This window comes from Maniola hyperantus, chromosome 2, assembly GCF_902806685.2.
Source record: "Maniola hyperantus chromosome 2, iAphHyp1.2, whole genome shotgun sequence".
NCBI classification, from domain to species: domain Eukaryota; kingdom Metazoa; phylum Arthropoda; class Insecta; order Lepidoptera; family Nymphalidae; genus Maniola; species Maniola hyperantus.
Genome location: NC_048537.1, coordinates 16337604 through 16409692, shown reverse-complemented (window position 1 = coordinate 16409692; position 72089 = coordinate 16337604). Strand labels below are relative to the sequence as shown.

The window sequence follows — 72089 nt, the reverse complement described above, 5'->3', positions numbered from 1 at the left end:
AGGCCAAGATGAGCGACTTGAAGGCGCAGGTCGCGCAGGTCGCCGCCGCCTGCAGGACTCTCAGTGTAAGTACTTAATCAATTTTTGCAGCCAAGCACTTTTAGCGGACAATTGGCCTTCCCCGCCAAGTAAAATGAGAAAAAACATGAGCCAACCTTTACACGCGAATTTTTTAGGGTTCCGTACCTCAAAAGGAAAAACGGAACCCTTATAGGATCACTTTGTTGTCTCTCTGTCTGTCTGTCAAGAAACCTACAGGGTACTTCCCGTTGACCTAGAATAATGAAATTTGGCAGGTAGGTAGATCTTATAGCTGACATTTGGGAAAAAATGAAAACCGTGAATTTGTGGTTACATCACACAAAAAAATTTAAATTGTGGTTAGCAATAATTGTGAACAAATATTGCTATTTTCAACTTTCAAAGTAAGATTACTATACCAAGTGGGGTATCATAATATGAAAGGGATTTACTTGTACATTCTAAAACAGATTTTTATATATTTTTAGGCATAATAATTTTTGATTTATCGTGCAAAATGTCAATAAAATACGATTGTAGTACGTAACCCTCAGTGCGCGAGCCTGACTCGCACTTGGCCCGTTTTTTTTATCTTGGCAGAAGAAAATCCTCATAGATGTCAGTTGACATGCCCCCAACTTCACTGAGATTCTCTCGGTGATCTTCAGACTAAAACCTCCTGTCTTCTCTGGCTGTCCTTCCCAGTACTGAAGTTAAAAAGTGCTTATTTTACTTGACTTCTTTGTATGGACTGACTGACTTAGCGGATCAGACCGGACCAGACTGAACCTGATTGAGATACAGACCGAACTTGATTGGATTGGATGTATTCGGTCCAATCCAGTCAAACATAAATACTTTCAACGAAAAATGCGTAGAAGATTTACTGGTTGGCCTGAATTTCTTTGGATACATATCATAAATTATAGAACCTGCACCTATCGATGTCGTGGCCGTTAGCGACTGTTAGAGATGTCTAATAGCTATAGTAGCGACAAAAAAGACGAAGAGAGAAAAATATAGACACTCATCTACTGTTGAAATTAAAGACTCAATCCGCGGGGTGATTACGTAAAACTTTGCAGTAGCGACAGCAACGCGACAGCAGTAGCAATGCGATAGTTCATTGCTGTCTCTCTCTCTTCTTCTTCTTATTTTGCTTTGTGGTTATTGCTGTCTCTCTCTCTCTGCTGTTTGACAGCAATGATCGCGAGATTTACGCCTGTTGCGAGATACGTTATCACCCCGCCGATTCAACTACACTATTAGGCTGTGCGGGGGGCCCTTAAAGAATACATATTTAGAAATTTTTTATCGTACTCTAGGAAGAGATCAGTCAGGAAGAAATGAAAATGGATCGCGGCGCCGCGGAGCGCAGGGGCTTGCAGCAGCGGTTTAACGAGGAGAGCACCAAACTGACGCGCGTCGAAGAGATACTGAGAGGCAAGGAAGATGCCGTCGGCTCCCGCATCCAAGCCGCTAAAGTACCAAGGATGGACAACCCTAGGTGAGACATCATCATCATAATCACCCATCACCGGCTCACTAGAGAGCACGGGTCTTCTCTCAGAGTGAGAAGGGTTTTGGCCATAGTCTACCACGCTGGCCATGTGCGGATTGGTACACTTCACACACCTTTGAGAACATTATGGAGAACTCTCAGGCATGCAGGTTTCCTCACGATATTTTCCTTCACCATTAAAGCAAGTGATATTTAATTAATTAAAATGCACATAACTCCAAAAAGTTAGAGGTGCGTGCCCGGGATCGAACCCCCGACCTCCGATTAGAAGGCGGACGTCCTAACCACTAGGCTATCACAGCGTTTTTTAGGTGAGACATGGGTGATGGAAAATTGCTCTACACAGCTCCTACAGGTTATGTTTATATTTTGGAACAAAAACTTAATTAAAGTTCGTAATCAGTACCATTATTATAAATGCGAAAGTGTGTTTGTTTGTTGGTTTGTCCTTCAATCACGTCGCAACGGAGCAACGGATCGACGTGATTTTTTGCATGGGTTTAGAAAAAGAGAGTGACATAGGCTGCTTTTTATCCCGAAAAATCAAAGAGTTTCCCCGGGATTTTTAAAAACCTAAATCTACGCGTATGAAGTTGCGAGCATCAGCTAGTAGAAATTATGTGTGTGGTTGAGATTGGGTTCAAATATTTTGTTTCTTCTTTATGAAACAGGAAATAATGTCTAAGCCGTCCACAAGAAATCTTGTCTAAACCATTCATTTTTTTTATTTAAATGCTTTACAATTTCACTAGCTGATGCCCGCGACTTCGTACGCGTGGATTTAGGTTTTTAAAAATCCCATGGGAACTCTGATCTTCCGGGGTAAAAAGTAGCCTATGTCACTCTCCAGGTTTTAAACTATACCCATGCAAAAAATCACGTCGATCCGGACAAACCAACAAACCAAACCAAACCAAAAAACACTTTCACATTTATAATAAGGGTACTGATTACGGATTGCAGGGAAACATCTGTGATAACAAGTCTACTGGCGGAGTACAAGAAGAAGATGAACTCGCTGGTGCAGACGAACTTCAGCCGCGAGGAGGTGGAGCGCGAGCTGGCCGTGGCCGAGCGCAACTACGGCCGCACGCAGCAGCTGCTCGACACGCTGCGCAAGTACATCGACAGGGTGAGTCCACTCATTCACCCACCAACCTATTTCTAATTTCATCTAGGCTAATCGTTTATTGTAACCCCTCCCGCACCACGCAGCTAGCTCCATCGCCCCTCACACCGCCAAGCTACCTTTGTTGCCTCTCCCACACCTCTCAGCTACCTCCGCCTCCCCTCCCATACTGCCCCGCTACCTCCATCGCCCCTCACACACCTCCCCGCTACCTCCATCGCCCCTCACTCACTTTCCAGCTATCTCCGTCGCTTCTCCCGTACCGCCCAGCTATCTCCGTTTCCTCTCCCATACCTCCCAGCTATCTTCGTTGCCTCTTCCATATCTCCCAGCTAACTCCGTCGCCCCTCCCGCATCGCCCAGCTACTCCGTCCGCTTGTCCCCCCCTCCAGCTATGAGCTACCTCCGTCACCCCTTCTGCTCCGCCCAGCAGCCTCCGGCACCCTTCCTGCAACTTGCATTCCACCCTCTTTTTTCTACAACCGCACCGCGCGCCACCGTAAGGAATTTCACCCTCACCATCTGGGTGTCTGGTGCACTTCGACCGTCCGCTGTGCCAGATCCTTCTTTCCACGCACGTGCAAACTGTGGAACCAACTCCCATCGGCGGTGTTCCCACTAGATTATAACATGGGGTTATTCAAGGGGCGGACCAACAAATTCCTAAAAGGCCGGCAATGCGGCGGTAATCACTTAACATCAGGTGACCCGCCTGCTCGCTATATCTATTAAAAAAAAAAAAAAAAAAAAACTTGCAGCTACCTCCGTCGTCGCTCTTCCCATACCGCGCATCGCGGAGCTACCTCTGCCACCATACCATACTGTGCTGCTTTATTTACCTTCGTCATTATTTTTTAATTGAACTTTATAACATATTAGTGTGTTTGTAAAAGTATAAAAATTTCCAGATTGAGAAAACGGCCGCCGAGTACTTGGAATATTGTTGTAAGTTAAAGAATGACATCGGCCGCCACATCGGGATTCATTTCATGGCCACGCTCACCACGCGCGGGTATCACGTAAGTTTAGCGCGTTGAAAGCGTTTGAAACCCTCGTAGCTTTAGTTTTAAGTTTACATTTTTATTTTCAATGTTTTTCGGGATGTTAATAAAATTAGGAAAATGACGTCCAATTTTAAATCCAATATGGTTTTTCGAAATGGGCGTCGTTTCCTAAATTTCTTGTGCTGATATAAAAATGACATCCAACTTCTAGAAGGCTGATGCATTTGTTTAAAATTTTATATGGGTATCGTTTCCAATGTTTTTCGAGGCGCTGATTACGATTTTCACGGACTCGGATCGGAAGAGTGCGTAACCGCTGTCTGTGTTTTAAGAATGAATGTCAAATGAGCTTAGTGACTTATTCAGTGACGATCAATGAGCACTGCGCCTGGGCTGCCACCACCACCACCTGCAGCTGTGGTTTGTGTTCAGGGTCAGATCCACATAGATCACCAGAAGGACGAGCTGAGGCTCGAGGTGTCGGGGCGCGAGGGCGCGCGGAGCGCCAGCTCCACGGCCTCGCTGTCGGGCGGCGAGCGCTCCTACACCACGGTAGCTTTCATCACGTCGCTGTGGGAGTGCGTCGAACTGCCCTTCTACTTCATGGACGAGTTCGACGTGTTCATGGTGAGTACACGGTACACAGAGGGGCCTACCCCTACCCTAATCTAAATATATAAAAGGAAAGGTGACTGACTGACTGATCTATCAACACACAGCTCAAACTACTGGACGGAGCGGGCTGATTTTTTTTTTTAATTTTAAATTTGGCATGCAGATAGCTATTATTACGTAGGCATCCGCTAAGAAAGGATTTTGGAAAATTCAACCCCGAAGGGGTGAAATAGGTGTTTGAAATTTGTGTAGTCCACGCGGATGAAGTCGCGAGCATAAGCTAGTATAAAGCAAGATTGCTTGTAGTTGGGGTGCTCAGATTTTGTTCTAGGTTACCTAATTAGTCCTGGCATAGTCTGCCATATGTGATCTGGAGTTTAAGGTAAAGCCACCCATGGTCTATACTGGAGTAATATAGCACATGCGGTGTCGCAGGACGACGTGAACCAGCAGATCGCGGTGACGCTGCTGCTGGACATGGCGGCGCGGCTGACGGCGCGCCAGTTCGTGTTCCTCACGCCGCACGGCGCCAAGCTGTCGCTCAAGGACGCGCCCGTGCCCGCCGACGTCATCTCGTATGTATCTTTGTTTTTCTTATCTGATAAAACACAGGGAGGACTATTCGCTGTCACAGAACGTCTGCTGGCGAGTTTTTATAAATAAGTTTGGCAAATCCAAACTTAATTATAAAAATTCGCCAAACAAAACATTCGCCATATCCCTAAAAGTGTGGCCAGTTGATTTGCCGAATGCAGAACTATCGTCAAATTTACCGAACTAAAATCATATTTAGCCGAATCCTGTAATGAAGCTATTATTGTAGTGAAACACTGCAGTTTATTTTGAAACGTTATTGCACAATCTTTACTATACTTTATTATACAAAAGGTGTACAGGCTCAAAAACCTTATCTTATCTTTTTTTGTAATTAATTTATTATTATTTATTTATACAGTAATTTAATGTACCCAGTTGATTTACTTTCGATCCTACTTCTGGCGGTTAGAATGTCATTACACTAATATAAAGGCGAAAGTTTGTGTGTGTGTGTGTAGGTTTGCTACTCTTTCATGCAAAAACTACTAGACGGGTAGCTGTCTCATTAGTGGGAGGTCCCGGATTCGATTCCTGGCAGGGGTTTGGAATTATATAATTTCTGGTCTGGTGGGAGGCTTCAGCCGTGCCCTTCCGGCAAAGCTGTGCCGCCAAGCGATTTAGCGTTCCGGTACGATACCGCGTAGAAACCAAAGGGGCATGGGTTTAATAAAAACTGCCATACCCCTTCCAGGTTAGCCCGCTCCCATGTTAGACTGCATCATCACTTACCACCAGGTGATATTGCGGTCAAGGGCTAACTTGTACCTGAATAAAAAAAAAGATTATACCCTGGATTAACACATATATGTTACTTTTTATCATAGTTCCCACGGGTTTTTTGAAAATCAAAATCCACGAGACGTGTAGCGAGCATCAGCTAATATTTTCAGAAGGAGGTCCCTTGATACTAATTATGAATTTTTCTGTTTCAGTCTGGGCAATCCAAGACAAGAATGAAGAGACTAATTATTCTTTAAGATAGTGATTATTTTTGTTACCAATTACGTGTCGTAATAAAAAGTTTTTCAATAAAAATACATAATAATATCATCAACACCTTTTATTTAATACTTGCCACGACATCCAAGTACATGACACGTGATCAAACAATGCATATCTATTGCACAAGCGGCGACCTGTAGCATGGCTCCGAGTTACAGTCTATGAGATCACACACTTTCCGGAATATAATTCAAAATCATTGTTTACAGTGCGACAAGGCAATCTTGGCGCGTGGCAAAAATCGGAACTAACGTTGCCTTCAAGTGTCCCCTTTGTTCTTGTTTGAATATTCGGATATTCTAAGCCTTTGTTCTCCAACAGCGCCCCCCTGTCAATGTCATTCAAATGCCAACAGAGCCTTGTGGCACTGTACCCGTGATCCCTCCCGACTCCCTGAAAGGTACCACGGCTATTTTTTTATCCGTGGTCCCTCCGAGAAATACAATGTTGCCGAATCAAAATGGTATTCCCTGTGGTTGTGTTCCCCCGAGAAGTACAATGCTATCATAACTTATAATTACGTCAAAAGCATTATTGAAAAAGCTTTATAAACAAATACGACACCGACTTTATCATTATAATATACTGAAGTTATTTTTCACTTTGTAGTTGTACGCGGCCCAAAGTAATGTACATCGACCTTTAGAAGGAGATAGCAAATTGGTAGAGCACTGTCTCGGTCGTTGAGACCGACGAAATGTCATTCTAAAGGCCGATGTACAATTACTTTCGGCCGCGTACTGTACTACAAAATCGGATGTTTTAATAATAAACTAATACCTCCGATTTGACTTACACAATTTTAATTCGGTAGCATTGTATTTCTCGCAGGGACGACGGTTCCTTACAGGGAGCAACCATTTTGATTCGGCAGTATTGCATTCCTCGGAGAGACAGTCTGCCAGGGACTATGGGGGCGACCACGGGGACTACAATGTTCAAAATGAACTATATTATTTAATTTAGTTTCAATAAATTGATATAAAAATAACTTATATCTAGAACTCGCGCTAGTCGCTAAGAAAGTTAAATTATTCTGACGTAAAGTAACAACATCTAAGTCTTATTTATAAGGCGAATCGCCTCGGGAGATAAGCGTAATCGTTCGACTTAAGGCTACGCAGGATGCACGTCCGAACTAGTCTGCCCACGTGGGTAGCCTGTATGCTATTTCACCTAACATTGTGATAGAAAGAGATAGACTCAGTGATGAGCAGTCCAGAGAGTCAGAGCGTCCGGATATACTGATGATGGCACACAGATAGCAGTTGGACAGGTGTCACCGATGAATTTTAGTAAATATATGATTTATGAAGGAACTACTTATTTCAATTATTATTGTATAAGATTTTATGGAAGAGCGGGGTCGCCTGCCACGAATACTCGTAGCAATACTAAAACAGTTACTGGGATGGTCCCAATTACTACGCACTATGTGAAATTGTTTTACCTACTGAAATAATTTTTTTTTAATTTTTTTTGAATGATAATGATTACCTACTTATCTTTTGATGAATACTATAAAATCTCACTTACATACATACCTATTAGGTAACTACTACCTCTACCTAGCGTGTATAAACAACTCGTATATATTATAGAAATCCATACTTCTATGAAGTGTCTGTCTGTAATTTCGAAATAACTACCGCAAGCTCATAATATTGTTATTTGAACTATACCATAACAGCTGAATCAAACGTTTTTAAAAACTGTCTGTCTGTCTGTCTGTTTGAACGGGCTAATCTTCGGAACGGCAGAACCTATTTTGACGGGACTTTTACAGACAAGTAGAGGATTAACATAGGATACTTTTTTAACCGACTTTAAAAAAAGGAGTTGTGTTTTTCTACCTATGTACACAGAAATCTCCGAGATTTGCGTACCGATTTGCGTATTTTTTTTAATTGATAAAGAAACTTTGCAACATTGTCCTATATAAAATTTGGATTTCAACTCCTCAATCCTGATGCTGCAGGGGACATGACCACCAAAACTTATGGGATTTTGAAACTGTCGGTTATAAATTGATATTGGAGGTAGGTACCTATATCTACCATGTAAAGACTTTATCATTGAACTCGAAGACCCACTTCTCGATCCTGATGCTGTACCTAAGGAATTGCATTGCTATATCGTGGTGATCCCACGGAATTTTAAATGAATCATCACCCACGCACGTTCGGTACCCTCATTCCGCACATTGTTTTGATTAGTCAGTCCACCAATCACAAGCATTCTCCCCTGTCCCCCGCCAACATTTTACGATTTTGTTTTCATGTAAAACCTTGTATATGCGTACTCTAGGAGTTGAATTCTCTGTGCTGGCGGATTACCTATTAGGAACAGATGATTACACATTCGTTTGTCTGTGAAAATAACTTTTGTTGCCTACACTTATTTATCTATTAGTAGCGACTAAAAACTATATATACTTGTGTATAAAAAAGTCAAAATAAATTCCACTTTGATCTCAAAAATGAAAATTTTATTTTTATAAGTAGTAGGTACAATTCAATTTCTCTCTAAAAGCCCACTACACACATAAACACAATATGTATCATTTTCTGTTTCAACAGTCACATTAGATGATTGATTGATGATGATTAGAGAAAGATTCGACGCAGAACTATTGAAGCTCTCCATTTCATTTCTGGAATTAATAAACATACAATCAACATAAATATATTGTGAGTATTATCTATATAGAATGTATGCAAAAAACATAGCATAACAACTTACAAGTATGGTATGGTAGACCTTTCAATATTTAGTACGGAATTGAATGTTGCAGCATAATGTTGGATTTCAGTGGTACGTATATTGGGCACATTCATGTTATTTTCCTTGTTTTCTTCTAAAAGGAATGTCTTGAGTCACTAAAATACAACATAATTCAGCATTGATAAATCTGACAAGAAATAGTAAATCTCTATCTCTATCAATACTTATAATAAAACTGTAACAGGTCAAATTCTGTACATTGAAGATATTTTGAAATTTTTTTTTCGAGGGCACTCTATAATCGATACTGAACCCAAAACTGTAATTTTTTTCATTTTTGTCTGTCTGTCTATCTGTCTCTCTGTCTGTCTGTCTGTCTGTCTGTCTGTCTGTCTGTCTGTATGTCTGTCTGTCTGTATCACGGCCGCGCATCACGCTGAAACTACTGAATGGATTCCAATGAAACTTGGTACGATTTGAGGTCATACTATGAGGAAGAATAGAGGATACTTTTTATCCCGAAATTCAGCATGGTTCCCGTAGGAGAGGGGATGAAAGTTAAAATGTATACTGAGTTGTAATTCATTAACGCGTAGTCCGATTTCATTCATTCTTTTTTTGTTAGAAAGGGGATATTTTAAAGATTGTTCCGTAAATATTTCAAGGTCATCGGTTTTTAACCGACTGTCAAAAAGGAGGTGGTTCTTTTTTCTACATCGATTTTTTCGATGTTTCTGGACCGATTTCCAATTTTTTTTAAATCAACAAAAAAAGTTTTCGTGGTGGTCACATACAAAATTTTAGATTCAACTCCTTAATCCTGATGCTGCAGGGTTACTGCCCGCCTGAGTTATCAGGAAGTGTTCATAATGAATGCATCTACCACTGGTTCGGAATGCCTTTCCTACCGAGGAGAACCAGCAAGAAACTCGGCGGTTGCTCTTTTCAAAGAATAGTCGATGTTGAATTGGTATAAAAGTTACGCTTAGAATAAACTATCTCTGGCTTACGTACCTACCAAGCAACGACTTCATGATTCAACTCCAGATCCCAACTCTTCAACCCTGATGATGCAGGATATTGCATTCCTAAGCCACTGTTGATTGTGAAATAATATTGTAGATGCCAAACATATATACCATTATTGAACTTCAAGTTCCAATTCTTCAATACTGATGCTGCAGGGTACTGCACTCCTAATCTATGGGTTTTTAGGAACTGTTGATGGTGAATTAATATTGTACCATTTACTATTGTACCAAACCACGACTACATGATTGAACTCCGTTCACAAAAATCCACGCACTCCATCAAAACCCTATTCTATTCCAAACTTATTCGCCAGCGAGACAGGAGAAGGCGGATAGGGACGTGTGGGGGGTGCAACGGATCAACGTGATTTTTTCCATCATCATCAGCCTGCGGACGTCCACTGTTGGACATAGGCCTTCCCTAAAGAGCGCCACCACACCCGGTCCTCAGCCTTCCTCATCCAGCCACTTCCCGCCAGCCTCTTTATATCGTCAGTCTATCGTGCTGGAGGGCGTCCCACACTATGCTTGCCTACCTACGCGGTCTCCACTCAAGGACTTTCCGGCTCCAACGGCCATCACCTCTACGACAGGCATGACCTGCCTTCTTTTATCCCGGAAAATAAAAGAGTTCCCATGGGCTTTTGAAAACCTACATCCACGCGGACGAAGTCGCGGGCATCAGCTAGTATTATATAAAAATGAATCGCTGAATGTGTTGCTGATCGCAAATCTCGAGAACAGCTGCACCGATTTCGCTAATTCTTTTTGATAATATTCCTTGAAGTACGGGGATGGTTCTTATGGAGAGAAAAATTTAAAAAAATTCCTGAAAAAGAATCGACTGTAGGCGGTACGAAGTTCGTCGGGGCAGCTAGTAACATAATAATTATATTATCCTAATCTAAATAATAATAATAATCTAATAAATATATAAAAGAAAAAGGTGATTGACTGACTGACTGACTGACTGACTGATCTATCAACGCACAGCTCAAACTACTGGACGGATCGTGCTGAAATTTGGCATGCAGATAGCTATTATGACGTAGGCATCCGCTAAGAAAGGATTTTTGAAAATTCAACTCTGGAGGGGGTGAAATAGGGGTTCGAAATTTTGTGTAGCCCACGCGGACGAAGTCGCGAGCATAAGCTAGTCTATAATATAAAAATGAATCACTAAATGTCATCGCAAATCTCGAGAACAGCTGAACCGATTTCGCTAATTCTTTTTTTATAATAGGTATTCCTTGAAGTACGAGGATGGTTCTTACGGAGAGAAAAATTTAAAAAATTTGAATCGACTGTTAGGCGGAACGAAGTTCGCCAGGGCAGTTAGTGAAATTATAGATGCTTGGATGTTTGTTACTCAATCACGCAAAAACGGCTGAACGGATTTGAATGAAATTTAGAATGGAGATAGATTCTTAACTGGATTAACACATAGGCTACTTTTTATCCCGGAAAATCAAAGAGTTCCCGCAGGATTTTGAAAAATGTGAAATCCATGCGGACGAAGTCGCGGGCCTTTAGCTAGTATCTAAATAATATCAACTTACAAACACAGTGTCAAACTTTCAGAAGCTGGCTCTAAATGGTACGGTGTGATAGTATCATAATCTAATTCAATTCGATTTTTTGCTTTGTCGTTTCCTTGCCAAAGAAAATCCCGTGATCCACTAAAATAGAAGTATAATATATAAGTATTTATTAAAAATAAATAAATGTCATCATCAAATTCACCATCCTGGAGAACCTTGAAAACGACACTAACGTCTATTTTTTGTAAAAAGTGCTGGCCCGCCATCTTAGATTAAAAATTAATGTCATTATCAAAACCAGCATCCTGGAAACCCTGAAAACGACACCTATTTATATTTTTTGTGAAAAGTGCATGTCTGCTATTTTGGATTTGAAAATAAATGTCATTATCAAATTCAGCATCCCGGAAAAGTGCATATTCAGTCAAATAAAATTCCCGTCGAGTCACATTGTTACTCTAAACGGAGGTCGGGGGTTCGATCCCGGGCACGCACCTCTAACTTTTCGGAGTTATACGCGTTTTAATTAATTAAATATCACTTGCTTTAACGGTAAAGGAATACATCGTGAGGAAACCTGCATGCCTGAGAGTTCTCCATAATGTTCTCAAAGGTCTGTGAATTCTACCAATCCGCACATGGCCAGCGTGGTAGACTATGGCCAAAACCCTTCTCACTCTGAGAGTAGACCCGTGCTCAGTAGTGAGCCGGCGATGGGTTGATCATGATGATGATGAGGTAATGCCCGCAACTTCGTCCGCGTGGATTTAAGTTTTTTAAAAATCCCTTGGGAACTCTTTGATTTTCCGGGATCAAAAGTCAAAGTCAAATGATTTGTTCAAAATAGGTAATAAATTACTCTTTTCGATTGTCAGGTGTTGGATTTGTAAAATATAGTGATGATAATTATTTCGCAAACGCTACGAGGGTTCCAAACGCGCCCAAGACTGAGAACAGCCCACAGCTAACTCAGCCGGGTATTCTTTTTATTATCACCACTTTACAAAATCATAATTTAAACTTATTAGAACTATCACAAAGCCGAGCAACTCATTCCTAAGCTTGCTTATCATTTAAATAATCCTTTACAATGTAATAGGATTTTTCAATTAGTTTACGTGTGGTACGTAGTTACTATGTGTGGTACAGCTTTAAAAAATAAAAGTTTTTTCTTTTCTTTCTTTTTCTTTTCTAATAATATGCCATATGACATAATGCTGTGAAAGTAACTAAAATATACTAGTCTCGCCGTTTCTATGTCTGTCAACTGGCGAATCTTTTTTACCGCATATGCGGCAGAACTGTCTGTTCGATAAGTTATTTATATGAGAGCCCCATTGAAGTTTCGCATCTAACGTTATTTCCAGAAAAATAGCGGTATCCACTAAATCTAATTCCTCATAAAAGTAGCCTATGTCCTTCCCCGGGATGCAAGCTATTTTTGTACCAAATTTCATCAAAATTGGTTAAATGGATGAGCTGTGAAAAGCTAGCAGACAGACAGACGGACAGATAGACAGATACACTTTCGCATTTATAATATTAGTAGGTATGGATAAAAATAAATAAAATCTGTTTTTGATGTACAAGTAAGGTCCTTTTATATGATACCCCACTTGGTTTACTAATCTTACTTGAAAGTTGAAAATACTAACTATTTGTTAATGAACACATTTTTATTTATTTTTTGTGATGTAACCACCAATTCATTCTTTTCAGATTTTTCCCCTTACGTGTGTTATAAGATCTACCTACCTGCCAAATTTTATCATTCTAGGTCAATGGGAAGTACCGTACAGGTATCTTGACAGACACACTGACAGACTGACAGATAGACAGACAGACAGACAACAAACTGATCCTATAAGGGTTCCTTTTTCCTTTTGAGGCACGGAATCCTAATGATAATAATTTGACATAATATATAAGCCTTTGGCTCTTTTTGCACTGCATTTAATCTGAATCCAAGAATTCCCGATCCGAAATAGCCGTAAGCAAGACTGTATCGTCACTTACCACCAGGTGAGATTGCAGTCAAGAGCTAACTTGTATCTGAATAAAATAAAATAAAAAGTACTATTTGTACGAAACGTTGCGTACTTTATTTGTAAGACGGACAGACAGACAGACAGACAGATAGACGGACAGTTATTTAGACGGTTATTCCTTTACTTGTGCTCTAAGACCTACGTACCTACTAAATTTCATGATTCTGGGTCAACGGGAAGTACCCTATAGGTTTGTGTGACAGATACGACGGACGGACGGACAGACGGACCGACAGACGCACCGATGGACGGACGGATGGACGGACAGGCAGACAGACAGACATAGGGTTCCGTTTTTTCCTTCTGAGGTACGGAACCCTAAAAATACAAAGAAAAACCACCAGGTAGGTACCTACCTACCTACCGACAGACAGACAGACGGACAGATGGTCAGATGGACAGGAGGACAGACGAACAGACGGACAGACGGACTGACAGACGGACCGACGGACGGACGGACGGACGAACGGACGGACAGACAGACAGACAGACAGAGGGTTCCGTTTTTCCTGCTGAGGTACGGAACCCTAAAAATACAAAGAAATACCACCACAGGTAGGTACCTACCTACCTATATTATTATACATAATATACAGGTACCTTTTTAGGGTTCCGTACTGTAAAAGGAAAAAAAGGGCCCTTAGAATCACTTCGGTGTCTGTCTGTCTGTCCGTCTCTCCGTCTGTCTGTCGTATCTGTCACACAAACCTATAGGGTACTTCCCGTTGACCCAGAATCATGAAATTTAGTAGGTACGTAGGTCTTAGAGCACAAGTAAAGGAATAAATCCGAAAACCGTAGATTTATGATTACAACATACAAAAAAAAATTAAAGTGTGTTAATGAAAAAATAATTAGTATTTTCAATTTTCATTGTATGATAAGTATACCAAGTGGGGTATTATATGAAAGGGCTTTACTTGTGTATTCTAAAACACATTTTTATTTATTTTTATGCAAAATAGTTTTTGATTTATGGAGCAAAATGTCAAAAAAATACCTGAGTACGGAACCCTTGGTGCGCGAGTCTGACTCGCACTTGGCCGGTTTTTTTAAATTAGATAAAATAAATAACTCAACAAAGTTACTTACCTATTGTACTAGGACCACACGAGTAGGTATCCCTACTAGAACCTCAACAATAAAGTCAGGTCAATAAACCAATGAATAAAATTGGTGTCCAAAGTTCAAATTCCAGAGGTCAATGTACAAAATGCAATAAGTATTTGAAGGACTTATTGACTCTACTCAATCTTCTACACATTTGCATAGCCACTGAATTATGAGAGGAATAAACGAATTAACTTATTAATAAATATAAAGTAATTTTATAAAATAATTACGACTTTTATTTTTGAAAACATATCAATAACAACATTCGTCGTCATAGAAACCACAATATTACACGCGCAGCCGCGCGCCGCTGGGCTGGCCCTTCCCTCCGCCACCCGCGCGGTGTCTAATGTTTTGGGGTGAGAGGCATGATTATTTTAACCGAAATCAAGCGCTTGAAAAGGGTTGAACAGTAGTTTGGGAAAAGTATTTTTGAGAAAAAACTACTGAATTTAGGTTTGCAAAGTAAAGTTATTTCAACTAATGAATAAATAAACTACGTGTAATGATAAATTGTTTTAGAATTTTCATATCCCTAATCTTATTTATTTACGCCCAAAGTTGTCATAAATTTAGTGTTAAAATAGGAATCTTTTGAGGCTCCTAACTTTTAAATCAATATTTTTTTCAATGTTTTAGATATCATTGAACCTAGATAAAGACGAGATAAATCGATATAATTCTTAGTTTTGTGCGTACAATATCGAATATTGTTGTATTTTCCCTCCTACGTTTGTATGAAGAAAGCACCGAACTGAGCTGCCTTAAGTCTAATATACACAAGGAAAAACAATACCCGGCGCACGGCCACCTGCCCTTGCACTCCAAATATACATCTTACAACATAGGTACTCGTATATATTATTTTAATATACATCTCTTACACTACAAACATTTGCGCAGTAGCTCTAAACGCAAAATTGGAAAAGATAAATCTTAATATCTAATGGATTGATATATTTTGTTTTTCTATGTTGCTATTGTGATTAATTCTGTTGAACACAAAGTCTTAACTAAACAGATCTACCTATCCTTTTCCGCCAGGAGCATTATGAAAGGGAGGACAATACATTAAGACATTTAATTTTAGTATAAGAGATCGTGTACAACAGAATAATAAGACATATTAAAATGCTTATTTTCAAACAACAAGATCAGCTTTTGTATTTCCTTCAATACAAGCCCCATACAATGGAAATAAAATTTTGATAAAACTAAATTTTTTTTTCTCTTTGTTGCCCTAACTGAAAATTATATCTAAAATTAGGTTTATGATCACGGACACAATAGATTTTGTTAATGATTTTATGTGATTTTCAATAATTTGTATACAATAAAAAAAACACGCATTTCATAGCATAAAAATAAAATTTAAGTTCACATTTAAACTTTACAAATTGAATCCCACATCATATAATAGCGTCTATTTTTCATCAGTATTAAAATTGTAATTTGTGTAATTTTTATTTTTACAAAAATGTAAGTGCAACAAGGAACAACAAGCCAAAACATTCAAATCTGTATGGTACGTGCCGCATGCAATATGCAGCGCCCGCCCTCCCACTACTAAAGAAGCAGGAAAAACAAGCAATACACACTACCACCTAATCTTCTAGATCTAGAACATACTCAACATGTACGGTTCACTCTGATACCGAGCATCCTCAGGTATATTGCATGCTGTAGTAGTGTGTATTGCTTGCTTTTCCTGCTTTAGTAGTGGGAGGGCGGGCGCTGCATATTGCATGCGGCACGTTGTACCATACAGATTTGTCTGTTTTAGCGGATTAGGTATAGCGAATTAGCTTGTTCCTTGTATATTTCCGTAAAGTAACGCCTTCTATCCAACGGAAAACCTGATTATACTGTTATTTATAATGACTAAAAGTAGTCAATTTTCCTTGGAGTTCATTAACAAAAAGGCCAGCAAATTATTTCTTTGGCTAAAAATTAGTAGCGAAACTTTACTAACAAGGACTCCTCACGAGGCCCAATCATCAGTTTCTCGTCCTAAACCCCCGGTCTAAGTGAAATTAATAAATTATATTATTTTATTTATTTACATTTAAGAGCTTTTACACTCTAGCGTTTCTCCAGCGTAGGCGTTCGTCAAACGTAACAATGACGACACGACTTCGCGATGCGAGCGAGCGCAAACGCACGTCGGTGAGTTAGCGTCATACTGACACGGCCGCAGTAGTCACGTTAATTAGTTTGGTATCGTCATTAACAGAATAGATTCCGACGAGGAAACTCTATTGTTGGCTTTGCTGCTAGAAAGAAAATCATTATGAAAACGAAAGAATATAAGGCGGGACGACCTATAACGGAATTTGCAACAAAGTGAAAGTGATTATGTTTGCTGTGCAGCACCATTCGTTGTTCAACACGGCGCGTGTGTCGCGCTGTCGCAGTGCGCAGTTGCGTATATGTTCGACGAACGTTTACGCTGGAGAAACGCAAGTGTGTAGGTGCTCTTAATCTCGTTTTGGGCGTACCGAAACAAAACTGGACTTAATTCAAGTTTGGTGCTTTTGATTTTAATTTAGTCTACTGAAGTCGACATCGAGTGTCAAAATTGACGTCACTCTATGCACTTCGCAGTCAATAAGCTACAAAATATGTAAAATTTTAGAAATTTGCCTCGATTCACTGCCAATGTGAATCGTGTTGGTCTGTCTATAACCTTTTTACGACTCAATCGCTCAACCAAACTAGACGGGTACAAGGATAGATCGCATCCTGGATACAGACACAGGATACTTTTTAGGACCAAATCACGACAAAAAAATCTGATTTTATACCCGCCTAAACTTGAATTTATTCTAGTTTATCACGCCCAAACGAAACTATTTTCTACTTAAGTGCAGCACATTAGCTTAGAAATAAAAGTTTTTACTAGTTCGAATATAATATTAAAGATATTACTATTTTAAAACATATAATATAACTCATTTGTTACTGGTCTAATTGATTTTAGGTAAAAGGATATTTTTAGATTTTTTTTAATTACATACAATTACTTAAATAATACATAAATCGAATTAAACTTAGAGATTATAAATATTGGTTGGTTATATTAAATCTAATATCGTTTGACAAAATAATGATGATTGAAAATGATTGAAAAATATATAATATTATGTAAAATGTATTTCACTATGCTAGCAATACTAAATAATATGATGATTGTATTTTCAATATATTTAAATATAATATAAACAATATGAATTCCTGTGGTTTACAGGTTATAACAAAAAACCAAAAACATGGGCCCCCGGTGCACCAACCTTTATATTATGTTACGCACTAGAGGGGTCATCCCAAACAAAAATGTTTGCGGGCTGCTACTAGGTATACTCTATGCATGGAAAGACTAACTTCTTTCTCGCGCTCTTTATTACTTAATCCCATACGAATGACAGGGACAAAAATCTCAGTGGGCGTAAACAGTTTCGAGTCACTAACCAATCACAAACATGTTTTCAAAAAACATTCCAAATTCAATCAGAAAATGTTTATAAAAACATTCGAAAATATAGTTTCGTTTGTGATTGGTTCATGACTTGTGGAGAGATTTTTGTCTCTATCATTTATATGGGATTACTTACCAGAGAGAGCGCTATACTAACTTCTTTCCGTGGATAGAGCTTTTGCGTACAGTTTTATAGCAAATGCATACTAATTTTGGTAGCTTCATAGAACACGATTTTTGTTCGGACTGACCTAGTAAACTAGGCGTAGTACTAGGCTTTCCATGTAACATTAGTCAGCTTGAGAAACTGAGCACTTACACTCAGGGCCCTGAAGGCGGCGATTTGTTGACGGAACAAAGTTCATCTTCCGTTCAATTGCAACAATCGACAAAAAATTGTTGCTTCTAGGTAAGTATATGTCACTTTGGAATGTTTAATTTGTAATATCCAGATATAACAGTTCAGAGATGCGCCGGTTTGATGCGGTTGTTTCCGGCGCACCTCAGATATCAACCGTGGATTATTCATAACACCATAACGAAATTAGGCTTAAATCATGTATTTTAGTAAACAGTGGATCTAAATATATAAAAGCAAAAGGTGACTGACAATTTCTAGAAAATGCCATGCTTTGATAATTGAGCGCCTTTCTTTCAAAGAAATGATATAAAAATCAAAATCAAAATGGTTTATTCAAAATCTAAATTCTAAATACCTATATAAAAAAGAAAAGGTGACTGACTGACTGATCTATCAACGCACAGCTCAAACTACTGGACGGATCGGGCTGAATGGCATGCAGATAGCTATTATGACGTAGGCATCCGCTAAGAAAGGATTTCCGAAAATTCAACCCGTAAGTTGGTGAAATAGGGGTTTGAAATTTGTGTAGTCCACGCGGACGAAGTCGCGGGCATAAGCTAGTTTAATATAAACGAAAAACAGAAAATTAAAAAAAAAATTATGTAAACAATCTGTTCGGAGATACTATTCACAGAAAGACTTCAAAGTTAACCTCATCTTTTATTAGTAGGCCGGGTGAGTGACATGCACAACCAAAATCGCGACTATTAGTTTGGTAATTTGTTAGTAAGCAAAACTCAAAAATATCATCAATTTCGTACCTAATTAGAGCTAAAGTATTACAGGGTGTAACCAAAACGCTAGCAAAAACAGCGTTATTGTTATATGTACTACTTAAACACAATCCAATACAAATAACCATTTGCCTCATTTTGTAGTTTTAGTGATTTAGTATTTTTCAAACCCGCAATGAATAGCGTGCAAAACTCGGGTCAATGACCTACGACGCGATATTGACTCCAAGTGTCCTACTTACGTAACGTTCGTTGACGTCTAGAGTCAATCAGATGTTTTATTTGCAATATATCGTGAATATAGGATTTTTTAAAATATTTTTCACGTTTTTTATTTGTGTTATCATATCAGTAATCATCAGTACTATCACCCGTCTTCGTTTTTGCCAGCGTTCTGGTTACACCCTGTATAGATCCATAACTTTTAGTCTTGAGACAATCTACTGAAGCTATCCGCAAGCAGAAAAAAATTGGGGCGGAAATTTGCAAGAGCAATTCGGGGGCAGAATTCCGCCTTATTCTGAAATGTTATGGGAGCATCACATCTACCGGAAAAGACGCCGTCCGCAAGCGTTGTTCCGCGCGTCCGCGATAAGGTCCGTTGACGCCAGAACTTTGGCTTGTGTGTGATGCAAGCTGCACTTCTTTACCCACGTCACAGAATCGAAGCGAAATTTTCGCTCAGATATTTGGGTGGTTGATGGTTAAGCGGATTTCTGCTACATATGTCCGTCCTAGCCTTAAGTTAGCTCATTACAGGTATTACATCGAATATCGTCAGTTGATTATTACATATTGCAAAATCTTTATTAGAAAACATTTGCTGAGGTTAAATCTGAATGCTATCAAAAAGCGGTTTTCTAATTACGAGTAGATATCTCCGAATATTTTATCAGATCTTTATAATTTTTTTCTAGATTTTGACGGCTATTTTAGTTATATTTTAGTTTTTCATCAAAAATTATGCGTACAAAATGACTTTTCACTCGCCATTTTAACTTAATGTGTTAATTGTCATGTCAAAAGGACGATTTTAGTCCTTATTTTAAAGATGAACCGTACTTTTGACACACTTTAACCATTGAGTTAAAATGGCCCGTGAGGAGTAATTTTTTACGGACTATAAAGCAAAAAGTTCGAAAACTGCGAACAATTAGTGTTTTTTGTTGTACGATGGTACGGAACTTTTCGTTTGCTAGTCCGATTCGCACTTGGCCGGTTTTTAAGTTTAAATAAATAAATTTATTGTCATATCTACAGATTCAGAAGCGATGGTTTTTTTAGGGTTCCATACCCAAAAGGTAAAACGAGACCCTAAAAGACTCCGCTGTCCATCCGTCTGCCTGTCTGTCACCAGGCTGTATCTCATGAACCGTGATAGGTAGAAAGTTGAAATTTTCACATATGATGTATTTCCGTTGCCGCTATAACAACAAATACTAAAAAACAGTATAAAATAAATATGTATGTTTTTTGGCTCGTCTTTATATATAATGGTACTGAACCCTTCGTGCGCGAGTCCAACTCGCACTTGGTCGATTTTTATTTTCAGTTTATTATTAGATCACAAGTTACGATCTCACATTGTGACTGCAATCGCGATGCCCGGTCGAAATTAATAATAAATAGTCAATCTACATGAAGTGCGTTGTTATTTGTCAAATTGTATGCAGTTTTTTTTGACAAATAACAGCGTTGCTAGGCAACTTAGCGACAGATTACTGATAGATTAATTACATGGCCACTATTATACATTCAATCCTATCTGTAATCTGTCGATAAGTTACTTAGCAACTTTATTTTTCAACAATCGTATGGTCTTTTTTTACGACAAACAACGTCGTATCGACAGACTATGGATGGACTGTTTAATTTCGGCCCATAATAAACCAATTCATTAGACGATCAGTAGTAGTACTTTAACCGGCAATTAATTTGAGCAAACGGGCCGAAAGTAATGTACATCGACCTTTAGAAGGAGATAGCAGATTTGTAGAGCACTGTCTCTGTCGTTGAGACCGACAAAACGTCATATAGATATGAGTGATAGAGACAACGCTCTACAAAGCCGAAATGGCATTCTAAAGGCCGATGTACATTACTTTCGGCCGCGTACTGTAAGTAATTAGTATAAAATAGTAACTTGTACAAAAGGCAGCCTCATCATTAAAATAGCGATTTTCTAGGCAACCTTAGGATAGAGGATATAATATAATAAATAATCGTATATCTAAATAGATAAAATCACGCAACATATACATCTATTTGGCGGGTCAAACGGGCGCGAAGGGATTTCTACCGCGTGGAAGCAAGCGATTGGTCGACCAGTCACTCAGTTTCCCGCCCGCCTTACGCCAACTTTTCTCCGCTACGCTCCTGTGCTCAAGTTGTTTGCCTGTCATTATACATTTACTACGATTTCCTTCACCGTTAAAGCAAGTGATACTCAATTTCTTAAAACGAAATTAAAATTATATATTGATATCAGCCAAACCGGCTTCATGAAACAGAACCTCTGTACCCGACTGAGTCAAGTCGAAGTGTGCTCTACAAATCCCTGCCTGTGTTGAGTTCAATCGGCGATGGGGGGCAGCGGGAAGGGCCGCGTGGACGGCGTGGTGGTGGGCGCGGAGGGGCTCTTCTGGTCGGACTGCGGCGGCGTGGGCGGGTACACGTGCTCCGTGTGCGACGTGGACGCCGTGAGCTGCGTGGTCTGCTCCAGCTGCTGCTGGCACACTTGATCCTGCCGACCACACAACGAATAAATCGTACCTTTACCCATTCGCTGCTGTCTAAAATTGAATAAACTTCTCTCTTTGACCTGATATAAGAATAGTCGCGACGATGAAGTACACGATACTCACGAACATGTCTAGCGAGACGTTGTGCGTCTGTATGCGATGGCTCTCGTCCACGTTGAGGTCGGGGCAGATGAGCCGCAGCCCCGCGCCGCGCTGCACGTGCTCGCCGTCGCCGCCGCGCACCGCGCTCACGCCGCCGGCGGCGCGCACGCACGACACGAACGGCGCCAGCCACGTGTAGCACCCCTGAAGCACCTCCCAGCTGTAACCTGCAACCAAGTTGCGTATCGTGAGCTTGGACACGATGCACGCGTCGCGGGAGTAAGACCGCACTGGTTCGGCTTACGACAGCACATCATGACCGTGTGCGCCAACTTGTTGACGTCACGAGTTGGCCGCACACCGCGAACTGCGGCGAGGAGTACTGCGTCAACTCACCCGACACCCGCAGAGCTAGTTCCTTGTTGAAGGCGTGCGCGATCGCGGCGGCGGCCACGGCGCTGTACGCGAACTTGTTGACGTCCACGTGCAGCACGGCCAGGTCCACGAGTTGGCCGCACACCGCGAACTGCGGCGTAGTACTGCGTCAACTCACCCGACACCCGCAGAGCTAGTTCCTTGTTGAAGGCGTGCGCGATCGCGGCGGCGGCCACGGCGCTGTACGCGAACTTGTTGACGTCTACGTGCAGCACGGCCAGGTCCACGAGTTGGCCGCACACCGCGAACTCTAGCGAGGAGTACTGCGGGAACACGAAGGTGTAACCCCGCAGTGCGTTGGCGCCCACGTCGCTCTCACCTAGTAACCGTCTCTTTGCACTCCTCCCTGGAATTACAATAGAGTACATGATCAATCATGTTCTGTCCACTTCATTTAATTACGTATGTATTATCTACACTAATATTACAAAAAGTTAAAGTTATAAGTTTGTAAATTCGTATGTAGGAAGAAATCTCTGGAATTACTGAACCAATTTTAAAAAACCGGCCAAGTGCGAGTCAGGCTCGCGCAATGAGGGTTCCGTACTACAGTCGTATTTTTTCGTCATTTTGCACGATAATTCAAAAACTACGATGCATAAAAATAAATAAAAATCTGTTTTAGAATGTACAGGTGAAGACCTTTCATATGATACCCCAATTGATATAGTCACTCACTTCGAAAGTTGAAAATACTAATTATTAGTTCATGACCACAATTTAATTTTTTTTTGTGTGATCCAACCCTAAATTCACGGTTTTCACATTTTTCCTTAAATGTTAGCTATAAGATCTACCTACCTGCCAAATTTCATGATTTTAGGTCAACGGGAAGTACCCTGTAGGTTTCTTGACAGACAGACGGACAGACAGACAGAGACAACAAAGTGATCCTATAAGGGTTCCGTTTTTCCTTTTGAGGTACGGAACCCTAAAAATTAATAAAATAGAGATCCCTACGAAAATTATAATAATGTGAATTAAGTCGGAAAAAAACGTCTCAATTGAGAGCTTCCGTGGCGTGCGCTGCGTAAATATTATAGTTAATAATGGAATTGTTCCTCTCAAGCTCATACTGCTAGTATATAATAAAAAAATAGCACGTGAACGGTAAAAAAAGAGTTCTACCTTCACTCGCTAACTGCATATAAATATTCAACCAGCTGTTTATCGTGATAGGCGTGATATTCCACGCTAGTATTTTCAATATGAGCAATTCTTCTAGCAATATTTCTTCCGTGGTACAAGCGCCGTCGGTGACGTACGCGAATTCGCCTATCTTCGGTGGGTACACTTCCTCTACTTTTGCTGCTATGAACAAGCATGTTATACCTGAAAAGAAAGACCATCTTGGTCAACCCATGAAATCATCAGAATAAGAAGGTTTTAGACCATAGTCTACCACGCTGGCCTCGTGCGAAGTGGATTTTTTTGAAGAACTGGTCTAGTGCGAAATTTACAAAGAGAAATTATGGAGAATTCTCAGGTGTGCAAGTTTCCTCAATATGTTTTCCTTCACCGTTAAAGCAAGTAATATTTAATTGCTTAAATGAAAGAAAAACACCAATCATGGTTTTGAGGAAAAAACCATCCAGATCCAGATATGAGAGATAACAAGCATGGAAACTAAACTACATAGTTTCAAAATGAACTTACGTTAGTTTTGGAATTTTCGTCAGAATTAGGCAGATTTATAATCAACGAATTCCTTGGTAATAAAAGATATAAAATAAAACCAATCTCATACCACGAGCGAGGCGACGCACGCGCATCGGCCATTTTTCGCATCTCCAGTACCTACCTACCTCCTGAAAAGTTAGGGTACAAAGTTACCTACCAATGAGCTGCAGGCGTCCCTTCTGCACGTCGTCGGTGTTGGTCAGGTATCGGTCCACGTAGTCCACGGTCAGGTGGAACGTCTCTCTGTGCAGCTTGTATACCTCGCATACCTACACAACAAACGTGTTCTATCGATACTTAAGGGCTATCCAATCAACAGTCGATTCACACTATAGATACGCTGAGGATGTCACTATGATAGCGTGTAATCGGTAACCGTTCTATTTTGAAGTGAACAGAGGCAAGTCTTATATTTTCTTCATAGCTGTTATTAACTAAACAAAATTAAAGCCAGCATCTTTTAGCTAGCTGATGCCGGAGACTGTATTCGCGTGGATTTAGGTTTTAAATGAAATCTTATTTTTCTCTTTGATTTTCCAGGATAAAAAGTCTCCCGTGCCATTCTCCAGGGTCTTTGAATATATCCATGCAATAAATCACGTCGATTGTGCCGTGATTGAAGGACAAAGCAACAAACAAACACATTTTCGCCCGGTTTCGCTTCTGCTTCTGTTTCTTAGTTATTCCAATAACATCTTATTCGCCAAAAACAGAGTGCAAATTGAATGCTACGCCACGTAGCGGCGCCGTAGCGCAGTGCGTAGCGGACGTCTTATTATATGACTACGGAACTGTTATGATTCAACCCACTGTAAACCCTCAACCGTTCCTGAGCTCTCTTGGCCCGATGACAAGGGTCAAGGTAAAAAGAGCTTTCGACGACAGTGGAGCGTCGAAAAGAGGTATTTGTCAACTGTCAGCGCAATGGTACTGTACTTTATTTGTCTACGCATTATCTCGTATTTCTTCATACAAATAAGACGAGTAAATGCGTAGACAAAATTTTCTCGTGGTGCGCATGTTAGGCGTGAAGGTCAAGGTAAAAAGAGCTTTTGACGACAGTGGAGCGTCGAAAAGAGGGATTTGTCAACTGTCAGCGCAATAGTACCTACTGTACTTTACTACAGCGCGGGAAGCGAAAGGTTGGCAGACCACCATAGCACAGTGGAACGGGCCGTACCGTCTCGTTTCGTAAAACCACATAGTTCGACAAGTCAGGTCCAGGACCAGAACTTTTTTACCTTTTATCTTTCTCCAGCTGTATCAGTTACTTTTTACAGTACGCGACTGAAAGTAATGTACATCGGCCTTAAGAATGACATTTCGGCTTTGTAGAGCGTTGTCCCTGTCACTCATACCTATAAGACGTTTTGTCGGTCTCAACGACAGGGACAGCGCTCTACAAATCTGCTATCTCCTTCTAAAGGTCCGATATACATTACTTTCGGCCGCGGACTGTAATATTTAAGTACAATGTATGATTCCCAAACTAGTCATAAGTCTCTACGTAATTGCAGCCTACTGATTCGCTAACTCAGTGTCTAACACTGAATGATAGCCACCGAGCTCATTTGATTGATTTGAATTATGCCGCTAAAATGAAACGGTGATAAATTTTTAAGAAGTTAAGAGTTTGTTTTCATGAACCTTGAATGGAAAATTCTACGCGCGAAGTTTAGTTGATAAAATTGGGAGGCCCCGGCGGCGGGCACGCGTGAATTACAAATTACCTATTTTCGTAAACAGTCTGGCCGTCTATGTCTGTAGTTTGCATTACGTTTCAGTTTCACATAGACCTGTAGTATTTTACGTTTAGGTAAGGTACTACAAACACCGGATTTCAGACTGGGAAGTCTGATAGTAGTACGAAGGTAAAACGTACCTACTACTCTTTGTCATCCGTGTCGCATTATTGGTGACTGGTCATGAATTTCTGAGGCCCGAGGCGCAACTAGATCTGGAGGCCTCTGAATTGTGTTTGCTAATGGGCTGGTTCACTAAAATGATTCCGAAAGAGTTCTCAGATTGCCAACAGGTGGTAGTCTTATATCCATACTAATATTATAAATGCGAAAGTGTGTCTGTCTGTCTACTAGCTTTTCACGGCTCAACTGTTCAACCGATTTTGACGAAATTTGGTACAGAAATAGCTTGCATCCCGGGGAAGGACATATGCTACTTTATATCCCGGAAAACTGAAGTTTCCACAGGATTTTTAAAAACCTAAATCCACGCGGACGAAGTCGCGGGCATCATCTAGTATCATAATAAGTGGCACAGGCTGTCCTTCATGCAATTATCATATTGAAATGGAGTGTAAGTATAACTATAAGTATAACTCTTACTTAGCCTAGATATAAAAAAAACTTAAATCTTAGCGTAATAGTAGTAAAATAATTTACATTACGATTTTAATTATTTTTCATGTCTTATAAAAATAAAAATGGAATCTTTTTCTCCAGATATCCTCATCCAGATAGGATCTACATAGCTCTAGGAGGCCTCGGGTCTCCCTGCCAACTTTAACATTATATTTCAGCCTGATTTAGGGTTTAATTTAATTATTTTTTTCAAGATTGGAGGCCCTCTAGAATCGGAGGACCCAAGGAAAGCGTCTTTTGCAAGGGTTAATCTGCCACTGTACGCATTTGGGGAAGCGTTTTCATTGGTCGATAGAGAATACAATCACAGAGCGGGAGATTTCTAAAACTCTGTTAAGATATTAGTAGTATAAATATCTTTGGGTTTTAGGCATACGCAGTCGCATGAATTTGTTAGTAATATTTGTGATAGTTACCTACTAGGTTATACAATGACCTCAATTAATTTGCTCTACATTTATTGCTTAGTAGAAGAAACAAAATGTCTTCGTATACAAAAGACAAGATATTACGAGATCATGTACACGTGATGTGATTAATTGATATCGGCATTTGACGTGAAAGAGAGAAATGTAAGTACAAAAAAGAGAAGTTCTATATATTTTGGCAGTTTGAGAGAACGAACATACCAATACAGTGCAGAATCTCGTATACTTACTTTAGTGGTAAAGTAAAAACGATTTAATAATAATGGATCGATGATTTTTTTAATTGATTAAAACATTTCATATTCTATACTTAGTAGTTTAATCACATGACAAGAAAGGACAATTATGTTTATATTAGGTATGCTTTGTTTAATCAAGGAAGTTAGTCAATTAAGCCTAAAAGTACCGTTAAGCGGTCCTTAAATCAGAGTGACGTAATCATACTTATTATGAATCTTGGACGAATTGTTGTAGTCATAGAGCAGAAACAAAGAGGAGTTGGCCTAAGCAACTGTGCACTGTGATTTTCAACTAGGTCCTGACGTCATCACTGTGGGCGGGGCCTTAGTTAGTATGCTGTCTGCGTTCGTCAGGTTCACATATATTGAGACTCGTATTATCGGTGTGTTTTCGCGTTTTTAAGAACAAAAGGATGAAGTGTTGTGTTTTATCGTGTCAAAGTTATTCAGACAGACGTTCTGATGCTATGAATGGTATCACATTTCATTTGTAAGTAATTTTATACGTAATTATTAAATTGTTTCTACACTTATTGACATCTAGTGTGAGATAGCTGAACTATGTAGTGACATCAATATATCGATGTTAGGTCGCTAAGCGAGTAGTTTTGCTACTAACCCGCAGATGGAAAATTGAGAAGTGGGCGGCGTTCCACAACCCCTCACCCCGCAAAATGTCACACGATATTTCATAGGGAAATCTTAATACAACATCTCCTCTTTGTTTCTGCTCAATGGTTGTAGTACTCGTAGTTATGAGTAGACATTTTTTACACGCACGACTAAATACGGCCAGAGGCCCTGTTTTAAGTACCTAAAGGTGACTTCATTAGCTAACGTGACATGAGCGTTGAGGTAAAGCTCTTTAGTATGGATGGGACATGGTGATTTGCACCTCCATACAGGCAGATGTAACTCGGGTGTCACGTTTTTAATATGGAAACTTTACCATTACACTATTTTTAATTAATTATAACTTAAAATGACTACCTCTCCTCTCTTTCATGATATTGTTTATTCATTTAATTTGCCATTATTATATGTAGGTACATATTTTTTGATAAATATGCGACATAGTGTAGCATTTTCATAAGTTCTATCTTCTATCTTTGTTGGTTTTTCTTCCTTTTCAACCTCACCCACTGCCAAGGGTCACTGGTGGATTTCACTTGTCTACAATTACTTTCCCATGCCTTTTTTATTTCTGTACAAATAAATGACGGCTCGTAGGTAGGGTGCGGGGCAGTGATATTGAGAGGCTTGATTGAATTTTATGTCAACTGTCACCCTGCCACCCGCCGGGCCGCGCTTTACCCATGACGAAGCCATAACAGCCTTAATGAAATTACCTAAAACCCCTGTTTTGTTAAAACCCCTTCCAGGTCAGCCCGCATCCATCTTAGATTGCATCACCACTTACCAAAAAAATTTGCAAAAATTAGAAAAAAATAAACGATTATTTTATCAAAGACACTTAATAAGGAAATACTAATGCAACGAGCGCAAATAGGTCTCTTTTTGTTAAACACCGCAATCAGTATAATCAATGCAATGCAAATTATTTTAAAATTGATAACATTTTGGAGCACTTCATTATGCCTGATGATAAAATATGATGATAACAAACTCCTGGCACGGTTGCGTTTGCAATACAGCGGAGACGAGCGGAGCGAAGTGCACGTGTGCTTCAACCAATCAGATTCTTGTGAGATTACATCTATTCTAATCTACACCAAGAGGTAAAGTTAGACTACAATCAGCCCTTATTATAAATGCCGAAAGTGTGTTGGTTTGTCCTTCAATCACGTCGCAACGGTTAACGTGATTTTTTGCATGGGTACCTTTAGATAAAGACCTGAAGAGGGACATAGGCTACTTTTTATCCCGGAAAATCTGAGTTCCCACGGGATTTTTAAAATACCTAATTCCACGCGGACGAAGTCGCGGGCATCAGCTAGTAATATTATAAAGAGGTAAAGTCTGTCGTGGTGGACTACTGCCAAGCCATTCTCACTCTGAGAGGAAGCCTGTTTTCAGTAGTGAGATGAAAGTTTGTGTGCCACGTTCGAGTCAGTCTCACGCACGGAGGTTTCCATACTACAGTCGTAGTTTTTCAACATTTTGCATGATAAATCAAAAACTATTGTGCACAAAAATAAATTAATATCGGTTTTAGAATGTACAGGTAAGCCCTTTCATATGATACCCCACTTGATATAGTTATCTTACTTTGAAAATTGAAAATATAATAATTATTTGTTCATGAACACATTTCAATTTTTTTTAATGATGTAACCACAAATTCACGGTTTTCGGATTTATTTGTTATTTTTATTCTGTCTGTCGGTCTGTCAAGAAACCTACAGGGTACTTCCCGTTGACCTAGAATCATGAAATTTGGCAGGTAGGTAGATCTTATTGCTGACATTTGGGAAAAAATCTGAAAACCGTTTAATTTAAGGTTAGATCACACAAAAAAAAAAAAATTGTGGTCATAGATAACTATATCAAGTGGGGTATCTATCATATGAAAGGTCTTCACCTGTACATTCTAAAACAGATTTTTATTTATTTTTATGCACCATAGTTTTTGAATTATCGTGCAAAATATCGAAAAAATACGACCCTACAGTCGTTACGGAACCCTCATTGCGCGAGCCTGACTCTCACTTGGCCGGTTTATTTAATACGGAAACTCAAAGACTTTACAAAAGATTTTTAAAAACCCAAATCCACGCGGACCAAGTCACGATACTTACTAGTAGATTATGAACATGACATCGAACTTGACTGCTAAAACGACCTTGTCAGCTGTTACATAATTTGATGCGTTTGGGTAGAAGCGCAAGAGTGTCGAATTGACGCGATCGGTAATCGAACACGTGGCCCGGCGGCCGCGGCCCGTGGCTCGGGCATGTGCGCCGCGCCGCGCCGGGGAGGCCGTCAGGCTATTTTGATTTTAGTTCAGAAAAATAAACAGACAAATCCATACTATCATACTATCATACTATCATATCATACATACATACTAATATGAAAGTGTGTCTGTCTGTTTTAGCTTTTCTCGGCCCATCCGTTTAACCGATTTTGACGAAATTTGACGGGGACATATGCTACTTTTTGTCCCGAAAAAACAAAGAGTTCTCCCAGGTTTATTAGGGTACCTCAAAAGGAGGTATCATATGAAAGGGCTTTACTTGTACATTCTAAAACAGATTTTTATTTATTTTTATGCATAATAATTTGTCGAATAAATACGACTGGAGTACGGAACCATCAGTGCGCGAGCCTAGCTCGCACTTGGCCGGTTTTTAAATGCCTGTATCCATCTGGACAAAGTCGCGGGCATCGTCTATTTGGTACAGAGATTGCTGGCATCCTGGAGCCGGACATAGACTACTCATCCCGAAAAATAATGAATTTTCACAGGATTTTAAAAAAAAAGTAATTCCACGCGGACTAAGTCCCGGACCTCATCTAGTTTATATAAAAACGGCTATCTGTCAATTTGTTCGCTACCTATGTATTCGCGCATCGTACATCCGATTGAGTTGAAATTTTGTACAGTTGTTGTTAACACTTGCGGGAAGGTTTCTGATACGGTGCCATTCACGTACGTACGCGTCGCACTGCAGTGTGCAACGCAAGCCGTGAATTAGCTAATGTACACTAATATTAAAAAGAAGAAAGTTTGCAAGCTTGGATGTAGGATCATCTCCAAAACTGCTGATCCTTATATACTGATAGATAGCTACTCTATACTACTATAAATTATATACCTATAGTATTGTGAATGAAGTCGCGGGCAAAAGCTAGTAATGAATAAACCAGGACATTTTAATACTTAGTACCTATATAAAAATAACAATGCAAGTTATAGTATGTACATCTATACCTAATTGTAATTACATAAGATGTATATAATTTTCCTTATGTATATTCGTATTTATATAATATCAAATTACAAGCAACATATCGGAAAAGACGGTGTAGTTATGCCAAAACATCTATAAACTATGTTTCACGTATTGGCGCGACTTAACCGCGCAAAACCAGTGGGTTATGCATTTAGTATCCGAATTTTCTTATTAAAAGATTAGGCAAGATTAAATCGAATCTAGACAGTCACAGAAAATAGATTAAAAATACCAGAATCAGTATAAAAACTAAAGCAATAATGGTGTATCACCACCAATCGCGTTGGTACTAGAGGGGTCAATGAACGACGAAAAAAAGGGGTCATTGCTCCCAATTCAGTACCCTATATGTAAAAAACTGCAATGATTTCATATTAGTGCTAACTGTAAAACAGTCATTACAATGAAAAATTTATAGCCTCACAGATTGCAACTTACCTTAAGGACTAAAATGCTGCATGGAAAAAAACAAAGACGTATTTAATATATTCATAGAAAATAAATGTTTTTAAATTACAAAAAAGTTCATCATGAAATCAATAGTACAAAAGTTGGAACATAATATAGATTAGCTTAAGTTTAGGTACAGTTATGCATGTATGAAATAATGAACCTGTAGCGCCCTGACCTACATATTGTTATGAGGTCATTTGAAAAAAATACAAAAAATAATGTCATTGAAGGTTGAATGATAATGCAAATCTTTATTCTCTAATAAAAAAAACTATATTTGTTGTACTCCCAAATGATAATGACTTAAAATAAAACTATTAAACACTTTTATGAGTAAAAACAAATCAATTGTAGTATTGTTGGTTGATAGGCTAATTTTTCAGATACATAAAGAGAACGTACCTCATTCAGCCAGTCCAGTAATATAGCTCTCATCCTCGGTTGGAGATTAGGATGATTGTCAAACATATAGGGGTTCTTCTTCAGGCTGGATCTGGCGTCACACTCACACATGCATCTCCATACATCTGTGGGGTCAGCCCAGGACAGCCCTGGCAGAGGACACTTGCGTTGGGAGTGAGGGGCCAGTGGGGATTACTAGTGCTGTAAGTAGACCAGTATTGAGGGATTACTGAAACTATTCTGCTAGCAAAGTTCATCTACAATCTAAATACTGAAAAAGACTACTGAAGAAGAACTCAGGTACCCTATAATAATAATAGGGGTTGCTTACCTGGGCCTCTTATTAGAGTGTGGAGTACGCTGGCCTCTGGCAACATTTCTAAGGATCTCAGCACCAGTTTGTAATTCTGGTATACTCGGTGGGCTTAAGAAACTATCTGGATTATAATCTAAGTCTGTGAACTCATTTCTCGGTTGCTCAGGACTCTCCTCATTGCTCGAGCATGATGAAGATTCTACAACAACATTATGTGCAGGTTGATCATTCAACTCTTCTTCTAGCTTGGCCACAAGCTTCACAGCTGGCATGCTCCCCACCTACAAAAAATGTTCACATCAAGCACTGATATTAATATTATGAAAGCTGTGATTGTTCTTATCAAACACCAAATACCTCATCATCAGTAGAATTCCTCTTCCGTTTCAAGTTGGCACGATTCTCACTGACTTCACAGGATAAACTGAAACAGACTGAACTATAAGTAAACAGTCAAGCAAGATCAAAATATGAATAAATTTGATCAGCTGTACCCACCCTGTTTGTGCCATATTCATGGGAAAAGATCAGCTGACAAAGGCTTCCACTGTCTGCAACATGGACTACGGTTAAGTATACAGGACATAAAGTATGATAACGTAAAGAATAATTAGAGATAATAAGTTAAAATTACCGCATGTCATGTTCAAACCGCAAATAGGGTTATGTCAATTGACAATCGTAAATTACGGCACTTTTTAAGAAAATTTACAAATCATATCACATAATAGAGGTTTGTCGAGGATCTAAATCGCTTATGTATAATCGATTTCACGTAAAATCATAGCTTTTTGAGTAAAATATACGCAGCGTGCCCCCTGGAGGATGGCGGGAGGAAATTTTTCGAGGGGTGTTTTAAGGCACTTAAAGTTATCAAATTTAACAATTTGTGTATTTTAGTTCTAGTATAGTGTGCATTTAATCATCAAAAGGCATTAAAATGTGGAAAAGAATGAATCAGCTGGTATAAAAAATGCCACGAATCCGTCACAATCGCGCGCGAAATCCTCCCGTCAGCGCCATTAGACACGTCGCTAGCTTGGGTTTCTCGGCCCTACCACTTTTGGAAATTGTTAAAAATAGCACATACTTTCAACAATATGGGTTTTCTGAATAATCATACTAGGAAAACATCACACAAAACTTTAAATGGCTGCTTAAAAGTCTGAACCGTTGAAGGGGTAATTGGCTTAGCTTATCGCCGCCTTATGATTTATAACCTAATTATAGAAGAAAGGACGTAATTGTAGAAATATTTGATTATAATATCGACAAGATTACATCTTTGAGGACTTTAAAAAGTAAAGAAGACGTACCTTATCATTCACAAATTAATCCAATTACTATAAGACAAAATATCTTCGTACATCAGATTTGCAAGTCCAATTGTACGACACGATTACACTATTTATGGGTACTATTTGATCACTATTACTGTAAAAACAGTTAATTTGGTCAAAAATGGTACACTTAGCACAAAAATCTAATTTTACATTCTATTTTTCACCTTTCCACGGCTCAATAACGCCCGGCTTTCCGCGCGAAAATGTCGCGGTAAAACATCGGCGCCCTACAGGCTGACAAACGGCTAACTTCATGTGTGTTTCTTCTGAAAATTATATGTCATTAGTAATGTCGTTCCTTTGAACGCAGAGATGAATATTTCCCTAAAATATTTATTTTAATTTTAATTATTTTAAATTGACTATTGTAGACAATAATACAACGAGTTGTTTATTCTGTAAATCATACAATATAACCACATGTAGCATAATGGTGAAAATTAGAATAAGAATATGTTTTACTACAAAAATCCTATTCTTTATTCGAAAATATTTCTTATTTAACGGACGAAAATTAAAAATTAATAGCAAACCAATCAAAAAAGTAAGTTTCAATTATATTAGTTAAAGTTTTCATAAAAAATAACGTGAAACGAAATTTTTAGAAGAGGTATCCTATTGGCTCATTTGAAGGCAAGCGCCAATAACAATAATTACTTAAAGTTGGCATCACTGTCGTAGCTAACTTCACTTAGCTTTACAGCTGGGCGCCAGCTGATAGCAATTGAAGAAAATCAATAATGGCCTTCTATATAATTTATTTGTATAGAAGAATGGAATATTGAAAACAACGCGCACATAACGTAACATGTTTGGTAGTATTATGTGAAAAATAAGTGAAAAGTGGGTCATAAGAAAATGTCAGGTCAAAATATTGCTGTAAAACTTTGCGGGGTGCTTCAATCTAAGGACGAAGGAGGTATTCCCTTGTTTATTCACTCTCAAACTGTCTTCCCCTTCGTTTTAGCATGTCACCTTTGTAATAATATGTAGGTTAAGTAAACTAGCTAAAGTAATTTGAGAGGTTATAAATATTTACAAGAAAATTGCATTGGTTCGCATGAAGATATGGTGTCCTTGCTACAACAATTTATTTTAGCTTATTGTAAGTATAGCTAATACTTGTGATAACACCGAGAGAGCCAGACGTTGCTATCTTCATACTGCAGCTGTCAATGAGCAGCTTTTTAAACTAAGATCTATGTTAAAGTTAAGTAAATATTTATTTTGTACTTAAATAATACAGTACAGTCAAGGTGTTAAATTAAATACGTATGTAAGCAAACTGATGTCCAAAAATTAATGAGCTAAACATAAAGAAACAATGGTACTGATTCTGAGCACAACCTACTTTTAGAGTATTCGCATCCCTTCTTCCTAATGTAATATGAAAAGGACAGACACAGTTTGACAGTTTTAAATTTAATTTTTAGATGGTAAAACCCGTGATTTTAGCGCACAGTCGCGAGCTTACTGTTTAAATTTGAAGCGTGCACTAAAAAGTCTTTAAATGTAAAGTTTATATTCTGTCCCTTTTTAGCATTGTTAAAAAGAAAAGGATGCAGATGCTCTAAATTTAGTTTAGAGAAAGACAACGGAATTGGTGCTACTAATTAACCAAATAAAAACAATTCTTTGACGAAATTCTTTCCAGAAGTTACAGCACGAGAATGGCGTTTAGTTGGCCAGGAGCAGGACGGGTCGCAGATCTTAACCTGGATATCCACAAAAAATGGCAACGAAGTAATGAATGTTGGTGTTTACACAAATAAATCGAAAACCCTAGAGATTGTACACATGTTTGAAGAAAAACTGAATATCATCCAAGCATCTGTTAACTCAAGTCGCAGTTTACTAGTCTATGTAGTCAAAGTGGTGCCGACTGAAGATTGTGCAGAGAAAGAGCCTCTGTACTGTCCATTTCTGATATCCTTGTTGCTTGATAAGGTGTACACACCTGAAGAGGTTGAGGAAGGGTCTACAAAGCAGATTATGTTGCAGTTTGTGTATGGCAAGAGTAATAAATACAGTCCAGGAATAAGGAATGACCGTTTCCTGCTCTTCAAGCATTTGGAGTGTAAGTAACATTTTACTGATCTCTTGATAAGTTTGGGAAGCGGTTGGATGAAGAAGGTTAAAGAACAGATATGGTGCCATTGAGGAAAGCATCTGTTCAAAAGTAAATCCACATCCTGATGATGATGATTCTGATGATCTCTTGATTTTAGCTCTTTTATCAGTACCCTTATTATAAATGCGAAAGTGTGTTTGTTGGTTTGTCCTTCAATCACGTCGATTTTTTGCATGGTTGTGGATAAAGACCTGGAGAGTAGCATAGGCTACTTTGTATCCCGAAAAATTAAAGAGTTCCCACGGGATTTTTAAAAAACCTAAATCCACGCGTTCGAAATCGCGGGCATCAACTAGTCACAACACTCTGCTACTCTTCTTGACTATTGCCATTCTTTTTACACTAGAAAAAATCAGCACAATTTTTGTCCTCTCAATTTACTCTCAAATTGAAACACCTTATCAAAACTTTTACATAAGTATATGACTTGATATTTATTTAATGAAAGTTAGCCCTTGAGTGCAACTTCACCTGGTAGTAAGTGGTGAAACTTAGAACTACCAACTAGTGAAGTATTTCACTATTCAGTATAGTTTGTGTAAGTAAATAAGCACCTTTGGAACATTGATAATTTTCAGGCATCAAAATATATCGCTCCCCATTGTTCCTCAATGAATGTGATGATGGCACTGAGAAGTGGGGCTTTGATGGCATCTATCCTGAGCCTGAGACTATAGTGAACATCTTTTCTTGGGCACAGTGGGACTGTGTTAATCAGGTATTTGTGCAAAAGTACATATGGCTGTGTAAAGTGCATTTATGTCGGTACTCAAAATAAACCGTTAATATTACGATTCATTTTTAGGGTTCCGTACCTCAAAAGGAAAATCGGAACCTTTATAGGATCACTTTGTTGTCTGTCTGCCTGTCTGTCTGTCGGTCTGTCTGTCAACAAATCTACAGGGTACTTCCCATTGATCTAGAATCATGAAATTTGGTAGGTAGGTGGGGGTCTTATTGCTGGTATTAGGGGAAAAATCTGAAAACCATGAATTTGTGGTTACATCACACAAAAAAAATTAAATTGTGGTCATAAACTAATATTTTCAATTTTTGTAGTAAGATAACTATATCAAGTAGGGTATCATATGAAAGGGCTTCACCTGTGCATTCTAAAACAGATTTTCATGCATCATAGTTTTTGAATTATCGTGCATAAATGTCGAAAAAATAAGACTGCAGTACGGAACCCTCATTGCGCGAGTCTGACTCGCACTTGGCTGGTTTTTATTCCACAGGTCCTCTTTTACATCCACTACCGCGCCCCCACGCAGGGCTTTGCGGAGGGCGAGGAGGTGAAGTCACCTTCCGAGCTGACGGCCACGCTCTCCGCGCTGCAGTTCCACGCCGACCTGCCGCATGAAACTGTGGTATGTGCTTATACTTAAAAAACCCTTGGTATGCTCAACAAGGTCAAGCACTTCACGCCGCTACACCAGCTGGTAACCTTATATCAAGTCCGATCATGAATGGCATTTCTTCGATGGCTCCGCTAAGTACCAACCAGGGGTGTTACAGATATTCGCATCCGCATCCGCAAATGCGGAACACTCGCATTAATTCAGACATTCGCATCCGCATAATTGATGCGGAGATTGTACGGATGCGAATCCATATTTGCAACAAGCAACAACCTCTGACCTGCAAAGAAAGTTGGCGGGGCCAGAGTGGCGCGTGCCTCGCGCGTGTTCGCTACTTAATATCTTCGTTCGCTAACTGACCAATCAAAAAAGGTACAATGTTACCCAAGAGGGTGTTACGGATATTTGCATCCCCATCCGCGAATGTGGAACATTCGCATTAACTCAGATATTCACACCCGCGGATGTGAACTTCTAATAATCCGTATCTGCGGATGTTAAAATATAGGCATCCGCAACAACCAAATAGTACTTGAGGAAAATGATCACAAACATACATACAACATCATCCCCAAAAGCATGTAACGTCTCTCCCATCGTTGTCGTCCCGTCGTGGTTATAAAATTCTGAAAGATCATGGATTTTTTAGAATTTTCCATGATTCCTTGAATGGCGATAACCTGATGTCATCAGTCCTTGCGGGCTATACGGCAGACGAATATATTTGTATATGAGTATACGGTATACCACGAGTATACCTACCTCACTTTATTTACGTAGGGCTTACGCTTCAAATAAAAAATATGGCATTTCAAATCGAATTTTAAAAAGCAGAATTTATGCTTCCGCCAGAATTTCTCAATTTTTTGTATAAAATAAATTTTATTTGTATAGGCCGCGACATGTCGGCAATGACAATACAACAATTGGCGTATGAGGTAGGAGGGACACCCCGCACACCCGCACGTCACCCGCGCTCCCAGCGGGCTAGCGCGGGGGCTGTGCAGGTGTGCGGGGCGTTCCCGCCCCGATTGCCATTTCAAACTGTCGCGTACTACCTACATATAACATGTAATCAGGTATGTTGGATTCGGGCGGGGTAAGTTTTGAAATTTTGAATTTGGGTAATAGATATTACGTAGTGTAGATAAAAATCACAAAATTCAACAAAATCACTATTTAGGTAAGTAATTTTTAAAATAGATTATACTTTCTAATATATTCCACGACGCGTCAATCAAAAACGCGAACTTTTTTTTTTATCTAACGTTATCACCATAATAACCGTCTCACCATATCTGCTATCAAAAATATCTTTAAGGTGCCCACGGGTTAACTCCCGGCATCGGAAACTGTTTCATATTGCACCAAGTAAGACTAAACACGCTGATAACACATTCATACGACGAAGTTGCAACCAAGCTAATCATGTATTCGCGAAAAGTGATATTTTTCATCTCTCTCTCCATAGGTATAAATTAGCAATTAAGGATGTTATATCAAATTCTGCCTAGTTATAGTTTATACTTTAGTCGATTTCAGTTCTGTGTTCCATAAGTTTACCTACCTAGTTAGTTTTAAATACTCTGTGCCTAGTTTTTCATACGCATACTATGCCCGTGTGTTGTGGACATAATTCTTTATTATAAGTGTTAATTTCTCATTGGAGACTGCTTTGGTTTAAGTGTTTATATATATATATATACTATCTAGTTAACTAATTGTAACTGTTTGTCTCTATAAAATAAAATAAATTAAATTAAATTAAACTAAGTTATTCCAACAAAAACAGCGGTATCCACTAAATCTAATTCCTCATTATTAAGTTGCACAGTGGTTTTCACCTGCTTAACATTTGGTAAAGTGAAAGTATAAGTATAAGTATGCAAACCAACAAGATGAGGAAACTCGCATATTTGGGGCACAAGAGGAGGACAACTCCTACAACTCATCATGATGGGCAAAATGGAAAGTGATGGGAAGAAGAGGCGTCGGTCGCAGAAAAAAGTCTTGGCTGCGCAACATCCGGAGTGGACGGGAATCCCGAGTGCTGCAGAACTACTACTACAAAGCTGACTGCCAACCTTCGCTAGCCGGAGAAGCACGCAAAGAAGAAGAAGAATATATTCCTCTGAGTAATAAGGGTACCTACCCAATTCTGTAAAATTATTGACTTTTGGCAGCCCTACTCGCATGGGACTTTGATATATGGCGAGGATGCGGGTGACAAATGGGAAGCTATTGTTTGAAATTCATTTATTTTGTGTATTTTGGCATGAACTATGGTGTGACTGCCGGCGGGTTTGCGTAACACTCCTAGATGATAGATATCTCTTCATAAAATAGTCTGCCGTATGGTCCCTAAAGCCTGTGGGGCGACAGGGTGATAGCCTAGTGGTTGAGATGTCGGCCTCCTGTTCGGGAGATCTGGGGCTCGATTACGGGCGCACACCTCTTACTTTTATATACATTTAAAAAAATCAATTTATATCACTTGCTTTAACGGTGAAGGAATACATATCGTGAGAATACATAGCCTGAGAGGTCTCCATAATTTTTCTCAATGTGTGTGAAGACTGCCAATCCGCACTTGGCCGGCGTGGTGGAAAATGGCCTAAACCCTTCTCATTCTGAAAAGACATCCGTGCTCAGTAGAGGGCTGGCGATAGGTCCCAGAATTATTGTTTGTATTTGTATAGCATGCCGCATTATCGTATGTTGTTGGTCCGGCGTAAAACAGCCTTAAGGTATTATATATGTAATAATGATACGGTATATCTAAATATATAAAAGGAAAAGGTAACTGACTGACTGACTGACTGATCTATCAATGCACAGCTCAAACTACTGGACGGATCGAGCTGAAATTTGGCATGCAGATTGCTATTATAACGTAGGCATCCGCTAAGAAAGGATTTATGAAAATTCAACCCCTTAGGGCGTAAAATAGGGGTTTGGAATTTGCCCATGCGGACGAAGTCGCGAGCATAAGCTTGTAAAATATTAGAAATTTAATCTAAAAAATATCTGGGATAAAAAGTAGCATACCTATATGTCTCTCTCAGGTCTTTAACTATACCCATGCAAAAAATTACATCAATCCGTTGCGACGTGATTAAAGGACAAACTAACAAACCAATAAACAGATTTTCGCATTTATAATATAGGCAGTGATATATTCCCTCTTTTTCTCATATGGTCCTAATGGTAGGTAACATCTTTGTAATATAAAACCTTCGTATCATTTTCGTCATAGGTATATTATTGTACATATTTTACTTGCTAATATCACAATACGCGAGGGGACGACAACACATCAGTATCCCATCACATTTGCAAGATTATGGCATTCCGATGAGTTCACCTGCGACTCCCATTGACCCCACCATAATCTTTTATTTATCAAGCTACTTTCATATTGCTTACCATGGGCCTTTTATTTCGTTTATTCGGTAAGACTTTTGTATCAATTTCTAACAAATGCTACCTACTTTCAATCAACCAACTTTAGGAAACTATAGAAAATGCCATGCTTTGATAATTGAGCGCTTTTCTTTCAAAGAAATGAAATAAAAATCAAAATGGTTTATTCAAAATCTAAATTCTAAATACCTATATAAAAAAGAAAAGATGACTGACTGACTGATCTATCAACGCACAGCTCAAACTACTGGACGGATCGGGCTGAAATTTGGCATGCAGATAGCTATTATGACGTAGGCATCCACTACCACAGATAACGGAATATAATATCCCAGGCCAGGGTTTAGGCCATAGTCTGCCACGCTGGCTCAATGCGTATTGGCAGACTTAGCTGATATTGCTTAAGATAGAAAATTATAATTAGTCCTTAAATTATTGGTGCAATATAAACTCTATGCGTGTGTTCAGTGTTCACATAAAAGGAAAAGGTGACTGACTGACTGAGTGACTGACCTACTGACTGATCTACCAACACACAGCTCAAACTATTAGACGGATCGGGCTGAAATTTGGCATGCAGATGCATTTGAAAATTCAACCCCTAAGGGAATGAAATAGGGTTTTGAAATTTGTGTAGTCCACGCGGATGAAGTCGCGAACATAAGCTAGTAGGTAATAAATTACATTTTTTGATGGTCGGTTTTTGCATTTGTAAGATGATGATACCTATAGTGGTGATAATTTTTACGCGAACTTAAAACTAAAGCTACGAGAGTTCCATACACGCCCAGGTCTGAGAAGAAATAAAAAGGCATAGATATCTCTTGACTGAGACCGCACACTGGGGTAAGGTGTGGTTTGCAGGAGAGAGAGAAATATCAGTCTGAATAGAATAAGTTAAAAAACGTAAGGCTATAGCTTAAAAATCATGATCACAGTACAAAAAAAAACCAGTTTCATGAAAATCTAAACAGAAAAAGGTAAAAAAATGCCGTGTTAAGCTATACAAAGTCTCCGATAACCATGTCGGAGGATTGCCAGCGAAATATACAAAAAAAAAACCTTCCGCCACTCGCATCCGCACAGTCAGTGAAACGTACCTGTATATTCAATGTATTCTGTGGTGAAAGGGTATACCTTACCCGTGCCTTAGGTACCTCTTCTTACTGGTAATAGCGGAAGCGAACGTAAAATAGAAGAAATAACATTTCACTAGTAAGTACCTCTGCTTGAGCGAGAGGGACTGAGGGGGCCTGTGGGGTAATCTGTGGTAAAAATTCTTTTCCTTTTCAGTTAAACATTCCCCTAAGTCTCCCGCATGTACCAGGAGCGCATGGCGCCGCAGCGGCTTGCGGCTCGTACGAGGACGACCCCATACCGCTTCGTGTGCACGACTGTAGCCTCGATCTGTACATTGTGTGCGATCAGCGTGGCTTGCTGTGTGTGTGCCATCACTATTTGTATAAGGTAAAAGTACACCAGTAATTGGATACTTATCTCAATTTTCTAGCACTCTGTATAAAACACATATTCAAATTTACCTTTTCGAACACTTATCAAAACTCGGTCAATCGATTCGTTATTGTTCAGATGACATAGGCTACATTTTTAGAAATAAAATAAACATAGCGGATGTTACATTCAAAAAAGTCTCTAATTCTTTTTGATATCATATTAATAATTGATATACCTACTGGGATATCAATTATTAATATCTGAGTTCATATATATAAATATAGTACTTACAATATTAAAATATGTATACCAAGCAGCAGAAAAACAGTTTTACTATATTTCAGCGATTAAGAGGAGTAACTAGTCGGGTTTTAGTTTTGAACTTAAAGGTATGATTCCGAACCACACTGCACGCAGCAGCGCTGCCGCAACAGTGCTGTCACGAGCTGTCACAGTACTGTCGCGGCACTACTGGTCCCCATACAATCTCTATAAGCTTATATGACATTACATTCCGAGCTAGGCAGCAATGTTCCGCTACATTGCTGCCGCGACATTGCTGCCTAGCTCGGAATGTAATGTCATATAAGCTTATAGAGATTGTATGGGGACCAGTAGTGCCGCGACAGGACTGTGACAGCTGGTGACAGCACTGTTGCGGCAGCGCTGCTGCGTGCAGCGTGGTACGGAATCATACCTTTATCTTGTTAACTTTGTTGGTACTGGGATAGGTACAGTGTTCAAATCACTTTCAGCCTCTTGACGACTCCACAAGTTCTCTGGTCCTGGACGACGTGGATTTGAAAGACTCTGGTGTCAACTTTGCATATTCTGTGACGCTGCTGCATCACGGATGCGTGGTGCACAGCGTGGTCCCTGATCTACCCTGGTCTCTCGCTAAGTCTTTGCGACCTTCTTATACCCTTTACAATGGTAAGTGATAGTTATCAAGGTAAGCTATGGCTAATTTAATTAACTAAATATCACTTGCTTTAACGGTGAAGGAAAACATCGGGAAGAAACCTGCATGCCTGAGAGTTCTACATAATGTGCTCAAACATGTGTGAAATTTACCAATCCGCACATGGCCAGCGTCGCATCGGCCAAAACCATTCTCACTCTAAGAGGAGACCCGTGCTCTGTAGTGAGCCGGCAAGGGGTTGATCATGTTGATAGCTAAGCGGTGATAGCCTAAGCACCTATTGGTTATTTACCCACATAATAGACATATTATTGGACATATGTCTACACTACGGTCGTTCTGTCACATCGTCATCCCCATGGATCCAAGTGACAGTGGCCCCAGCCTTGCCCCTCTACACGGCTGGGGAACTTACACTATGGTGGAACTTGACACCTTACACGAGAAAAAATCTGACTTCAATCTTTCAGCAAAAATTTAAGGCAATTTTTTTTTTACAAACAACCACCTCCTCATCAACATACCGATGCTATTCACGCACATAATAGACATCAGTTCTCACCACGAACCCTGTTGTCACATCGTCATCCCCATGAACCCAAGTGACAGTACAGCCTTACCGCTTTTCACACTGTGGTAGACCTTAACACTTTAAAAGCAGTCACTATGGGTGTCTTAGAAAAAATCTGACTTCAACTCAACCTTTTAGCAAAAAATTTAAGGCAATATTTTCTTACAGACAACCACCTCCTCATCAACATACCGATGCTATTCACGCACATAATAGACATCAGTCCTCACCACGAACCCTGTTGTCACATCGTCATCCCCATGGACCCAAGTGACAGTGGCCCCAGCCTTGCCCCTCTACACGGCTGGGGACCCCACACTATGGTAGACCTTAACACTTTGGACGTAGTCACAATGGGTGTCTCGGAAAAAGACCTGACCTCAACTTTCAAGAGCGATACGGTGATAGAAAATAAATTGGCCATAATTCATTATGTGATACAACATGAAGGGAATATGGATTTGGCTGAGGAGGTATGTGCATTAAGATTTGTTAATTTTTATTGTTTTAAATTTTTTTGTGAAAGTCAAATCTTTTAAGTATGAAAATTAGGTCCTATTGTAAACTTTTTTTTGTAAGATGATAATTATGTTATGTAGTTGGTATAGTTGTACACGTTTCTTTACGTTACTTACGTTTACGTTTATGAAATGAGCAAGCAAAAGGTATATTAATTTATTTGTACTACTAGCTGATGCCCGCGACTTCGTCTGCGTGGAATTAGGTTTTTTAAAAATTCCGTGGGAACTCTTTGATTTTCCGGGATAAAAAGTAGCCTATGTCACTCTCCACGTCTTTGTCTATACCCATGCAAAAAATCACGTCAATCCGTTGCACCGTTGCGACGTGATTGAAGGACAAACCAACAAACAAACACACTTTCGCATTTATATAAGGGTACGGATTGAACACGATTTTTTGTATCGAAACTTTTTTAAGAGCAAAGAAACTCGACCAATAAAAAAAACCCTCACTATTACTCACAAAGCAATGAAAAAGTCACAGTTTGATTATAGGTTGACTTATGTGCCTTTATGAGCACTTTTTGAGCAAGTGTATTGAAATATATATTTCATCCATCCATCCATCAGCCTGTTTGCGTCCACTGCTGGACATAGGCCTTTCCAAGAGCGCGCCACCAAACACGGTCCTATGCAAATATATATTTGCTTCCAGTTAATTTCGTGGCTATGCCTCAACCAACACGACGGGCTGGGCGGCCTGCAGCGAGTCATGCAGGAGTACCTGATCGGCACCACGTACGCCGTGACGCGCCGCTCGCTGCCCTCGTCTGCCGTGTCCCTGATGAACTGGCTGCCGTTCACGCTGCACTTGAAGTTTGCTGATGTTAAGGTAACGTTTCATCAGTAGCCCCACCGCCGTAGCGCGCAGTTTGACACTCAACCACAACCAACACGAAGACGCCATTACTTTAGTCAATTAAAATAATTTTTATAAATGCGTGCCATGCGGCACTGGCACTAATTACTTGGTACTTTACAACTGTTCGATATAAGATGGCGACCTCAAAATAGTTGTTCTGTTTTATGCCCATTTTATACGACTTCCAAAAAGGAGGTGGTTCTCAATATTAATGTATTTTTTATATTTTTCGAGGTTTCTGGACCGATTTGCACTTTTTTTTTAATTAACAAAATATGTTTCCGTGGTGGTCCCATAAAATTCTGGATCCAACTCCTCAATCCTGATGCTGCAGGGTTACTGCCCGCCTAAGTTATTAAGATTCTGGAAGTGTTCATAGTGAGTTAATGTTGTAGGTACCAAGCAACCCTGATGATGAATAGGCATCTTCTAGGCAAGCGCGCTCCAACCTCATCATTGCTTTTAATTAGGCATGATTGTCGTCAAGCGCAAGCCTATGTCACAATAAAATAAAATAAAAATGTTGTTGGTAGGCGGGGACCGCAAGCGTGTGCGTGTCGGTGTGTGCGCTGTGGCGGGGCGCGGCCGCGGCGGTGGTGCTGGCGCCGCGACAGCGCGTGTCGCAGTTCGCGGAGGACGCGTGGACGCGCCTGTGGGCCGCGCTGTGCGCGCTCGCCACACCCAAGAACCGACTGCGCCCCGACCACGTGAGGGAGAGGCTCGCCGTCACCCTGCACTGCTACCAGGTTAGAATTATTTGCAGCTTGTGGAAAATGTGTCATGCCTTGTCTAATAATCATCCCAATCTCGTACATAAAAAATGGCTGTCTCGTTTTTTCATGCTTTATTGTTAGGCTTCCTTTATTTCGATCGTATAGCGTAAGGTCAACTCCCTTCGGCGGTGTTCCCTTTAGATTACAACATGGGGTTATTCAAGGAGCGGGCCAGCAAATTCCTAAAAGGCCGGCAACGCATCGGCGGTTCCTCTGGTGCTGCAAATGTTCATTGGCGGCGGTAATCACTTAACATCAGGTGACCCGCCTGCTCGTTTGCTCGCTATCTCTATTTAAAAAAAGTTCTTAGTCCCCCAAAAAACCCCAATGTTTCAGTGTCGAACTTATTGGTTGTCCACATATAGCCGGAAGCGTTGTCCCGCTGCAGCACGCCGATGTCCCCCACGGGCCCCCCTATCCCCACTCGGCGCCCTTCCCTCGTGGCGCAGGACTCCCTCCCGTTTATGGAGCTAGACGTGTGCACGACGAGCAAGCAGGAGCATGTTATTGCTGCGGTGAGTTATGTGTTGTTTTGACCACGATCACGCAGAAGCATTGTCCTGCTGGAACACGCCGTAGGATTCCCCCATAGGATCCCATACGGGGCTGAAGACATTCTGCCGTGTGTGCCTGTGGAAATGAGGAGCAGATGATGATGCAAATTATGCAGCGCCTCCTCTTACCAGGGACTGCCTAAAGACCACCTCGATCTTCCCGCTCAGGTTGTAACTTAGTTGGAGCACATGGACATAGCGTAAAATTTAACTTCTCTCATGCCATTTTAACTTTATGTGTCAAATTTCATGTCAAGTGTGATTTGAGTCCTCATTTTAAAGGTTAACCGTACTTTTGACATGACAGTTGACCCAATAGAGTTGAAATGGCGCGTGAGGAGTCATTTTTTACGGACTACACCTAAACTTATAACAATTAATGGAACAAATATCACGACAAAACGTAAACGCTAGTTTAAAACACATTATTATGCCTTTCTAAATAATATATATCCCGGCTGTACTCACGTGTTTAGTCGACGTTAGCCCGACTAGTTTCGAACCCATCCGGGGTCCTTTTTCAAGGGAGTCCGTTCGCGCACGTGCCGCGGAAATCACTCACGGTAGTTTAAACGCTAACATATTATTATGCCGTACGAAAAAGTTCAAGAATTATGGGCGTTGAGGATTCAGTCAGTGAGTTAGGACTTTCTTTTCATGTATTTAAATAAAAACTTATTGCGTACAGTTTTATTGAGGAAAATATGTCAAAATATATAGAACCTTCGCGCGGTGAGCGTGCACCTCATGACGGAGAGCAGCGGCGGCAACTCGGGCGCGCTGGAGAGCGGCGTGCACGCGCTGGCCACGCGCTGGGCCGCGGCGCAGCTAGACGCGGCGCGCGCGCTGTGCCGCGCCGTGGTGCGCGCCGTCGGCGCCGTGCCGCAGCCGCACCAGACGCGTGGCTTTCCCTTCATGTACGCAGGATTGCTCGCTGTAGCTTTTGTTTTGTTTTCGTTTAAACTTTGAAAGTTTTATTTTATTTGCGCTTGTTATACTGTGCGTTCGGGCATTGGGTGATGATAGAGTCCTTTTATTCCATCTTGCAACTAGGGCTGCAATAGTTGTTTTCCATGTCCGCTATCTTTGGCGTGGTTCCACGAGAATCCCACTTTCTTAAGGTCTGCTTCAATGGTCCAATGATGGCATTGGGTAGTGGTGTTTTTATTTGTGCTTGTTTTCTGTGACCTTATTATTCATCTTGGGTTTATTGCCATTTTGAGTTTTGACACCTTTGCTTGGGACCGTCCCGGAGCCGTACCAGATGTGCGCGGCTTTTCCTTTATGTACGCAGGAGGATTTTTCGTTGTGGTTTGTGTTTGGTGATTTTTTTTTTTGTAAGTTTGGGTTCAATTTTTTTTTGTATTGTGCGTGTGATTCCTTTGTTTAGATCGTAGATTCATTAAGTAAGTATTTCATTTTCCGTTTCACATCTTGCAAGTGTAGAAAAGTTTCTTTTCATATTTAATTTCAGTTGTTGATTGATTGTGATTTTTATGTTTTTCAGCTAATAATTAATGTTGGTTGATTTTGTTCGTGCTTTTAATTTGTGGGGTTTTATTTTGCAATGTATTGTTTGGGTTTATATTTTGGATATCGCTCTTTACGGGTCGAAACGCACGGGTCGGTTTCATGACTCTTGGGTCATATAGCGGACTCGATGCAACGGCATCACGGCACGGCAATGTGCATCTGTGGAAATTTTTGCAAACGATTTAATATGTTACAAAAATTGAGCCGATAAATCGAGGTCAGATATCTGACCGCCCGTGTGTTTCGACTTATACAAGGAGGTCCTGTCCCATGTCCGGTGTTCACCATAGGGCGTCGTTTTCCAGCGATGAGATGGACGCGACGCACGCGCTGATCCTGCTCAAGGTGCTGGAGCAGTACTACGTGGCGACGGACTCGATCGCGTTCCCGCTGCCGCAGGGCTTCAGCTCGTTCTTCACGTACCTCGGCCACCGCACGCTGCCCTTCCACGCCTTCGTGCAGTACGTGCACCGCAACGTGTTCGAGCTGCAGATCGACGTGCTCAAGGCGATCATCGCGAGTCAGTTTTTTTTAAATTCACTATAGGCAAACGCTTGACGTTTTAAGTAATTAAATGTCACTTGCTTTAACGGTGAAGGAAAACATCGTGAGGAAACCTGCATGCCTGAGAGTTCCCCATAATGTTCTCAAAGGTGTGTGAAGTCTGCCAATCCGCACATGGCCAGCCTGGTAGACTATGGCCAAACCCTTCTCACTCTGAGAGGAGACCCGTGCTCTGTAGTGAGCCGGCGACGGGTTGATCATGATGATGATGAAACGCTTGACCAAGTAGCTAGGCTTTAAGAAATTAAATATCACTCGCTTTAACAGTGAAGGAAAACCTGCATGCCTGTGAGTCCATAATATTCTAAAAAATGTGTGAAGTCTGCCAATCCGCACTTGGCCTGCATGATGGACTATGGCCAAACCCTGAGAGGAGACCCGAGCTCTGTAAGAGCCAGCTATGGTCATGATGATGATGATGAAACGCTTGAACACAATCACGCCTGATGGAAATTGATGATGTGGCCAAAGGTGAGGTGAGGTGTTTACCTAGAAGATGCCTATTCACTCTTGTTTTAAAGATACCCGGATTGCGTGAAGACCGGACATTTCACTATCACAACACAGTGATGTGTTTGCGGCATTAACTTCATCGTTCTGTTGCAGTAAGCTCAAAAGGGCTAGAACACAAAGCCGTAAAGCCAGTTGAAAAAAAATTATTTTGTGTCCAGGTAAAGACGATGACAACAAGCGGTCGGTCAACAACAAGCTGCGGTTGATACAGATAGTGGGCGAGGCGCGTGGGCGGCGCGCGCTGGCCGCGTGGGCGAGCCGCGCCGCGCTGGTGCTGCGCGCGCGCGACCACGCCGCCGCGCTGCTCAGCGGCGTCACGGCGCCCACGCGCGACCACGCGCCGCACCGCCCCGTCAAGGACACTGGTACACTCACCTCTCGCTCTAAGCCTACAGGCACGGTGCAAGGCGCATAGGCCTGCGTGGTCTACGTAGAAGTCAGTTAAATAGAGAGGCACTGCCCGTCGTACTTAACGCGGCTGAGCACAGCGCTCATGTGGGAGCTGTTCCTGGGACGCGTGAGGCATTATATAAACAAATGTCGTGATCTAGTTTGAGACTTAAACATTGCATTCTCAAATTTCAACAAAAGTGCGTGGTATAGTACAAATAGTACTATCTAGTTTGTGACTTAAACATTAGATTCTTAAATTAACTTGAGAGCACGATTTTGCAAAAATGGCGCCACTTTGTGATTCTAACATTAATTCTAAGATTAACTTAAGAGCTCGTTATATTGTTCGAGTGTTGCTATCTAGTTTGTGACTTAACAAGTGTACAAGTGGAGCTATAGTAGAACCATTACGTTTCTGACTTAAGTTATTCCCTCATCCATACTAATATTATAAATGCGAAAGTGTGTCTGTCATCCGTTCAACCGATTTAGACGAAATTTAGTACTGAGATAGCTTACATCCCGGAAAATGAAAGAGTTCCCACGGGATTTAAAAAAAAACCTAAATCCACGCAGATGAAGTCGCGGGCATCATCTAGTTATCTACATATTACTCGATTACAACGTACGACGTACAAGCCTTATATTATAAGGGGATGCAGAACACACTTAGGAGAAAACAATGTCTTGATTAGAATATGTCGCGAACATAATAATCTTTTTAAAACTGCGAAAAATATGATAATAGATCCTCATTCACTCTCCTTGCAGCAGTACAAAAAAATGCTGCATCAGTATATTGATGCAGCATTATAAACTCGTATGCTTCTTCGTAATTTTTCTTATTTTCCTTGTTTTATGTAATATTTAGTATTTAATATTTAGTACTATAATAAATTGCAGTGTTTTTATTTTTTATTTTTTCATATTTATATTTTTAGCTTTAAGTTAACTGGTAATCCCGCACTTGCAAACTTTTAAAATGCATGCTGGTTTGCCAGTAATTGGGTGTACACTCTAAATTTTTTCTCTGTGAATTGTAAGTGTTATTTTATAATATGTGTACTATCTGTTGGCAAACCAATAAAATAAAATAAAATAAAATTAGTGTATACCTACTGTATGTTCGTACTGTCTCTATCTCTATGTCCAGGTATAGCAGCACTGCCGGCGGGTGAGCGGCTGTCCCCTCTCGACACGTTCCTGGATCTCCTGACTGCGAAGGCGAGTCTCAACGAGCTGGACTTCAATCTCATCATAGAGGCGACGCTAGCTTCGGTGCAGCAAGAAACCAATGCCTAACTTATTGCTATCTATATTAATGAAAGCAGAAACTGACTGACTAACATCAACGTATCCATGTACAGGTTAAAGTGTTAGGTCTAAGGTCTTAGCTTAGACTTAAGACAGAGTTAAAACGAGACAGAGCTATATCTCTCACATAAATCTGTCTCGTTTTAACTCAATGTTAAGTAACGATTAGCGACTCTGAGTACGGCTGTTAGTTTATTTGTTATTTAATTTAAGTAGTCTTATTCTCATTTTTTATAAGGATTTAAGGTCCAAACGCACTTGCGCTGCGCTGCGCGACGTGACGCGTCGCGGCTAATCCTTCTAATATTATAAATTTGAAAGTGTGGATGTTTGTATGTTTGTTACTCAATAACGCAAAAACGGCTGAACGGCTGAAATTTGGAATGGAAATAGATTATACCCTGTATTAAAACATAGGCTACTTTTTATCCCGGAAAATCAAAAAGTTCCCGCGGGATTTTGAAAAATGTAAATCCACGCGGACAAAATCGCGGGCATCAGCTAGTATAGTATATAATGATTTTGAAGGGAGCAAAGCGCACTTGAGCAACGCGGCACGGCAAATATACCTACAGTACACGGCAGAAAGTAATGTACATCGACCTTTAGAAGTAGATAGCTGGTTTGTAAAGTGTTGTCCGTCATTGAGACCGATAAAACGTCATATAGGTATGAGTGACAGAGACAATGCTCTACAAAGCCGAAATGTCATTCTAAAGGCCGATATACTTTTTGATTACTTTCTGCCGCGCACTGCAGTTTAGAAGTTTGCATGGAGCAAGGCACTGCCGCGTCGCCCAGAGCAGCGCTTATGCGTTTGGACCTTTAGCTTTCTCTTCCCTTTGATGAGCACAAAATTGTAATTTAGACATTAGCTAGAATTTTTTTAATGAATCGACTAAACCCATTTTGATGCGGATTTTGCATTTTGCTTTTTTGTGAAGCCCTGAGTGCTACAGTATAATAGTTATTTATTGTCTTTAACTATGAACTAGTTTTTAAAGTAATGTATAGTATAATGCATACATTTTGAGAACGCTCTCGCCATATTTGCTCTATGTGTCGAATTTACGGTTCACCAATAGATTAGGCAAGATCGTATTTCGTCACAGGTTTGCAACTAGCGTAGCCCCCTCAGTCCCTCTCGCTCAAGCAGATTTTCTTACTTGTGAAATGTCATTCCTTCTACACTTCACGTTGTTTGTCAAATACCTACTCACGTACAAATACATTTTGACAAACAAAAAAAGTGGCCACGGTAATAAGGACAAAACATAATCATTTTGTCACGTTCTAACAAGAGCTTAAATGCATTTAGCTATCTCGCTCTAACAGTAAGTGTCACAATGGGGCTACTTCTAACAAGGTCCTTATTGTCGTATTTCGTACATGACAGTTGACACAGAGCAAAGTCTATACCTAATCTACAGTGCGACCACGAGTGCGACAGGACCATAGGGGTGCAACTCCAGAACATTAAAAAATCGCAAATTGAAATTCGCTTGTGGTGCCATCTAAGCGCGAGTACGGCTAAACAAATAGATAACAGTTAATAAAAGACGTAAATAGATGGCGGGCACATTGTTGTAATTTTAAATTACAAACATTTGGACAGCCACAGTCACCGTCAGTGGTGCCAGATTAGGCGAATTACCGCCATTTAGGCTACCTCGGCGGGCCAATCGGCGCCCAAAAATCCCGATTGGCTACCAGTAACCATTTAGGCTACCAGTAGGGCGATTGTCTAAAACCGGTATCAATCATTATTACAATCTCAATTGTTCTGATTGGCTGAATTTGTGCAATCCTTGTTGCAACAATGCATTGTAGCCAATAGTGAGCGAGCATTAACCAATCAGAGATGATTGTGATCGTAACATTGTAGCTGTCAAACAACCGCGGTAGGGCCCCTGGAAGATAGAAACGGGCGATTTTAGGCTACTCAGCAGGCAAAATCCTAAAACAAATTCCTAAAGGCCGGCAACGCATCGGCGGCTCCTCTGGTGCTGCAAATGTTCATGGGCGGCGGTAATCACTTAACATCAGGTGACCCGCCTGCTCGCTTGCTCGCTATATCTATTAAAAAAAAAAAAAAAAAACGGGCGAATTCAATTGGTAAATATCTGGCAACCCTGGTCACCGTTGAAGTTCAAAACTTTTCATGTTTTCGTGTATTGTTGTTTGTGCGGTTCTAAATATTTCTATTTCTGATAAATTTATCTGACCCTGCTTTGTTTACTGGACTCTGTGTTTCCTTTAACCACCTCGATAACTACCTAAGGATTGATTTACGGACTCGATTCATGCCTGAACGATTGACCACGGCTACGGATTACGGACTTGTTTTTGCTTTGTGAAAAGATTTTCTGTCGATAGATTTGTGCAGGGAAAATGCCACGGAGATCTCGATGTGTGTTCGGATGTGAGCAATTCGGTAAGTTTAAAATCAGCTCACTTGTAATCTAACACAAATCTCTTAAACGAGTCAAACTCTATGCTCCATTAGTACATTAGGTATTTTATCATGATACTAAATAATTCCTGCGATTTCGTCCACGTGGATATCATCCAAAAAACCATTTTAGAAATCCCGTGAGAAGTCCAATTTTCCGTGATAAAAGTAGCCTACAACCGTCTCCGATGCAAGCTATCTCTTCACCAAATAGATGATGCCCGCCACTTTGTCTACGTTGGTTTAGCGTTTTAAAGAATCCCATGGGAACTGTTTGATTTTCCGAGGCAAAAGTAGCCTATGTCCTTACCTGGATGCAAGCTTCTCTGTACCTTCTAACTTTTATCATAAACGGTTACACAAATTGACTGTGAAAAGCTAGCAGACAGACAGCCTGACATACTTTTGCATTTATAATATTGGTAAGGATTATTGACTACTAATTCTGTACATTTTTTGTTTTGTAATTAAGTGTAGGTACGTAGGTACAACATTAGATATTATTTTGAACTTTAATGACTATGGTTTTTTTATATTTTACTAGCTGCCCCAGCGAACGTCTTACCGCCTAGTCGATTTCGGGCAATTCCATAAAAACCATCCTCGTACTTCAAGGAATATTATAAAAAAAGAATTAGCGAAATCGGTTCAGCTGTTCTCGAAATTTGCGCTTAGCAACACATTCAGTGATTCATTTTTATATATATATTATAGAGATTAAGTAAATAAGTACAATAAGTATAGATAATACAATAATATATTGCATATTTTATGTTACTACTTTTTCAGATGTTTTGCATCACTTTCCAAAACCTGGCCACTCCTCTTTGAAACGATTTCAACAATGGAAAGAGATAGTAGGACAAGATTTAGAAAGCAAGACTGATGATGAAATATATACGAATTATCGAATTTGCAATCACCACTTTGAAGATCGTTTTTTATACCATCACAGTAAAAGACTAGCAAAGACAGCATTTCCTTCTCTTAACCTTGGTGAGTTTTATTTATTAGTTATTACAGTAGAGAGGATTTTGAGAAATTACATTGATTGACATGTCAATAATAGGTCAAAGCACAGATTGTAGAAGCTTGAAAACACTGGCCAAGTGTGGGTCAGACTTGTGCACAGAGGGTCCCATACTTCAGTCGTATTTTTCGACGTTTTGCACGATAAATCAAGAACTGCTATGTAGAAAATAACTGGCCAAGTGCGAGTTGGACACAGCACATAGGGTTCTGTAATACACAAGAGTAAAACAGATCACTTTTCTTAACAAGCCGCAAAACTGTAGAGGTTTATTGTTAATATCAAAAAAATCGACTTGGCAGCGCTACGGGATACCCCACTTGGTATCAAATGTAATAAGTACAAATGTTTCTATGGAATCTTCAAAACTGAAATCTCCTAATGAAGTTGCAGACAGAAACTAACTATGTATAACTAATAATTATAACATAAACACTTCTTCTAAAACTCTATTTTGCATATTTCAGGTGCCATTGATTCAAGTCTAGATGCTAATACAATAAATCAACCAGAAAGTTCTACACATAATCAATCGGTCGCTCAAAGTACCCCATCTGTGGTTCACAACATCCAAGCAGGATATTCTCAAACTCAGATTCAGAAAAAAATAATTACTAGTAAGTTGTGGCCATAAACAACAAATAATACACATACACACATACACACTGGGAGGTTACCTGGCTGGCACCCCACTAGACCTAGGTCTACTTAATTGTTATTACTTGTTTTTATCTGTATTATAAGTATTTTTTGTGTTCCTTATATGTAATTTAATATGTAATAATATCCAATAAATTTAATTTAATTTAATTAAATAAGAGATAAAAATCTTTACTGTTTAACAAGATTTTAACAAGAATAGAGTATTGAAAATTGTCTAATAGTTAATGTATACTTAATAAAAACACCTTTTTTTTTTCAGGAAAAGCTGGTCAAAGACATGTGAATCTCAAAGTTCAGAAATTGTTAAGGAAAATAGTTAATTTGAAAAATAAATTATTCGAACAAAGAAACCAAGTAAAGATAGCAAAAAAAATGTCAAAAACAAAATTATTTAACAAGGTTCTAAAATACTTACCTATGCCTGCTCAAACACTTGTAAAAATGCAATTAACACAGCATAACAAAAAAAGCCGTGGAAGAAGATTTAATCATGCAGAAAAATTAATGTCACTCTCGATATATAAGAAAAGTCCAAAAGGCTATAACTTTTTGAGAAAAATGTTAACTTTGCCATCAAAACGAACATTACTGGATGTCCTTAAACAAATAACAATTAAACCAGGCTTAAACCCTGCGATAATTAAACTTTTGAAAAATGCGGCAGACAAATTGGGGATGGAGCAACGATTATGTGTATTAATCTTTGATGAAATGTCTTTGTCTCCATCCCTACATTTCAATACAGCATTCGATCAAGTAATCGGATTTGAAGATTTTGGGGGAAATGAAATTACAGAGAATATTGCTGACCATGTTTTGGTATTCATGATAAAGGGGCTAAAAGCTAAGTTCAAACAGCCAATTTGCTATTTGTTTTGCAAAAGTGCCACAAAGGCAGTAATATTAAAAAGGTGTATTAAAAACATAATTACACAAATTAATCAAACAGGATTGGCTGTCGTCTCAACTGTCTGTGATCAATCTACAATTAACAACAAAGTTATAAATGAGCTGATAAAAGAGACTAAAGTAGATTGTCTTAGATTAGGCAACGAGCCTAGGGATAGTAGTTTTGCTGTAGAAAATAATAATATATTCCCCTTATTTGATCCCCCACATTTGTTAAAAGGAATACGAAACAATTTACTGACAAAAGAATTAAGATTCACACAGGAGGACGAAGTAAAGACTGCTAAATGGATACATTTAAAGCTTCTGTTAGATATTGATGCAGGAGAAGATGACTTACGAATGTGCAACAAGTTAACAGAAGCTCATGTACTCATAGAGAAAATTCCGAAGATGAAAGTAAAACATGCTGCACAAGTTTTTAGTCAGCGTGTATCAGGAGCGCTACGATTTTGTGCAAGTAAGTACTGTTAATGTTCTGAAACTTTTAAAGACCTGATATTTGAAGACCTTCTTCACTTTAGAATTAATTCATCAGACTTTGGTACTACTTGACTAGCAAGGACTAATCTTATTCTCAATAATTATTTATTAGCAACATATATGGCGCTATTTTACATCTGTAATGTGATGATAGTGCAACTTTAAAACATCCACAACTCCATACTAATATTATAAATGGTTGACGCCAGCTCACTATTGGCTACAATGCATTGTTGCAACAAGAATCGCACAAATTCAGCCAATCACAACAACTGAGATTGTAATAATGATTGATGCCGGTTTTATGAAATCGACCCACAGCCCACCCAATTTTGACGTTTGGTATACAAATAACTTCTTAGGGAAGGACACTACTTTTTTCTCTGAAAATCATAGAGTTCATAGATTTTAAGAAACCTAAATCCACGCGGGTGAAGTCGCGAGCATCAGCTACAAATCCATGTAAATGTGGCCTGACATTTATGTATAAAAAAATATATTTAAGTATTTATTTAAGTATTTAATTTTTAATCTTTTTTCTTTTTCAGAAAATAATTTACTACCACAAGAGTGTGCTGACACAGCCGACTTGCTGCTATTATTTGATCGTCTTTTTGACTCCTTTAATGGAGGGTCTTATAAAAAGACCCATAAAATATATAAAAATTGTTTGAAAATGAACTCTGACCATTTTAAATTATGGGATGAAAGTGTGCCAATATTAAAATCAATGCGATTTAAGATGGAAACAAAAAAAAAAGATGGAACAGTAAGTATTCGTTATGAACAGGTTCCATCAATTAAAAATTGGATCCACAATATTAAAGTTATGAAAGAATTGTGGCTATATCTAAATGAAAAACATAATGTAACTAGTTTGTTAACGCGCTGTTTTAACCAAGATCCTGTGGAAAACTTTTTCTCCTCTGTGAGGAGCCACGGGGCTAGAAACACAAACCCTACCTGCCAGCAGTTTGAAAGTATTTACAAAACATTACTTGTAAATAATTTAAATTCAAGTCACTCATTAGGGGCTAACTGTGAGGAAGATCCTAACAAAATGTTACAAAATTTAGATTGTCTTTTGATAGAAAATGACATCAAAGAGCCCCCGATGAGCAATGAGCCAATGGATACAGATCTAAGTATAGAAAATTTGGCAGATAGTAGTTCAGAAATTGGAGACAAATTAATAATCTCTGAAACTAAAAAGTATGTGACAGGGTTTGTCATAAAAAAGCTAAAAAGGAATGTGTGTAAATCTTGTATAAAATGCAATAATGAATTGTGTGACACCACCCCACCTCAAGCAGATGAATACATACATTCTATCGATATCACAAGGAGATCTCTTTACCGACCCTCGCGTAACTTTTCAAATTGTGTGAGAAATATAATAAAAATAGTAAAAAGCATGTTAAAAAATGATCCTGGGAAAAGTGGCAAAAGTCAAATGATAAAATTATTAGTTGATCAGAGTACAAGTTTTGATTTTTTAACATGTGATACACACAAAGTCAATTTGAAAAATTATATAATAAATTTTGTGATCAAATTGATTATTCACAGCTGGTGCAATAATGTAAATAAAATTTTAAAAGGTAAAAATTCAGATACTGAAAATGATAGCATAAAAATTCAGGCGTTGAGATATTATCAAACACATAAAGGTAAATAATCTATTTTATGCAATCTAATGAAATCAGTAGTTGAATTACAGACTTCGTTTGATAAAACTAGCTTATGCTCGCGACTTTGTCCGCGTGGACTTCACAAGTTTCAACCCCCTATTTCACCCCCTTAGGGGTTGAATTTTCAAAAACCCTTTCTTAGCGGATGCCTACTTCAAAATAGCTATCTGCATGCCAAATTTCAGCCCGATCCGTCCAGTAATTTGAGCTGTGCGTTGATAGGTCAGTCAGTCAGTCAGTCACCCTTTCCTTTTATATATTTAGATAAGGGGAATCATTCAAGCTTCTGTCAACTATTGCACATTCGTAAGTCATCTTCTGCATCAATATCTAACAGAAGCTATATCCGTTTGGCAGTCTTTACTAAATTGTTTTCTTTAGTAAATTGTTTTGTATTCCTTTTAACAAATATGGGGGATTAAATTGTTAATTGTAGATTGATCACAGACTCTTGCCAATCCTGTGTGATTAATTTGTGTAATTATGTTTTTAATATTACTGCCTTTGTGGCACTAGTCAAATATAATATAATCTATATATAAAAGGAAAAGGTGACTGACTGACTGACTGACTGACTGATCTATCAACGCACAGCTCAAACTACTGGACGGATCACGCTGAAATTCGGCATGCAGATAGCTATTATAACGTAGGCGTCCGCTAAGAAAGGATTTTTCAAAATTCAACCCCTGAAGGGATAAAATAGGGGTTTGAAGTTTGTATGAAACTCTGTCAGTTTTGAAGTGTCTATAAAGTTTTGTAGTTAATATTTTTGCAATTTGCAGTATGACATATTTTATTAAGCTCATATGTTAAAATCTCATTGTTAAAGATCAACTCTAAGTGTGTGAAACAGGGGTTCAAAATTTGTGTAGTCCACGCGAACGAAATCGCGGGCATAAGCTAGTAAACATAAATTCCCATCAATAAAATCAATCTAGTAGATTGGTTTTATTGATTACTTGATTTAGTATAATTTATGTTTATTATTTTACAGTTTATTTACAGGGAATTTTATTTAATATAATTTATGTTATTTTTTTTTATTTTTAATATTACAATAAAACTTAAAGCTAGCTTTATGTTAATTATCTTTGGCTCATATAACAATTATTTTATTGTTTTCTGACTACACAAATACACCAATTGTGGTAATAATTTGAAAATTATTAAAAGTAAATAACCGAAAATGTTAAATTTGAATAGTAATTATTTCACAATCTTGCGGGTCTTGAATTTGGGTATGTATTTTATAGTGTTTACATACACTTCGTATTGTTTTCTATTCTATTGTATTTTATGTATCTACCTAGTTACGAATTTATGATAATAAATATTTACAAAACCTTAAAACCTTTTTCTTTCTATAATATAGTTATAATTAAGTAGCTCAAAGAGTCATAGTCTTGTAATATATATTTTTAAACATGTTTTAAACAAACGTTAATGGAATTATTAATGTTTATTTAAAACGTGTTCCAAAAATATAAAATATTCTAGTAAAGTACATTTAAATAGCATTTAAATTTTCGCGCTCTCGCACGCCTAGCGCGCTTTTAGTGCCCTCTTGATGTGAGTACACGCGTAACTTTGAAAAAGAAATCTAGAGTCGCACATCTATTTCTAGTATATAGTAGATAATCTATGGACAGGACTCTCGTGGCACTTCAATGACGGGGGCGCTGTTGGAGAACAAGGGGACACTTGACGGCAATGTTAGTTCCGAGTTTCACCACGCGCCAAGATAGCCTTGTCGCACTGTAAGATATGGCGAGTGTCTCGAAATGTGTGCACTATATGAACTATGACATTCCATTTTATGTGCAATCTTAGTGCAATAAACATTGATGTAGTATTAAATAAAACATTCCCAAATTAAAACAAAATCTTTTATTGATTATAATTTAGCCAGAAATATTTTACTAGGCACTTGTTCCACGGCCGCGCTGATGAGGAAACGAGTAGCTATCGGCTATATTCTCGCTCAAGAAAAGTACAATCGATGTACATAATTCCATGTAAATGAAAGAGATAAATATATTAATAGTTCATCATCATCAACCAATAGACGTCCACTGCTGGACATAGGTCTCTTGTAGGGACTTAGGGATGTCCACGACTTCATCCGCGTGGATTTAGGTTTTTAAAAATCCCGTGGGAACTCTTTAATTTTCCGGGATGAAAAATAAAGCCTATGTCCTTCCCCGGGATGCAAGCTATCGCTGTACCAAATTTAGTCAAAATCGGTTGAACGGATGGGCCGTGAAAGGCTAGCAGACAGACAGACAGACACACTTTCGCATTTATAGTCCTATTATTATGGAAGTATAGATTAGTTAATTATAAAATGGATTATAAGTAACCCAATGCGCTCTCTGCTGGTCCTTCTCGTTCTTATGCGAAGTAAATATTGACTTGTACACCTCAGTGCTTTGAGGGTCCTTCGCTATACTGTATTCCTTTTTAGTCTTCTTGTACGACGGGTCCTGTGCCAATTGTGTGGAATGCGCCCGTTTTGATGATCCAAAATGCCCCCTTGTCTGTTTATTGGGGTTAAACTTTGGTATCGCCAACGGTATTGTGTCGATTTCTTCCCCTTTTTTGACATTAGCTGTATCATTTTCCTGTTTCATTTCACCGTTTCCGTTAAACTCTTCTTTTTCTTGTTTTATCTCTTCCTTTTCTTGTTTTGTCTCATCCTGTTCTATCTTAACTTCAGTAGACGTTGAAGGAGTTTCTGTGACTGTCTCGATTTTAGTTTCCTTTTGTGTTTTATCCACTTTAGACTTCTTGGTCTTTCTGTTTGCAACTCTGACGGCCATTTTGTCTTTAAGCTGTTCAATGTCTTCCTCGTTACCATTGAGCACAACCACGTCGTTGTCTGTAAATGGTTGTTGACACTGGAACAATGATAGAAAAATAAGAATTTAGCTACAACTACTGGGTAAGCAGAGTCTGACTCGCGCAATGAGGGTTCCGTACTACAGTCGTATTTTTTCGACTTTTTGCACGATAATTCAAAGACTTAATACATAGAAATAAATAAAAATGTGTTTTAGAATGTACAGGTGAAGCCCTTTCATATGATACCCCAGTTGATGTACCTACGAAAATTGAAAATACTAATTATTAGTTTATGACCACAATTTAATATTTTTTGTGCAACCACAAATTCACGGTTTTCAGATTTTGCCCCTAATGTCAGCTATAAGACCTACCTTCCTGCCAAATTTCATGATCCTAGGTCAATGGGAAGTACCCAGTAAGTTTTTTGACAGACAACAAAGTGATCCTATAAGGGTTCCGTTTTTCCTTTTGAGGTACGGAACACTAAAAATGAATCGTCACTTACCATATGGCACAGGTTCTGCCTGACTTCCTTGAAGGCTCTCTCTGCAAGCACGCAGCCACAGCCCCAGAGGAACACGAAGCGGAATTTGCCCGCCATCTCCAGCCCACTGATGGGGCAGATGTATGGTGCACTGCCTTCCCCCACCGAGCCATCGGTGTGCTCCGTCTTGATGTAGGCTGGGTTCTTCGTCAGCTTCAGGTCTTTGATATCCTGGAAATAAATGAATGGTGCGTTCTGCTTCATCATCATCAACATCGCCGGCTCACTACTGAGCACGGGTCTTCTTTCAAAATGAGAAGGAAAACAGCGGAAAGGTGTGTGAAGTCTGCGAATTGGCAGACTTCCACACACCTTTGAGAACAGTATGGAGAACTCTCAGGCAAGCAGGTATCCTCACAATGTTTTCCTTCACTGGTAAAGCAAGTGATATTCAAATCCAAATATTTTAACTACTAATCTATCACTGCTTACTGTTTAGCATTCAAGAAAGTAATCAAATCTGGGTATTTTACAATTAATTAAAAAAACCGGCCAGGTGCGAGTCAGAGTCGAGTTGAGAAGTTACTTTGTTTAAGCTTGCTTAAGCTGAGCTGGAACCTACCGCCGCTCGTTAAGTGATTAAGTTCTCGAGTCTACCATGCGCTGGCGCAAGATCGCAAAGCTAACTTCACGCAGACGCATTTAAGTTTGAATCGTACTATACAGGTAAAGCCCTTTCATATGATACCCCACTTGATATAGTTATCACTTATCTTACTTCGAAAATTGAAATACTATTTCGATTTGATGGTATTTTACAGTAACTGTCAAATAAATACGCCTTGAATTGAGAACCTCCTCCTTTTTGAAAGAAATCATGAATATAAAAATTACCTTCAGATTCTTTATGTGACTGATAGAGTCAGGTTTACTCTCCTTGTCAAGCAGTGCTTCGAGTACGGAACTCTTGCTGTACAGCCGGCCGAGCCCACACGCCACCACCGGCTCCTGCAGCGGCTGCTGTGACAACGCACAGTTGCGCCATTTGAACGACCGCTCAGCATCTTTGTCTTTCTAGAAGAGGAAATATTTTATTTGACACTGATAACCTCAATGAGCAGTGGTCTGACCTCATGAAACCATAGATAATACAAATAACTTATTTTCTGCTATATTCGTAGATGCGCTCTGTTAGCTTTTGCGAAATATCGGGCTGGTCCAACCTGAACCAACACCCGTTAAACGCAACTCTAACAGAGCGCACAATCGTTTGCCTAGTGTTGCCCGACCTGAAGCTTTGCAGTCTTCCAATGAGGACTCTGGCAAGAGTGATACGGTGTTTTATTCTCTTCTTCCAGGCCGGTTCGGCGCTCCGCCTTTCAGCAGCGCGCCCCGGTCTCGGAGTGTTGGCACCGATAAATCGGTACACGGCGAGCGCCGCGACGAAGATAGAAGCCGTATCACTCAAGCCAGGGCTGCTCTCCAATGTTGCTGCTGCGCCCAGCGGCAGCTCGAGGCGCGCCTGGAGCGCGACGCGACCCCCAGCGATCGAATGTTAGGGTTTGCGGATAGACTGATTGTAAATACTGGAATACTCTTCCGAGATCAGTGTTTCCTGCCAATTATACTTAATCCGGGTATCTTTGAAACAAGAGTGAATAGGCACCTTGTAGGCAAACGCGTCCATTACTTCGCAGTTCGCATCAGGTGTGATCGTGGTCAAGCGTGTGCCTATCAGAACCCTTATTATAAATACGAAAGTGTGTTTGTTAGTTTGTCCTTCAATCACGTCGCAACGATGCAACGGATTGACGTGATTTTTGCATGGGTATAGATATAGATCTGGAGAGTGACTTAGGCTACTTTTTATCCCGAAAATCAAAGAGTTCCCACAGGATTTTTAAAAACCTAATTCCACGCGGACGAATTCGCGGGCGTCAGGTAATAATGAATAAAATAAAAATAAATAGATTCTTGTTAATTAGATAAGAGAGAAATAATAAATATGTCAATTGGTTGCGAATCAATATTTTATTTAACATAATATGTTATTATCACTAGGATCTAGCTAGGTTGCAATTAGGTTAGGTTCCCTGCATGAAAGCGGACTAGCCACCTCAGCAGTGACCATTCCACTATGTTACCTACAATTTAAATAATATTTTTGTATTCGTTTTTTCTTACACAATTCCATCCCTATATGTAATGGAATGTACATAAAATATATATTTTCTATATTATAGTCCTTAGAAATCAGTGACTAATGTATAACAGTTTTTAAAAACCTGTCTATTAAATACCCTATAACGGTTATGTTACGGATGTACTTAGTTTAACAAAAACTACAAACTAAATTAAACACAGTACAATGTTATCATTGTAAGCTACACCTTATTCATCCTCGTCTGGTTCTTCATCTTCATCAAACCCGAAGCAAGTGTCGACATCTGTTTCAATCTTGATCATTCTCTCCACCATACCTTTAGGTTCAATTTGTTCATAAATAATTTCTTTTGTGTTTAATTCTTCATCGTCCTCATCTTCTTCCTCCTCCTCCTCGTATTCGGGCGCCGAGACGAGCTGCGTGTCGCCGTCCTCCGCCTGGATCACCTCCAGCACGACGTACTGCTGCCCGTCGTTGTCCCCCACCGTCAGCAGCTCGCCGCGCTCCAGCTGGTTGCCGCCCACGTCCAACTTCATTATCTCCTCTGGCTCATTGTCGGAATCATCCGTCTTATCATTTGCATCCACAAACATGATTTTCTTTTGGCGTCCCCGCCTTAGTGCCAGTGCTCTCTCTCGGTGGTCCGAGTCAGGGTCATGTATAGCCAGATGTCGGATCAGATTGCCCTTATGAGCGAATGTTCGCCCACATTCGTGACAAGTGTTAGTTTTCTCCTTAGGTGGCATTGGCTCGTAGTTGGGATTATGATACAGATTTTGATGACGCCGTAGCAGTTGTTTCTGTCTGAAGGATTGGTTGCACTGATCACACACAAAGGGTTTCTCGTCAGTGTGCTTCAGCATATGAGTGTTGAGATGGCGCAGTGTGGTTGATGCGTACGGACACAGCTCACATTTGAAACACTTTTCACCTTCGTGAGTCTTATTATGTATTTTGTAAGAATACCGATCTGGACATGATTTGCCACATCGTTTGCATTTGAGCAGTTTATTGGAAGTGTGAAGTTTTTGCACGTGGATACGCAGATCTGTTTTGCGGCCGCACTTTGCCGGGCACAGCTCACACGGAAACACTGGCTTTTCAGATACATTGTGTATGAGTTTGTGAGCCTTGAGGGAGTTTAACTGTGTGAAGCACATGTTGCAGTGGTCGCACTTGTAGGGTTTTTCGCCAGTGTGCGTCCGCAGGTGGCGCTTCAGCTTGAATGTATCTTGTGCCGCATACGTGCAGTGAGGGCACTGGTACGGGCGCTCGCCGGTGTGGCAGCGCACGTGCCGCCGCAACTTGGACAGCTCGACAGACGCGTAGTCGCACTCGGTGCATTTGTGCGGCTTCTCGTGCGTGTGCCGGTACCGCACATGACGCACTAGTTCACCCGATGTAGTGAAAGGGCTTTTGCAGTATTTGCACACGTGTGGTTTGACGCCGTTGTGCATGTTTAAATGGTTTTGCAACGACGCTATGGTCTTAAAGCCGCGTTCGCAAATGTTGCACTTATGCGGCCGCTCGTCACAATGAGTTTTCATGTGTCGCAGCAGAAGGTATCGCCTATGACTTGCGTAAGGGCAGAAGCTGCATGTGAAACTCGGCCGGAGGTGCTTGCCCCTCCTCTTTGGAATCGTTCGTTTCGGCTTTATAGATTCTTCAGCTTCATCAGAAATCTCTACTAGAGGATCTTCCTCTTCTTCTTCCTCAAACTTGTATACATCACTGCTTTTTTCTTCATCTTGATCTACCTTAATGTCAATATTCATTACAGGCTTTGTTTCGTCTTGCACGACTAGAACATAGCTCAATTCACCGCCTTCTTCTGAGGGCACCAATGTCACAGTTTGATAGCCATCCCCATCTACCAACATCTGGGCCTCTTGTGGTATCCCAGCATCATCTTCTGCTTCTGTTTCAGTAGGTAGAGGGACCAGATTTTGGCTATCTCCAGCTGGCTGGTAATAGTAGCGGCCTTCTTCATCCACAAAATAGGTACCTCCTGCATCAGCTTCTTCCCCGTTTCCATTAACAGCAATAACAGTAGTTGGTTCATTGTCCTGATCAAAAGAGATCAAATAAGTCTGAAGAATTGTTTTGCACTTATTTGCACTTTTCTTAATTTATTTTATTTTTATTAATTATTATTATTATTACTGTTTATCCCAGAAAATCAAAGAGTTCCCGTAGGAGTTTTAAAAACCTAAGTCCACATGGACGAAATTGTGGGCATCGGCTAGTAAAACATAAATAGACTCTATCGGTTATTGGTTAAGAAAAGGTAAGGAATTGACAAAATATGTGGTTAATTCTGTTGTGAACATTCTCTAAACTTGATGAGTCCAATCTAGCGCTATCCTTTTCTGCACGGAGCATTATGAAAGGGATAGCAACATCTCAAGAGCTATCATTTTAGTTAAGCGATTATGTACAGTACTATTATTATATTAATTACCACAATGATTCATATACTACGTAACGATAATATCTGATGGAAATGCGACTATATTACAGTGGGAAAACTTGGGCAAGAGCAAGACACACCAAAAAAACAGAGTTTGGAGGAGGTCTTTGCTAAAGGGGCATGCATTCATCTTTGTTAGGTACTAAATGAAAATTGTATTAAAAATTGATCGTTGTGTCCTATAGTAGCTATAAAATAAAACTTATAAGTAATTAGCTTATAAAAATGTTTGTACCTGTTCAGGTTTCTTTTTTAGACGTACAAGTTCATCTCTACGTGGAATTGTACCGCCATCGCAACCCATTGTGTATCACAATAATTATTGTAATAAACTGTTTTGAAATAAAAAGGAAGTTTTAAGCATAGATAGGTAATAACACGTAGTGATTATATTCTCTTTGGGTAATAATGTTAAATTGCAAAAATAAATTACAGACGTCGTAACTCGTAACTACATACAAACAAAATCAACAAAAAGTGACAAAAATTGCAAAAATCATGAGCCAAAGAGTACCTATATAACACAACAGTACACTATTCACAGATATTATATCATCGACATTGGAAGTAGTACTTAGAAATTCTTTGGTCCAGATATGCAACTAGCGTGGCCCCCTCAGTCCCTCTCGCTCAAGCTGAAATGTGAAATGTTATTCCGTCTATTTTACGTTCGCTTCAGTTATTGTAGTCTAGTATACTGCAATAACTTCTTAAACAAAAAACAACAAAACGAATCAATTATTTATTTACAATACTTGAGTCAACCTCACTTCACGTTGTTTGCCAAATACTCACGTACAAATACATTTTGGCAAACAAAAAAAGTGGCCACGGTGATAAGGACAAAACATAATCATTTTGTCACGTTCTAATAAGAGCTTAAATGTATATTTAGCTACCTCGCTCTAACAGTAGGTAAGTGTCACAATAGGGCTACTTCTAATAGTCCTTATTCTGAGCTCCTACCCTATGTTCTCTGTACTTTCTTGAGCTGAGCAAGAAGCGAACAGGTAAATAAAATAGGTACCTATTTATTCTGAGGGAGCGAACAATCATTCGGCAAACAGATCTAGAATCCAGAGCCGTAAAACCAGTTAAAAAAATAAATAAATCGTCAAACAGTGCTGCCAACTGCTTACAAAAAAAATGCACTAAATCATTAATCAACCTCAACAACGTAGGTACCTTGTCCTATGATAGTTAGGTATTAAGTACTAAAAAACCAGTCAAGAGCGAGTCAGACTCACGCACCGAGGGTACTGCAGTCGTATTTTTTTGACGATTAAATCAAAACAATCAAATATAAAAATAAGGTTAAATGCTAATAATATAGTGAATAGTCCAAGCTTTTATATTTCATAGTCCAAAATCCAAATACTCTGTCTATGCGTACTCTGTGTTCACCTTTGAACCACAGACTAGTAATCCGGGAGATTTAAATTTTAAACGTCAAATTCATGCTTTTGAAATTCTTTTTCGAAGGTTATGTTTTGGTTATTTTAGATAGTAAAAATATTTTAGTAAAACTTCCTACATTCTTTTAAATAAGTTTTGATACTACTGCACTTTAATAAGTAATACCCTTTGATGAAGTAATGCCAATATCTGACAATCCTGACATGGACCGGGTACCTGACAATGGTACAGATTGCTATTCAAAGGATGAAAATAACATTGACGATGTATCAGACTCTGGTCAAAAGAAAACAAGGAAGCGTGGTATCATCTATCTATCAACAATTCCTCCTTACATGAATGTAGCTAAGATAAGGGAAATATTCAGTCAATATGGAGATGTTGGGAGAATATATTTACAATCGAGTTCTAGTAAGTAATAACTAATATTGAAGTAAGCGGCGGGATTACAGAATTACTAATGTACGCATGTCTATACTTAACGTTGAGTTTTTGAAAGAGTAATCGCCAAGTTTCTTACTGGTTAATCTTCCAAATCAGTCATAGATTTACTTGACGATTTGAAAGCACTCGTAAATTTTTTTAAAAATTCAAAACCATTTTATTCTATTTTGATTTCTTGTTCTCTTATATTTTATTGTAATAGTTCATTTATTTTGAGCACACATCTTGCTAAAACGATTGGACGTATTGAGACTAAACTGTTGCAGTTTGAAAGATAAATGCTTACAAACTTCAGGTTAAATTTAATTTAAATAATGCTGCAACTTAGAACATTCATATCTTCCATATCAATCTGTTCATTATTTAAAAGGAGAAACTGACTGACTGATATATTAATTATTTACTTAAACCACTGGGTCTAGAACAGAGGTTTTCTGTATAACAAATTATATCATAGTTTAAAAAAGGATTATTAGAAATTCCGGTCAGTAAATCACAACATAAATCTAAATATATAAAAGGAAAAGGTGACTGACTGATCTCTATCAACGCACAGCTCAAACTAATGGACGGATTGGGCTGAAATTTGGCATGCAGATAGCTATTATGATGTAGGCATCTGCTAACAAAGGATTTTTGAAAATTCAACCCCTAAGGGGGTAAAATAGGGGTTTGAAATTTGTGTAGTCCACGCGGACGAAGTCGCGAGCATAAGCTAGTAATATATATAACACTATGATGCAGTATGACTTGAACTTCACATAGCTACAGGTAATGCCTAAAGGCATACACCAGTTAAACTAAAGGTTCATAAATCATTTTGTATCATATTTTTCTAGAACCAGGTGAGAAAAGGAAAATGCGACAACCAAATTTATTCACAGAAGGCTGGGTAGAGTTTGAAAAGAAAAGTGTTGCAAAATCAGTTGCGTCAAATTTAAATAACACGAAAATTGGCACAAGAAAGAGGTCACGTTATTACGACATGATTTGGAACATTAAATATATTCCAAGATTCAAATGGATCCATTTGAGTGAGCGACTCACATATGAAAGGGCAGCAATGAAGCAACGGCTTCAAGCTGAAATATCTCAAGCTAAGAAAGAGGCGCACTACTTGCAAACTAATGTCGAGAAGAGTAAGAAATTGAAAAAGAAAAAAAACTTAGCGAGTGAATGAGTTCCAAAATTGTATAATATTATCAGGATTGGATATTATTTAGTTAAGTTTGAATAAATGCTGATTACATTATGGGATTATGTGTATTTATCAAGTAATTTATCATTTTACTGTCAGATATATAAGCCGGCGAAATATCTGCGAACCTGGCTTAGTGACGTCATGTAGCGCGCTCGCGTTGGTACCGGTACTGGAAATTAAAAAAAACTAAATCTATGTGGACGAAGTTGCGGGCATCAACCAATATAAAGTAAAAACGCGAGCGAAGCGAGCGCGAAATTTTTCAATTATATTTACGAAAAAATCATAAGGTAGCTACTAATATTATAAATGCGAAAGCGTGTCTATCTACTTATCTGTTACCATTTGACGGTCTATCTTTTTGACCAGGTACTACACAGAGAAAGCTTTCATCCCGGAAACCTGCATACACTTTTTATGAGGAAAATCAAAGAGTTCCTACGGTTTTTTGAAAACCTAAATCAATGCGGACAAGGTTGCGGGCGGGCAACAGCTAATACAGAGCAAAAGCGCGAGCGAAGCGAGCGCGAAATTTTCTGTCTGTCTATCATCTTGTTAGGTACTTTTTCACGGCCAAATGTAGGTAGGTAGGTACTACTCAGTGATAGCTTGCATCTCGGAAGGGATCTTTAATCGTAATGAACAGAACGTGCGACCGAAGCGAGCGCAAAATTTATGACATTATTTACAAAAAAGAAAAGATAAATGTCAGCAATATTGTATTACGATATAGATAAATGCCAGAATTGCTGATCTGGCAGGGACTACTGGGCCCCAATCAATCGTGGGCCCTGGGCAAGTGCCGTGTGATGTTCTTCAATTATTGAAGAACGTCACACGAAATGTGACATCTCGATGAAAGGTAGCGGTGGCGCGGTAAAATTCAAATTTTGAATGCGTTTGTTCGCAAGAACATAATGTTTTTGCCATCATACAAAATATTATATTACATTGAAGGAACTTACATAAAATCTAGGTATATAAAAATATAAAAAACATTATGTTTAACAATTTTAATTAGTGGTCCACCTAGGTTCTGGACGCAGCCCAGGGGGGGGGGTCATGACCCCCATGACCCCCCCCCCCCTGGATCCGCCCTTGGGAGATAGATTATTACCCTAGATTACACATAGGCTACTTTATATTCCGGAAAATCAAAGCATTCCCATGGGGTTTTAAAAAAACTATATCCACGTGAATGAAGTCGCAGGCATCAGCTAGTATATTAAAATAAAATGCCAAATTGAACTTTAGCTAGGTACCAAATTGAAATTTATTGAACTTGGTATCTTTAGGCTCCTAATAATTTTCTCCTTGATCTTATTTTTCTCTATTTTCTATCCAATAAGATCTCATTTACTTACCTCAATTATTATTTATTTCCGCGTGGATTTAGGTTTTTAAAATCCTGTGGGAACTCTTGAATTTTCCAGGATAAAAAATAGCCTATGTCCTTCCCCGGGATGCAAGCTATCTCTGTACCAAACTTCATCAAAATCGGTTGAACATTTGAGCCGTGAAAAGCTAGCAGACAGACAGACACACTTTCGCATTTATAATATTAAGTATGGATTTATTACTATGTACTCTGAAGTAACATTTTGCATTCAATATTTTTTATTTCAACATTTATTTTTGACTAAAGTTTACTCTCCCATTGATGATTTCCTCAACTCTCATTCTTTGATGCATATTCATTGGATCAGGAGTGAGTTTCTGGATGTATCGTCTCGGAGGTATCTTATGAGATAAGATTCCTTGCGAGAACTCCCTGTGGACCCTGACACCATCCAAGGCATTCGACTGTAGTCTTTCAAAAATGTGCAGTTCTTCCATAAACTGCTTTCGCTGGGCGACTTTGGCCCAATGGTACCGGTGACGGCAGACTACACGGCTGAAAGAGGGCAGAATACCTAATTCATTTATCAATCAAGAAGTGCTTAGTGGTTTTCATAGACAATCGTTCGAAAGCTACTTCTCGAGTATTCAGTGTTGAGTGGTTTGTTACTATTCCTTCTGCTGAACCGATTGTGATGAAAATCAGACATCGCTTAGGACACATCGGTCTTTAGAATGACATTTCGGCTTTGTAGAGCGTTGTCTGTCACCTATATAATGTTTTGTCGATCTCAACGACAGGGACAACGCTCTACAAATCTGCTATCTCCTAAAGGCGATGTACATTACTGTCGGTCGCGTGGTGTAGATAGTCATAGGCTTCCCTTTAATGCAGCGAAACATGTCCTACATAGTAATATAAGAGAGTACATAAAATGCATTCAGGGTTCCTTTAAAAAATATACTTACTAGGCCAATGCCAGCTTTGTGTATGAGGGGTAGATACTGACATCTGATCTGGCTAGTTCTGGAAAGCCTGGATAGAGAGGGACCCTCCTTTTCTTCACTTCAGGGGGTTTCTCAGCTTCTTTCTCACGAGCTGCCATTATTTTATAAATGTGGAGAAAGAGTGGAAAATAAATATATCAAAGAGAAAATGAATATAACATGATGTCATGTTAATGCATGTCATTTGTTGCCATGCCAACTTTGTCAAGAAAATATCATGAAAATATTGATAAAACCAAAGAGGATAAAATTTCACAGTATTTAGATTAAACTTCCATATTGTGTAATATTTATTATCTTTCCTTAACTATCAACACCAGCACAATTCACAACACTTGTGATAACCGATAAGGTTCTTTCGTGGTTCTTTCTATTTACAGTATGACGATTGTACATCTAGGCTCCTTCGTGTGAGGTTTCACTACACCTACTCAATGTACCTACAGAGTACAGACCACCAGGCTTTTAGGTTTTCAAAAGAGAATTGACATGACTAGTCACTATATTAAGTTAAAACCCCAGCAAGATAGGTATAAATAATAATTTAATGAAAACAAATAACTAAAAAATGTTTAGATTAACAATTTATTCATACAGCAATAATATTAATAAAACTACTTCGCAGGGCCACGTGGCATTTCAGAAGATACATTACATTCTCGGAATTCTTTACTAGACATTATTTACAAAGCTGCTCTGCTCAAGATGAGGATACTGCAGCAATTCTGCTTCTGCACACACAGTCATTGAATTCATTCACTAGCACTGAACACAGAAGAGATTTGTTAGGATTTGAACTGTAGCACTCTAGCATCTGAAAAAAAAAACAGTTCATCAGAAATAAAAGTGAAAAATTCATTATTTAGCATATTATGCAATAAGGTTCGCATGCCATCTATTGTATGTTGATGATACTCTGTCAGAAATCATTTTGCAAGTCTCAGCAGCAACTGCACAAAGTTTCAACTCAATCTGATGAACATGATATTACATGATTAAAAACATCTAATAGTTGTCTAATAATCAATTAAAAGCAACATACATTAGTTTTTATAACATGAAGTTAGTTTAATATAATTATCTATTATAATATACATATAATATAATTATCTATTAGAACCAACAGATTCCTAAAAGGCCGGCAACGCATCGGCGGTTCCTCTGGTGCTGCAAATGTTCATGGGCGGTGGTAATCACTTAACATCAGGTGACCCACCTGCTTGTTTGCTCACTATTCCTATT

General features: G+C 39.3%; 7 protein-coding genes across 8 annotated transcripts in view; 3 read left to right on the top strand and 4 right to left on the bottom strand.

Moving 5' to 3' along the window:
• The window catches only part of SMC6 (Structural maintenance of chromosomes 6), a 14537-nt gene extending 8599 nt beyond the window's left edge, over window positions 1–5938 (top strand). For both annotated transcript variants that reach the window (XM_069504620.1, XM_034977897.2), the window contains 7 exons: window positions 1–65; window positions 1347–1528; window positions 2507–2675; window positions 3581–3691; window positions 4109–4303; window positions 4727–4866; window positions 5821–5938. The exon at window positions 1–65 is cut by the window's left edge and continues 106 nt beyond it. In XM_069504620.1, the coding sequence (XP_069360721.1) occupies window positions 1–65; window positions 1347–1528; window positions 2507–2675; window positions 3581–3691; window positions 4109–4303; window positions 4727–4866; window positions 5821–5845 (887 nt within the window). In that variant the 3' untranslated portion in view covers window positions 5846–5938. The remainder of the gene's footprint in view (window positions 66–1346; window positions 1529–2506; window positions 2676–3580; window positions 3692–4108; window positions 4304–4726; window positions 4867–5820) is intronic.
• Window positions 5939–21361: 15423 nt separating this feature from the next.
• On the bottom strand, window positions 21362–33572 carry CycE (cyclin E). Its single transcript, XM_034977884.2, is given in 11 exon segments — window positions 21362–21663; window positions 21785–21990; window positions 22317–22544; window positions 23327–23530; window positions 24036–24147; window positions 31699–31868; window positions 31871–31899; window positions 32030–32295; window positions 32372–32438; window positions 32513–32565; window positions 33331–33572. Coding segments are annotated over 10 exon segments (1473 nt in total). The 5' UTR covers window positions 32533–32565; window positions 33331–33572; the 3' UTR covers window positions 21362–21492.
• Window positions 33573–34076: 504 nt separating this feature from the next.
• pigeon (protein) lies at window positions 34077–51597 on the top strand. Its single transcript, XM_034976682.2, has 14 exons — window positions 34077–34276; window positions 35012–35434; window positions 36067–36206; window positions 36727–36858; window positions 41566–41739; window positions 42483–42660; window positions 43389–43693; window positions 44397–44573; window positions 45137–45349; window positions 45742–45891; window positions 46651–46847; window positions 47769–47983; window positions 48699–48905; window positions 50087–51597. Exons 1-14 carry the CDS (start codon window positions 34216–34218, stop codon window positions 50233–50235), a joined length of 2721 nt encoding a protein of 906 aa, XP_034832573.1. The 5' UTR covers window positions 34077–34215; the 3' UTR covers window positions 50236–51597.
• Window positions 51598–59811: 8214 nt separating this feature from the next.
• LOC117989341 (replication termination factor 2) lies at window positions 59812–62493 on the bottom strand. Its single transcript, XM_069505117.1, has 5 exons — window positions 62473–62493; window positions 62062–62328; window positions 61701–61880; window positions 60828–61037; window positions 59812–60375 (listed from the first exon to the last, which is right to left on the bottom strand). The coding sequence occupies exons 1-5, from the start codon at window positions 62491–62493 to the stop codon at window positions 59812–59814; spliced, it is 1242 nt and encodes a 413-aa protein (XP_069361218.1).
• A 311-nt stretch (window positions 62494–62804) lies between these two features.
• Window positions 62805–65901, bottom strand: LOC138404070 (transcriptional repressor CTCF-like). Its single transcript, XM_069507177.1, has 2 exons — window positions 65676–65901; window positions 62805–65036 (listed from the first exon to the last, which is right to left on the bottom strand). The coding sequence occupies exons 1-2, from the start codon at window positions 65742–65744 to the stop codon at window positions 63198–63200; spliced, it is 1908 nt and encodes a 635-aa protein (XP_069363278.1). The 5' UTR covers window positions 65745–65901; the 3' UTR covers window positions 62805–63197.
• Window positions 65902–66887: 986 nt separating this feature from the next.
• LOC117988389 (uncharacterized) lies at window positions 66888–68557 on the top strand. Its single transcript, XM_034975524.2, has 2 exons — window positions 66888–67267; window positions 68140–68557. Exons 1-2 carry the CDS (start codon window positions 67036–67038, stop codon window positions 68478–68480), a joined length of 573 nt encoding a protein of 190 aa, XP_034831415.1. The 5' UTR covers window positions 66888–67035; the 3' UTR covers window positions 68481–68557.
• A 2857-nt stretch (window positions 68558–71414) lies between these two features.
• Window positions 71415–72089, bottom strand: part of LOC117990995 (MICOS complex subunit MIC19-like) — a 2476-nt gene continuing 1801 nt past the window's right edge. The window contains exon 3 of the mRNA XM_034978518.2: window positions 71415–71661. Within this exon, the coding sequence (XP_034834409.1) occupies window positions 71548–71661 (114 nt within the window). The 3' untranslated portion in view covers window positions 71415–71547. The remainder of the gene's footprint in view (window positions 71662–72089) is intronic.

Coding starts and splice junctions, on each gene's coding strand:
- pigeon (XM_034976682.2), top strand. CDS start 34,216: ATGTCAGGTCAAAATATTGCTGTAAAACTTTGCGGGGTGCTTCAATCT. Junction 35,435..36,066: donor GCTCTTCAAGCATTTGGAGT/GTAAGTAACATT, acceptor GATAATTTTCAG/GCATCAAAATATATCGCTCC. Junction 41,740..42,482: donor GCCATCACTATTTGTATAAG/GTAAAAGTACAC, acceptor AATCACTTTCAG/CCTCTTGACGACTCCACAAG.
- LOC117989341 (XM_069505117.1), bottom strand. CDS start 62,493: ATGGACGCGTTTGCCTACAAG. Junction 61,881..62,061: donor GGCAAACGATTGTGCGCTCT/GTTAGAGTTGCG, acceptor TTCCTCTTCTAG/AAAGACAAAGATGCTGAGCG. Junction 61,038..61,700: donor GTCACATAAAGAATCTGAAG/GTAATTTTTATA, acceptor ATTTATTTCCAG/GATATCAAAGACCTGAAGCT.
- LOC138404070 (XM_069507177.1), bottom strand. CDS start 65,744: ATGGGTTGCGATGGCGGTACAATTCCACGTAGAGATGAACTTGTACGT. Junction 65,037..65,675: donor TAAAAAAGAAACCTGAACAG/GTACAAACATTT, acceptor TCTTTTGATCAG/GACAATGAACCAACTACTGT.
- LOC117988389 (XM_034975524.2), top strand. CDS start 67,036: ATGCCAATATCTGACAATCCTGACATGGACCGGGTACCTGACAATGGT. Junction 67,268..68,139: donor ATATTTACAATCGAGTTCTA/GTAAGTAATAAC, acceptor ATATTTTTCTAG/AACCAGGTGAGAAAAGGAAA.